The sequence below is a fragment of the Malania oleifera genome, chromosome 5 (assembly GCF_029873635.1).
Source record: "Malania oleifera isolate guangnan ecotype guangnan chromosome 5, ASM2987363v1, whole genome shotgun sequence".
NCBI classification, from domain to species: Eukaryota; Viridiplantae; Streptophyta; class Magnoliopsida; order Santalales; family Ximeniaceae; genus Malania; species Malania oleifera.
Genome location: NC_080421.1, coordinates 40,801,686 through 40,873,774, shown reverse-complemented (window position 1 = coordinate 40,873,774; position 72,089 = coordinate 40,801,686). Strand labels below are relative to the sequence as shown.

General features: G+C 35.5%; 2 protein-coding genes across 5 annotated transcripts; one reads left to right on the top strand and one right to left on the bottom strand.

Annotated features, from left to right (window-relative positions):
• Positions 1 to 3,080: 3,080 nt before the first annotated feature.
• On the top strand, positions 3,081 to 22,940 carry LOC131156290 (pentatricopeptide repeat-containing protein At4g01400, mitochondrial). 3 transcript variants are annotated; one of them, XM_058109839.1, is made up of 2 exons: positions 3,081 to 4,670; positions 22,828 to 22,940. In XM_058109839.1, exon 1 carries the CDS (start codon positions 3,182 to 3,184, stop codon positions 4,580 to 4,582), a length of 1,401 nt encoding a protein of 466 aa, XP_057965822.1. In that variant the 5' UTR covers positions 3,081 to 3,181; the 3' UTR covers positions 4,583 to 4,670; positions 22,828 to 22,940. The 3 variants fall into 3 exon arrangements, with proteins under 3 accessions (XP_057965822.1, XP_057965820.1, XP_057965821.1); XM_058109837.1 differs by lacking the exon at positions 22,828 to 22,940 and adding an exon at positions 7,287 to 7,516; XM_058109838.1 differs by lacking the exon at positions 22,828 to 22,940 and adding an exon at positions 7,228 to 7,516.
• Positions 22,941 to 41,998: 19,058 nt separating this feature from the next.
• Positions 41,999 to 64,575, bottom strand: LOC131155684 (uncharacterized). Of its 2 annotated transcripts, none has more exons than XM_058108989.1 (14): positions 64,340 to 64,575; positions 63,465 to 63,838; positions 62,223 to 62,397; positions 52,627 to 52,710; positions 52,300 to 52,541; positions 51,957 to 52,179; positions 50,665 to 50,744; positions 49,270 to 49,354; positions 47,996 to 48,127; positions 47,789 to 47,902; positions 47,644 to 47,691; positions 46,711 to 46,795; positions 42,732 to 42,788; positions 41,999 to 42,615 (listed from the first exon to the last, which is right to left on the bottom strand). In XM_058108989.1, the coding sequence occupies exons 2-14, from the start codon at positions 63,686 to 63,688 to the stop codon at positions 42,482 to 42,484; spliced, it is 1,683 nt and encodes a 560-aa protein (XP_057964972.1). In that variant the 5' UTR covers positions 63,689 to 63,838; positions 64,340 to 64,575; the 3' UTR covers positions 41,999 to 42,481. The 2 variants fall into 2 exon arrangements, with proteins under 2 accessions (XP_057964972.1, XP_057964973.1); XM_058108990.1 differs by lacking the exon at positions 64,340 to 64,575 and adding an exon at positions 63,915 to 64,243.
• Positions 64,576 to 72,089: the final 7,514 nt, after the last annotated feature.

Below are 72,089 nucleotides of genomic sequence, written 5' to 3'. Positions count from 1 at the left end.
GAGAGACTGCTGGTGATCCAAGATAGGATCATATGGTTGCATCTCTGCCACTGTGGGTATTTGGCATCTATATCAACATGCTTTGTGATGGTTCCATTGATGAAGCCTAATTTGTTTTTGGCTGGGAGAGCTACATACATAGCTCTGCTCCAAGCATGATAATTATGGGAGGTCAACGGTCGTGAGACTAAAATAAGTCCATGACTTTCCCCATGATGTAAGAAATAGGGATTTTGAGGTGAAGGTGGGATGTTAGAATCGGTAGAATAGAGAAATTCAAAGCTCTTGCTTTGATACCATGTAGAAAAAGAAGAATATTTGGTGTTGGCAACCAATTTTGTTACCAATGAATTCTTATTGATTGAATTATATTACAAGATGTCTTCTCTTAATATACAAAATCTAAGACATAAAATCAGCAAGATGCTCCTCCATCTTTCCTGAAAATCAGCTCCCAAAAAAAACAGCAAGCTGCTCCTCCAGCTTTCCTGAAAATCAGCTCCAGAAAATCAGCACGCCGCTCCTCCAGCTCTGAACCACATTTTAATGCATCCTGATTTTCCTCTAGCTTCCTCAAGAATTCTCTCCGCCATTTTGTAGTCTTCATGTCTTGGTCAATTTCATTGATCAAATCTTGAAAATTGAAGTTATTTCATTACACCCACTTCCTGTTTGTGCAATTTTTTTTTAGTGATTTGTGTTTGTTTTGTTGATTTTCTAGTTTGAGTAAAAGCCGAAAAGGTTGAAACTTGAAACAGCTTCAAAGGTGAAGAAACTTAATCAGAATTCAAAGCAAGGTTCAGGGGTATTTTAAGTTCCTAAATCCAAGCATTAATTATGCTTCGGGAATGTAGAGATGAGATTAAAACTGATTAGGTTCTAGATCAACTAATCAAGGAGATGCAGTGATTGAGCGAAGGCCAAAGGGTGGTCCTTCGATAATCTAAGATGCAGTGAATCATTCGACAGTGCTGATAAGGAACTGTGATGAAAATATCAGGATGTTGGTGGGAAAAGTGAACCATGGGTGATGAGGCTAAGAGCGACCTAGGGACGGAGCACTGGAGAATGAACTGTGTGCAGCCATTTGGATCACCTGCATTGGTAGATATTTTTTCCCCATCTCTTGCTCTAAAATTTTAGGAAAAAGAAAGGAGCTCAGCGTTTGAAAATGGACAAGAACAGAGTCTCAATCTTTGCATAATTGCAGATTACAAGAATGTAAGTTGAAGAATTTATATATATGAATATTAGTTAAATATTATATTGTAGTACAGTATTAATATATATTTTTGTAAGATATTTTGATTTTTTAGTCTTTTCTGTTCGGTTTTGGGACGGGAACCAAACCGAACCAAGAAGCAAAATTTTCTATTTTCAAGAACCGAAATCAAAACTGAAAATCAAAAGACCCCTAATTGAGATAGTCAAAATTGGTAAAAAATGAATAAAAACATAGTAAAAGAACAAAGATTCGGTTCTAATCTTGATTCTTATGCGCAAAAATTGAGACATCACCAAATACCTTCTAACCAAATACCTGCCCTAGATCATCTAGGACGGTCAACACTGGTAAAAAAAGAACATAAATGCAAAAAAACATAGAGAACTAGTTCTAATCTCGATTTTCTTGTGTGAAGACATTACTAAATATCTACTCTTATTTTAGACCTTTATGGATCACTCAAGACAGAAAAAATTGGCAAAAAATAAATAGAAATGTGGTAAAAACACAAAGACCCTATTTTGATCTAGATTTTCGTGTACGAAATTTGAGACGTCACTAGAAACTTTCTAATCATTTCATATCGTTTTGGATTACTCGGGACGGTCAAAATTAGACAAAAATGAGTAGAAATGTAAAAAAAAAAAAAAATGTAGAAACTTGATCTTTATCTCGATTTTTGTGCACAAAACTCAAGATTTTATTAGAATTCTTCTAACCATTTTGGACTATTTTCAAATCACTCTAATTGCCAACATGAATTAAAAATAAGTAGAAATGCCTCGATATGCAAAAAAATAAAAAATAAAAATAGAAAGAGGGTGAAATTAGGATTGTGGTGTACCAAATAAATTAATTCAATTTAATATTAGCATAGTTCTTCGATGCGAAGTGATATGCCCAGAATAAGCCAACCCACAAGAACAAGTCAATAGCTAGCCCACACTCCCCAAGTCAAATCCTTTGGCGATAGCAATCAATTCCAAACTAATAAAGAAGGGGAGAGATCCATGCCAGCGGCTTAAATGACTGAGTGATACACACAAATACTTCATGATTCGAGAGCAATTCACGCCCTCGCTCAATAAAGATGGATTAATCAAAGGGTCAACTTCAGCCCCTATAAGAAGGAAGTCAAGGAAGAGGTCAGGATAAGTCATTCAACCCATTCTACTCTTGCATTTAGCCTCTCCGGAGCATTCCTCTTATTTAGGCATCAGAGTGATCCCCTGGAGTACATCCCGAGTCCTTAAAGTCTTTCTATTTTCATCTTTTTCAGATCACTAGAGATTTAGGAGCAATCTTATTGGTCATCACCTATTTTATCTTGCGACACGAACTAAGTTTTTTTTAACCCAACTATTGACTAGAAGATTTATATCATACATTATTAAACAAGATCGTTTTATAATTTTCAACTTGAGTCGCTATTTTTTTTTTTGTTTTATTTAGTCAATAATAATTTATTTATTTATATTATGTGTTGAAAGCTTAGAGGTTGGGCATTTTATTTGGATTGTAAATTTAATAAAATATAGAATAAAATTGTATTAGATTTTCATCAAATTCATACAAATTTAAATTTAAAATTTGAAATTTATGCTTCAAACAAAAACATTGACATTATGTTAGGGAGAGATTTTGAAATTAAATTTGTATAGATTTAGGTAAAATATAATATAAAATTTTATTAAATTTTGTTCAAATCTAAATATAAGACTTGAAATTATATTTTCAAACACAAGGCAATTTTTAAAATATTATGCACATTTTAATGAAACTAGATATCATACAAATGCACATATATTTATATATTTATATATATATATATATATATATTTATTTATACATATGAAACAATATATTGGGAAAATCTATTTCTCCACTTCATTGCAATGGCTGAAAGATGCACCAAAATTTTCTTTCATCCAACGCCGCGAAATCAGAAGCCAAAAGATGCACCAGAATTTCCTTCGTCCTTCAAAGATTGTGGGAACTGTCATTCGTACTCGTTCATTTCTTCCCCAAAAGAACTCTGTACCGCCAGTCTTCCACTACTCTTCACAGCAACAGCTAGAGCACCCAACTCAACAGGAACCCTCTTCTTCTAAACCCTCCATCGGATCCCCTGCTCGACTCCAAAAGCTCATAGCCTCCCAATCTGATCCTCTTCTCGCCAAAGAAATCTTCGACCTCGCCGCCGGACAACCCAATTTCCGCCATTCTTACTCATGCTACCACACCCTCATCCTCAAACTGGGTCGCTCTCGCTACTTCTCCCTCATGAGAGACCTCCTGTCCCGCCTCAAATCCGAACACTACGCCGTTTCCCCTGCCCTCTTCTCCGATGTCATTCAGCTTTACGGAGATGCCCATTTGCCCCATGAAGCCCTTAAGGCCTTCTACACCATGCTCCAGTTTGGTTGCACTCCCCTGCCCAAACACCTGAACCGCGTCCTCGAGGTTCTGGTTGCTCGCCGGAACTTTCTCCGGCCTGCTTTCGATGTTTTCCGGGCTGCCCACCGGTATGGAATCTCGCCCAACACGAAATCCTACAACATTATGATGCGGGCGTTTTGTGTTAATGGCGACCTCAGCATTGCTTACTCCCTGTTCAATCAAATGTTCAAGAGAGATGTTGTTCCGGATGTTGACTCCTATCGGATTCTAATGCAGGGGTTGTGCAGAAAGAGTCAAGTGAATGGGGCTGTTGACTTATTGGAGGATATGTTGAACAAAGGGTTTGTGCCGGACACTCTGAGTTACACCACATTGTTGAATAGTTTGTGCAGGAAGAAGAAGCTTAAAGAAGCATACAAGCTTCTTTGTAGAATGAAGGTTAAGGGATGCAATCCTGATATCGTACATTACAATACAGTCATCATAGGGTTTTGCAGGGAAGGGCGTGCACTTGATGCTTGTAAAATTCTCAAGGATATGCCATCAAATGGGTGCTTGCCGAATTTGGTGTCTTATAGGACATTGGTTAGTGGGTTATGTGATCAGGAGATGTTTGAGGAGGCAAAGAATTACATGGAGGAAATGGCATTGAAAGGGTTTTCTCCACATTTTTCAGTCATTCATGCCTTGGTAAATGGCCTCTGCAATGTTGGTAAGATTGAGGAAGCTGGTGGAGTGCTCAGTGAAATGCTAAGGCTTGGGGAAGCTCCCCATATGGAAACTTGGGTGGCTGTTGTATCTAGAATTTGTGAGGAGTATGAGATGGCGAGACTGGGGGACATTATAGAAGAGGCTTTGAAGGTTGAGATGAAGAGCGACACAAGAATAGTGGAGGCAGAAATTGGTTTAGGAGAGTACTTGGTCCGGAAGATACAGGCTAGATCGAAAGGGGCTTGAGTACACTTATTTGTTGACACCTATTTTTTCACTCCTTGCTCCCTACAGACTAAATCATCCATGGGGTTCTTGTCTCTCAGCAGTCCAGGTACTACCGCATCATTATGAGAGCTGCTAATAGAGATGCAGCTTCTTACTCTGTTATAATTTAGTCCAGTTTCTTGCTACACTTATCTCTTATTCACCATTTTCAGTTTTTTCCCCCTGTATTGTTTGCCTTCTACAATCCCTGTATTTCTGTTTGATAATTATAAAATGTTGCCTAGGCTGTATAGCTTGTAAGATCATTGCTCCAATTTTTGTTTGGCTGTTATTTTAATTGCGTGCTGCCATGTTTGTGAATGGGGCAGCAAGGAAGGAGTTTGAGAGTTTTAGAAGTTTTGTGCTTACCATTTTTATGGTGTGTAGAATTGAAAACAATTTTAAGGCCATGTCTGATGAAGGATAGCAAGTCATCCATCAATGTTTCTCTAGACTCTAGAGACACATCCTTATAGTAATAGCAAATGCCTTGCATGAGGTTTCCGCAAGAGGAATAACCTTTTTCTTCTCTGTTTTTACCCTTTATTTGTGACATGCATTAATGACCCATTGCTCCTCCAGCAAGGCATCCAAAACGCATCATCTTATTATGTCAGTTCATAAGCCTAAACCGTATCATCAAACCATTTCATTCTTCTGGCTTGGAATCCAAAATACATTGTCTAATTATTTGAATTCATAAACCTAAAATCATTTCATCTTTCATAAAAACACATCCTATTCTCTGAGTTTGCCTACCATCTGTCAAAGCTTTTGGACTGTGTTTATGTGCCCAAGTTATATTTTTTTTTCATTGATTCATTTTTATATGAACAAACTGAAAATAAACAAGAAGGAAAACAAAATAAACAACAAAAGAATTATGATAGCTTATGGGAAAAATCCCTTTACAAACCCTTCCCATGAAAATTTATTGAGCATGTTTGATTGTTGAACTCTCTTTGTCCTTTCTTCTTTGGGACAGCCTAATCTTATTAACTGACTTTCAAGGACCATGTAACACAATCCCATCTTTTCCAGAAGATCCTGAAATCTGAACTTTATCATCCTTATCATTTATCCCCACTCTATAGAGACTAAAGTTGGTAAAGTACCATTACCTTTGAAATCAATTTCTGTCTCCTCCCTGATTATTTGTAGCATTTAAATTAATTATTTCATCATTAAAATTGGGAATCCTTTTGAAATCTATTTTTGGGGTCTTTAGACATGTGAAACGTTATCAAATGATGAATTGTAGGCTATAAAGCGTCCATTTGGGAGACTTTAAAAGAAGTGCTTATAGCACTTATTACTTAAAATAAGCACTTTTATAACCAAAAAAGAAAAAAAGAAAAGTGGTGTTTTGACTTGCAATAGAATAAGTGCTTATGGAAAAAAGTGGACTTATTCAAGAAGAGGAAAAGTGATTTTCAAGAAGCAATTTCTCCCTATCAAACTTATGGTTGTAAGATTGTTCATAGACAAGGTTTTGAGAATGGTTATTAAGGGAGAATAAGGGGTGCATCAATTAGGTTAGAGAGGTTGTTATAGGGTGTAGGTTTCAATGTGAGGTCTGCTTCCGACTTGGAATCTGAACCTGATAACCAAAATTCCGGTTAGTTTCTAATGTTGCAAACAGTGCCTTAATCTGATTTTTCAAGAATGAGTTATGCCCAAATCTTTGGGCAATGTGTATGCTGCCAGACAGCCATGTCCAGTGGCAGTTTTGGGAATTGTTAAGGATTCTATATTCGGATTCATAGGAGGAGCCATATTAGGTTTGGAAAGATGATTAAGTCTAGTTTTTAACTCAACAAATGGATTATGATTTCAAGTTTTCCAGACTGAGTTATGCCTGTTTTCCCTAAAGGTGCAGAGTTTGCAAATTGCTGCCTAAACCTTAGAAGCAAGTCTAATCTTCTGTAACAGTCTTGTTTAGGTTATAAGCTGGTTTGTTTGTTGGAGATTAGGGGGGTAAGTATAATCTACACACCCTATTTAATCTGAAATGAAAATATTTATTCAACATGTTTTGAACATGACAGTTTTTTTGCATAAACATTTCATTGATGATTTTCTTTATGAAACTTATCATGAATGATGATTATTTTTTCATTAAAAACATAGGGTCAAGTGCATAATGTTTACGAATGAATCTTTTTGTTTATCTACGAATTGTTCTCTGAGAACATTTTCAAATGTAGGTTTATGAAATGCATGTTCATGAATTTCATTTGGTTTTGGAATTTGCTCATGAACTATCAAGTGTTTTGTTTTTACTACTCTCAAATAGCCACAAATGAATTGGTGGTCCCTAGTGAGTGGGATAATAGACACTTGGAGCTAGTTCTAACAGCCCTGCCAATAAGTATAATATTGGTATACAAATCATGAAATTTCTGGTATGGCTTGTGTCATGGGTATAAAATGACAATGAAATGGTTTTTAAGAATTGAGAATGATTATGAAATTAATATGAACGAATGTTTAAAAGTTTGATTTTTGAATTTATTTATGAGATTTACATATTTCTAATTCATTTGTATTGCTTACCAAGTGTCAAAATTCATGTTTATGGGTTTGATTATGATTTTTGATGTATGAAATGGGACTTCATCCAGTAGCATGTGTGAGGTTGTACTTGCTATGCGGTCGTAACTTAGCCCTCTCCTCCCCACAGATGTTTTAGGAATGCATGCAACAAGCAAGCTTGTGGAGATATGTCTCAAGATGGAGATGATTGCGATTAGATTGGACGTTCTTGTTTAATTTAGTTACATTGGGGTTGTCGTTAGATTGATTTGTGATGATATGATTTTTTTAATAAATTTTAAGGACTTGTATTTAAAATATTTTAAGTTTATTATTTGTATGGTTTTCTTTAATGATTGGTTAACAACTTTTATTGAACTACCCTTTGTTGGAGAATTTTCATGTTTGGCTTGATGTCATGAGTTAAGCTTGTTCAGGGCATTATGCTTGCCTTTGACCGCTTGTCTCATGTGCTTGGGATGAGTTTCCATTATGTAAATACTAATATAGGGTTATTTTCTGTTAGTAGTGTCTTTGTATGCCAAATAAGGCAGTATGACTCCTCGGTCACTTTAATGTTTCCTAGTGTTAGAGTGAGAATGGCCTAGAAAGTTCTTTAGGGGAGGGTGAGTGTTCATCAGTCATTGTAAAACTCACTATCTATAGTCAACGTGTTTAGCCTACTTGCCTCCCTCGTTAAACACACGATGTCAATGGAGGTGTTGTTAATGAATTGCATAGATTCAATGTTTACTGCTTGCTTGTCACTGCTTTCATGAATGCTTACTGTTTCCGCTGCCATTTGATTGAATACTAATAAAAGTGTTTCGTGGATGAATGTTGGTAAACGATAGGTTGGTTAGTTAAACAATAGTGTTTTAGCTAGCGCGCACAACCCTTCAGAAGGGTGTGAAAATAGTCGGATCGTGACACTTGGTATCAGAGCCCAAGGTTGAGTTGCTACGTGAATTCGATTGCCTTTGTTGTGAGATTTGGAAAACTTTGGTAAGTGACCATGACACCAAATAATGTTGAGAGGATCAGTGTGCTAGAAGCACAGGTTGAGGCAACAACCAATATTGTGGCCGCGGAGGTGGCCCAGATGAGAGAACTTGTTGATGAAGTGATGAGATTACAAAAAACATTAAGTAGGTTTGATAGGCGACATGTTAGAGGACTTTCACCACACAGTTGAAACTTTGCAGTCGTGGATGGCTGATCTGGATGCAAAGGTGAATCTGATGGTTTTTTCTATGGGCATGTCAGAGGACTTTCGCCACACAGTTGAAATTTTGCAGTCGCGGATGACTGATCTGGATATAAAGGTGAATCAGATGGTTCTTGCTATGAGGAACTCCAACACTTCGGGAGTTAGCAAGACCAAGGTGCCAAAACCTAGGACATATGGGGGTGCCCGGGCTGCCAAGGAATTAGAAAACTTCTTCTTTGATGTGGAGAAGTACTTTCGCATTGTAAGGATGACCTTAAAACAGACAAAGGTGAATACTGCGACCATGTACTTGGTTGGTGATGCCAAACTGTGGTGGCGTACCAAGTACAGAGAAATTGAAAATGGAAGCTGTGTAATCAATAGTTGGGCAGACTTGAAGAGAAAGCTCAAGGCCCAATTCTTTCTTAAGAATGTTGAGTATAATGCAAGGAGAAAACTGAGAGATCTTAAGCATATGTGGTCAATCAGGGAATATGTGAAACAATTTTCTGCTTTAATGTTGGATATTTGAGATATGTCAGAGAAGGATAAGTTGTTTGTTTTCTAGAGGGGATGAAACCGTGGGCAAGAATTGAACTTCATAGGCAAAGAGTTCAAGACTTGTCAACTGCTCAAGCTGCTGCATAACGCTTGATTGATTATGCTGGTGATGATACCGCTTCTTCCAAACGGTTTGGCGGAGAGGAAAACAGTGGAAAGTTTTTCAAGAAAGGCAAACCCAAGAGTGGAGGAGCCGACTCTAAATCATCAACTTCGAAGGAAGTTTCGCCGTCTCAAGGGTTCAACACACCCAATGGAAAGGGGAAGAGTAAAATTTTGTGTTACTTGTGTGGTGGATCTCACAGAGTGAGTGAGTGTTAACACAAGGGATTACTCAATGCCTTACATGCTTTCACTTCGGCAAAAAGGGATGGAAAGGAAGAGGATCATGCCCCAAGGGTGGGTTCAGTGCGGTTGGTGAGCGCATTGGAAAAGCAGGCAAAGACGTCGAAAGTTACATGAGCAAAAGGGTTAATGTTTGTGGACTTGAGGATAAATGGGAAGAGTACCCGCGCTGTGGTGGATACAGGGGCTATTCATAATTTTGTTTTGTAGTTAGAAGCATGGAGACTCAACTTATCCTTAGAGAATGATACAAGACGCATGAAAGCAGTTAACTCTGTAGCCCAACCTACTTTGGGAGTAGCTAAGTAAGTGATTGTGAAGCTTAGACAGTAGGAAGGTCATGCGAATTTCACAGCGGTGCCGTTGGATGACTTTCCAATCATTCTAGGAATGAAGTTCCTAAGGGGGGCGAGGGCAGTGCTGATGCCTTCGGCTGGTTCCTTGTGTCTGATGGGAGATCACTCGTACATGGTGCAAGTCATTGCAACGAAAGGAGATGACAGGAAGTCCCTTTCAGCCATACAACTCAATGAGGGATTGGGTCAGGGTGAGCAAATACGTCTAGCTACGGTGGTGGTAGACAAAGAAGTAGGCCAAGAGAGCCTACGACCATCCAAGCGGTGTTGGATGAGGATAAGGAAGTGTTGCCGGATAAGCTTCCTCACAATTTGACTTCACGACGGACTGTGGAGCATGGGATTGAGTTGTTATCAGGAGTGAAATAACCTGCTAAAGGGTCATGTCGGATGGCGCCTCGAGAGTTGGGGAAACAACTTGATAAATTGGAAGTGAGATTTGTTCTCCCTTCCAAAGCACAATTTGGAGCATCGGTGTTGTTTCAAAAGAAACATGAAGAGCATCAACGGAAGGTGTTCGATAGGCTGAGGGGAAACGGTCTGTATGTGAAGAAAGGGAAGTTCTCTTTCGCTCAATGGAACAACAAATTCCTTTGGTCATGTGGTTGAATAAGGTCATATCCAGAGGGGTATGGAGAAGGTAAGGATGATTCAAGAACGGAAGATCCCCACGACAGTGAAGGAGTGGCGTTCCTTCTTGGCTTTACTATATATTGCAGGAAGTTCGTTGAGGGGTATTCGCGGAGAATGACTCTATCGACAGGACTACTGGAGAGGTATTGTTGGCCGCACACGCAGGATGATGTGGTTGATTATACCAAAACTTGTCTCACTTGCCAACGAGACAAGGGTGAGCAGAAGAAGTATGGTACTTTCATGGCCGCACCAAAGTACTGTTTGGCAAAGGAGATGACACAATTGTTCCTTGTGACTGTTGTGAAACATTGGGGTATTTCCCAAGTTATTGTTTGTGACCGAGAATTAATGTTCACTGACAACTTCTTCTCTCACTGTGACCGCTTGTCTCCTGTGACCGCTTGTCTCATGTGCTTGGGATGAGGTTCCATCATGTAAATTCATTCAAATGGAAATGAAACTTACACAAAAAACATGCTGAAAATATGATTGTTTTCTAAAATGATAATTTCAATTATAAAGGGTAAAATCATACATGCAAATACTCAAAATTTAATGAGAATTTTTTTTCAAGAATAATGAATTAAAAACACTTTAATATATTGCTTAATGGCTTTTATGATAATCTATTATGGGGACCCCATAGAACCCAACAGTTCCTGTTGAAGAATTGTTTTGCTATCATTTAACCCCAAAGGAAAACATAAAACATAAATGAGGGAGTTAAATGGGTGTATTTGTACACACATTTTACAACTTGAAGAAAACAAAATAAATTACATAATCAGTAAATGAATTAGTATTCACCTTCGCATTTTTTTCTCTTTTTTGTCTCCTTAAAAAAAATTACAAAGACTGATCGAAGCAGACTCAAAAGGCTGATTAGTAGTTTCAACATCCAGCATCCAACAGTTAACACCACTTTACCTTTCTTTGCTTCGACCCAGGGCTTCTGTGATCATTCTCCTCGAATTCTAGTCAAAGTTGCCACCAACAAAACCTGAACGTGGAAGGAGATGAGCTATAAAAATCTCCAGAGCCACGTGGAAGTCAAAAATGCACCTGATTCTGTGGGTTGGAGCAAATAAAGATATTAGCAAGTCTTAGGGTGTTTCATTTCGATTTTGTGGTACTTCCAGTTGGGGAGGCAACACTTTCAAAAAAGCTACCCTGAACAGGTTGATTAGCAGCTGCATCCATTGCGGCAGCTGCATCATCCGGCAAATCTGATTCATCATCTGTAAGGTGGTGAGGGAAAGAGATGAGAGGGGGAGAGTTTATACCCTTCCAGGGCTAGATAGTAGTAACCTATGTTTTCCACAGAATATAAGATCAGCATATAAAATAATGGTACCAAGTAGAGTCTTGATGGACGGCCTCCTCGGTTTAGGTGTCTTTCTTCTTTAACTCAGCTGTAAATAGGACCTTATTTACTAAGTCAACCAATATCATCACCGACTAAGAATTTAAGTCCATACAATTCAATACAGCTACTGACAATAGTGTTAAGTGCAAAAGATGTGCGACTTGAACCAACCAGATGGTATAAAGAGAGAGAAGCTCTTCATTTCTGTCATCCATCCACACTAGATGCATTAATCTTGATTAACACCATAAATCAGCATATCAATGAAGAATAATGAATAGATAAACTAACACTGTATATCAAAACAGCAACCCCAACATCCAAGAACTTCAGATTGATTTTGATAAAGGAAAAGAGATGGTGCATCACCTTTATCTGGCCTAGTTTATCAATTGCTACTTGGCTCGCTGAAAAGAGATGAAATATTTATCCGCAAATTTCATGCCCTCAGTCCAACTTCTATCATAGTCGAGGGAATAAATATCAAACATTCATTAAAGACTGCTCGTATGCATTTAGCTGGTAAAGAAGAGTAGATACTTGTGCCAAACATGCCCTAAAAACTGCTCATTTATTTTCTAAATGCTTGTAATAACCCTTTCCTCAATTAACTAGACACAATATTCATTCCCTTTCGTTCTAATGGACTAGACGTCAGTTCCATGGCCTTGCCAAGCTCCAGTGCCTTGGCAAAAGCCTAAGCATGTTGCATAATAAACCCCATCTTATAGTGCCTTGTCCATGAACGACTATTTTTCTGAGAGATTCGTGTGTTCGTATCACTATGGAACATTTGAAGAAAACTGAGATGCATTCAGAAACATGTAAATATGCCCCATGGACAAGCTAAGAATGAAAATGTCCGTGGCTTTGTAAAATTCTCTAATGGTTCTAAAGTAAAGCACCGATTAAAAAAAGATCACCACTCAAACACTGAAAGAGAATCAAAACAGTTGAACAGGCTGAACAGAAAATCAGCCACCAAAATTATATCCAAGAGGTGGTTTGGTGACTGGTGTAAAATTTCCAGTACTGCAGAAGCGTATCTGATATAGCATCTTTAGTGCCTTTTCCTGTCTATCCAAATGCACCAAAACAAGAACAATGCCGTCATGTCCCACACCCATTCAGTGCTCATCGCAACTCCAAGTGTGGAAGATGGGAGAAAGTTCAAGATACGGCTATACAAAAAACCCAGTATTCCTGAACAACTGCCAGAAAAAGCTCCAGATATCCTAAGCCTTGGGACAATGAAGCAGAAGATGGTTAGACTCTCCTCTTCCTTGCACATTTAACACCTATCCACCAGAATCATCCCTCCGCTTCTTAGTCTAACCCCATGAGAACAGCATCTTGTCCCTGCGAAAGCCTAGAGACTCATGAAGGAACCAGTGATAACAGTGGAAACATTCTGGGAAATTAATGCTCATCTTGGAACATGGCAGTGGCAGTTTTGAGATGAAGATTGATTCATTGCTCAGCCTAAGGTAAGTGACAGCACAAGCGTCAGTATAAAAGAGATCTTAAACAGTCAAAAATCTGAAAGTGCTTTTAGGTGCTATAGTTAAAATTCTGGCAAGGTGGATAAGTCGGTATGCTTGCATGAGCATCCGTGCAGCAATGCGCGTGCACATAATTTAATTTCATATTTGTTAAATATCTATTATCTAACATAGAAAGCAAGTTGAAACAATACCGCTGGATAGAAATTTTCAACAGCATTAATTATTTTCTAGTAAAGATTTCACATATTAATGTTGGTATATTTTAATACATGAATTGTGTACAACTATTATTTTTCCATTTGATATATACACTCATCACTGTTTTTAAATTTCAAAAAATGGCAAAATTATTTTATGTATGTATGCATATACACAAAAAACATATATACATAAATATATGTGAACTAATTGTACAACTGCTGTCATTACATCAGTTATAAAATAGAGTACCAACAGTTAACCCCCATTCAGTTTGCAAAATAGATTTAGGTAGGAAAAGATTCAAGGTAGGAATGGAATTGAAGTAAGAATGAAATCAGGGTGGAATGTAATTACTATGTTTGGTTAGTCACAAAAATACAATTTGAGTTCGATTCTCAGTCTCACATTTTTGGTATATTCCTGGTAGGGGAATAGAATGGAATGAAAATTATATCAATTTTTGACAATGTCGGAATGATTTATTTTTGCAATCTTTCAATTGCACTTAATTTTTTTTCTTTCAAAATTTTCCCTAGAATAAATGGCAGTCAAACTTTTTGCATTTTTGGCATAATATTTTTCCTTTCCCGTTGTTTGTTTCATAAGAATACATAGCAGGATAGGAACTATATCCATGTAAAATTGACTGTCTTTGATATGGAGCCATAATTTTGGATTGGACAGAATTGTTCAAAGTTGTTCTCCTTGAACTTCATTTGGAAATAAAAATTAAAAAAAAAAAAGAAAACAAGCCTCGGGAAGGCTGACAGAATGTGCTGCAGCACCATCTGGAATAGCTCTATATTTTTGTAGAGCGAACTTTTGCCAACAAACGGGTATGAAGGGGTCTCCCAATTTTAGCCACTGGCCTCAAGGCCTTCACAGCGATAGCACTGTCCCCAGCAGCAGCGACACCTTTGGCTTTGGTGGACGTTCATGGCCCCTCCTCCACAGTGCATTAGAGTCGAACAACCATGGCTAGCTTGTCACTCTGCTTTGAGAGAGTAAAGGGAGGGAGAGAAAGGGTGGGAGATAGAGTAGAGGGAGGGTTGGTCCGCCAAGGTGCCATGTTGCTGCAACAACCAAGAGGTCTTCCCGAAGCAAGGAGACGAGTGAGATGTGTTTGATGCTAAGGTTCTATTGAATTGGGTAGTTTAATTGTTGGGTATTAAAATATTTGTTTGCGTTTATATGGTCTTCTAAAAAATAAAGGCAATAACGAGGTGGCGATTCCAAAGGGACCAGATGGGGAAAATCATTGGTTTTAAACTCCAAAAAGCTTCGACAAACCAATCCCATATTGTTTAAATTTTGTTGTATGAACCTAACCTATATGTAAAATTAAATTTCTCTTCATAAGAAACTATAATTGAAGCCAAATCTTCATTTTTATCTTCTTTATTCACTAATGCAGTGTATTCATAAATTCTTATCCTCTGATTCCCTGGAAAAGAGCTCCTAAAAATAAAATTGGCAAAGAGAACAGTATCAAACCAAGAAGCTCCCTAATAAGCATGTTGCACCTAACGCTAGCTGCCAAGAGGCAACATGAAGTAATAAATGCACATAAAATTGAGACCAAGATGGCATTTAAGGTTGATAATGTGTTAGGTTAAAAGCTTCACACTTGCAGCTAGCACGAATACCTTTCTCCATGGACCTGCTTTGGCTGATGCTTGAACTTGGCTATCAGACTACAAAGACAAATATAGGGAGAAAAAATTACAATGAAAGCCATGGAATCCTTCTAGTAGAAGTGGTTCAGAGGTATGAAAGAAGGAACTTCGGTACCTCTTCAAACTTTTCAAAGTTTTGAGTATCCAACTCATCATTTACCTCTGGAATAAATCAGGTATCCATTTGATATAATTTATCCCATTCAATACCACTGAACCATGGATGAGCCTAAAATGGGAAAAGCAAACAGGTAATTCCCTCTATTTGCAACTTACTTCTGGCACAAACCAATAATTCAGAAAAGGACACACCATACAACACCTTTATTTCATTTGCACCCTTCGATCCCAGCCTCTGGTTGACATTGCACAGTAGTTTACTAATAAGATCTTTAGCTTCGGGAGATAGCTTTGCTTCTTCAGGGAACTTTAGAAGAGTTCTCCGGTTTACTATCTAATTCAACAAAGCAGAAAAAATGAATATGTTTTAGAATTGAAGGCATGACAAGAAATCAAACTGACATATAAGAGCATTATCATATGCCATCACATATAAATTACCGACAGAAAAATTATTACAGAGAAAACTGCGTGCCCATAAACTTTCTCAATGTGTTGCATAAATCTCAAGATAATAGCGATTACATTAGTAACCACTGAAATGCTTTTTTTTTGGCTGGATAAACAGAACCCTGGTTTAGCCTTTCTCATTCTCTGTGTGTATTTTCATATAATCAGATCGTCATACTTAAAGCCTGAAAGCAACAACCATTTCAAACTTGTAGAACCCCAAACCAAAACAATAAATTTGAATCAACTGGACACAGGCCCAAAAGAAAGAACCAAATAGTGACAACCCCAGGCTGCAATTTACCAAGTTATTGAACAACTAATCTTGAGCAGGTTCAGCTCAAATTTTTTTTTCCAATGCAACTCATATTGAACCTAGATGACCACAAATCTGATCTATTTCCCTTATGGCATCATATCGCATTAGAAGCAACCGCACTGGAAAAAATACTTGTACAGCAAGATGCTTTCTTTCCATTACATAAACCAAAGAACAAGCAAATCTAGTATCCTTTAAATATTAAAGTGACAATAAAAGATCAAAAAGACATCAAAGCAAGATCCAGAGATCTTTAAAAAATACTTGGAATTTGATGCAAGATACAGAGATCTTCATTAAAAAATACTTGCAATAAATTCCAATGTACTGGAGAAAGACAATTGAATAATTTTTAAAAAATAAAACTTGAAGCTTTCACATGGGAGATCAGATGCACAAATCTGGGAGGATGGACAGCGATGCCGAATGGAAGATAAGCTACCTCCCAATGTGTAGCTCAAGCCAGTTTAGGCCTCCAATGGAACCAAAAAAATTAAAGCAAAAAGGAAAAACTGATGATTATAAACAATGAAAAAAAGTTATGAAGTGATCAATTCTACAAGAATCTAGCATAACAATTTCTGGAACAAAAATCTGAAAGTATAGTTCCTGAATTTTACGTTCCTACATGTTTACATAGGATCATCGGAATAAAAGGGTGGGTGCCCAACAAGTATTTCATACATAATAGGCTTAATAGCGACTAATGACCACCTGTAAAATATAAAAAGGAAAATTTAGCATCTGGCTATGTATTACCTTCAAGACATTATGAAATCTAAAATCATTATCAAGAGAGTGCTAGTCAACTCCCCATTAAAACGCATTCATTCTATTTTTGTTTTTTCACAGAATCTCTTGGAATGAGTTCTCAGAAATAAGAACAATAGCAATAACAATAACAAGGCGTGACGGAGAAGGAAAAATTGAGCGAGGAAGAGTGGAAGTGAGCCCAATGTACGTCCTGGAATTTCGTTGCCCCATTAACATAAAACGTCCGCATCATAATGCTGTAGGATTTGGTGTTGGGTGAGATTCTGTGCCGGTGGGCAGCGCGAAAGACATCGAAAGCCGGCCAGAGAAAGTTCCGGCGAGCAACCAGAATATTGAAGAGGCGGTTCAGGTGGGGAGTGCAACAAAACTGGAACATGGTGTAGAAGGCCTTAAGGGCTTTATGGGGCAAAATATGTTAAGTCGGTTAAGGTTTTTGGGGAACTCAGGTCGGCAAAAACAAGCAACGGCAATAAAAATGTCAAGTCGGCGCTATTTGAAAATATGGCCGTTAATTGCATTCTATAAATAATGAATTCCATCCTCACTACTCACTCACAAGTCACAATTCCTCTTTCTCTCAATCTGAAAAATGAGTCGTCGAGAAATTTCCCTAAGCATCCTCGCCACCCCAATCGCTCCTGATGATTTTCCTCTTCCGCCGCCTCCAGGTGCCGGACTCCTTGAAGTTCACCTCACTCGCCGGTTCCAGCAACACCACCTCTCGGCGGACGGCGGAATCGGCTTCTCCAGCGACGGGGGCATCCCGTCTCAAGAGTCGTGGGGCGAGTTCCTGCTTCCCCAGACCATCTTGGCTCTGCCGCTGCTCCTCCGCGAATTCCTCCTTAATGTGATGCGGAGCTTTGATCTGGACAGAGCAGCCTGTGACTACGCCGTGGAAGGAATGGAGGAGGTGGCCGTCGACATGGCTCGCGCGGCGGGGACGGGGGGATTCGAGTTGGTGGCATACGTCGAAATCAATACGGTGGAAGAGATAAACGTAGATATCGTGGAACTAATCTCGCAAACAGTCGCTGATTTTGTGATCAAAAGCCTCAAAAAGCATACTTTTAGGACCCAAAAAACCAGCGAAGAGCAAGACGGAGGGGGAGAGGAGGAGGAACTGTGTCCAGTCTGCTTGGAGGAGTTTTCGGATGGGGCAGAGTACACTGAACTCCCCTGCTCTCATATTTTCCACCATGATTGTATCCTTGAGTGGATGCATGGCCGCCATTATTCTTGCCCAAGTTGTCGTTCTACTATGCTCGATTAACTTCGATTTTTTTTTCCCTCTCTCTCTCAAAGCCTTACTCAATTTTCAATTTGGAAGATACTATTGGGTTGATATTTTGAATGTAAATATTAAAATTTTCCATCATCTTGGTTTGATTTGTTTTCCGAAAGTTATTGGTTTCTTGATTGTTTTTTTTTTTTACAAAGTTAGTTGATGAAGAAATTTTAATTGGTGTAAGAATATGAAAATTTCCATATTCTTGGCCAAAACTGAAAAAATTAAAATATGTCTTGATTTTCATGGAATAATATTTTATTTTATATAAAATTATATATGCAACTTCTTGTTCAATATAATTTGCTTCAAACTCCTATGGACATTCTTTTTAATTTGGTACTTTTGATATAGAGTTTTTTATTTAATTAGAGAAGGAAATAGAGGACTAGCTAAATGAAGTTCATACTGTGTATATATATAGTAGAATTTTATATATTCAATGGCAAAATATTTAAGAATATCATTTTTCATGTGAATACCAATTTCTTAATGAGATTGCTAGTTGAAAAACAGTTTTGGACCATTTTTTCTTTATATGAATATCATTTTTTCCATATATCTTTGTTTGTTTTGTCTATATAATCATTTTTATAAAGTAGGTTGAATTTTATAATAATGTTGAAGAAACCTCAGAATTTTCATAGTCTATCACTTTTTAACCAAAAAAGAAAAGAAAAGAAAAGAAAACTTGAAATGTTTTTCATAGAATGATTTTTTGTCTTAAATAAAATTATGGATTTCTTAGTCCTGCTCCTAAGCACATGACTTCAAATATGACATTTTAGAAATAGAATATTAAAATTAGTTAAACAAAGGACTCGCTAAATGAACTCACACTAAAACAATTTATCACACAAGTTATTTTGTCTTTGTAAACAGGACAAGCCACCTCTAGATTATCCTATGTAATGATCCCAAAAATAATATGCAATTTGACTATAAATTTGATGTTGGGAAAAAATGTTCGAATTATTATACAGTTTAATTGCATAAATTGTATTATGTATGTTTAAGAACCCTGATGACCGTAGTTACAGATGAATATTAGTGCAACCACACTGTTATGGAAGTATTGGCGGTAGATAGTCAGTTTGGTTTGAGCATGAGAATGAGTATGAGGATGTGACAGACAAATTAATCTTACAAGCATAAATTTTTGATTTAGTCTAGTTGGTTGGTGGCCAACTAGCTATGTCCAATTTTCAGACCGCTCTACCTGGTCATGGGGGTTAAACATGACATGCTCAAAAAGGAGTTCTTTATCCATATTTGTGTATTTATGTGATTATGATCATATAATAATCGTAAATTATAATTTGAAGAAAATTACGTATATTTTTTTTATATGTGGTCTATTGTTTTACAAATGCAGGGTTAAGAGTTAAATTATTAAATTAAATAATTACAAATGCGATTTTTATTAGAATAGAATTATTGAATGTATTTTTATACTACAACTTATTTTAGTCACATACTGATAATAATCTAGTCCATACTTACTCAAAGGTGTCTCACCCGAGCCTAACCGAAATTAGAATAGCGTAGCAGAAGCGTATGTGGGATAGTAAGAGTTATTTAAAAGACATCTTAAATTAGTTGTATTTTTAATGTTTTAGAATTTTACGGATAATAATATTTGATAATGGAGATATTGTTGTAATATAAGGTTTCTAGTACTCTAGTATAAATGAATTGGAAGTCTTCCGCTAGATAAAATTTGGATCACTACAGTTGGTATCAGAGCAAATTTTCGAATCTCCACAATTGGTATCAAAGCAAATTTTTGGGTCGTCACATCCTAAACCTATAAATACAAACTGGCTCCAAAGTTCTATCAACCATAAACAAATGTAATTATTATTATTATTATTATTATTATTATTATTGGTTTTTCAAAACATGTTTTGTGAACATACTTGCATGTCGGGCAGAAAAAAATAATTATATTGGCTAGCTCTCACCTGATCTTCAACAACCTTATTAAATTCTTCTTAAGTTGTGTGGTTATGCACAATTTAATTGTCAAGGGGGTCAATTTCGCGAGAAATTGGTATCAGAGCATGTGTCCTAATATCAGTGTTTCTTAGGAAGAGAAATATGATATTATGATCAGCAGAAGAAACCAAGGACAAGGATCACTCTTTTATCAGAAGGCTTTAATAAAATCAAATATAAGATTTTATGAGAATTTAATAGAAGAAGTTTGGAGAGAGAAATACTTCAAACTAGCTTATGCCAAAGCCTCATTCTATGCTCTATAAGTTTTTTTTTTTTTCTAGTTTAGCACTCTTTTACTTTTTATTTTTATTTTTATTTTTTATTTTTGAAAAGCTATACTCAATCGTCAATTCTAATGGGATTAATGTTTGAAAAATACATTTCACAATTTTATTCATAGGGACATCCAATTTTTCCATTTATTTGTTTCTCTTGTTTCTTTTTTTAAATTCATTATATACAATCATTTTTAATTGTTTTAATTATAAAGTAATGTTTTAATTATAAAGTAAGTTGATAGTGAAATTTTAATTTATAATAATTTGTGAAAGATAGTAGAATATATAATCAAAAATGAGTTTTTGCATGCTACAATTATAAGTTCATGCAAAATATATATGCTACAACTATTAAGGAAGTGAGAGGAAGAAGAATGTTCATGTTGCCTAGTTATTTCTCCCTTCCCTACCCTTTATTGTTATTTCTTTCTTCTTCTTACTTCTAAGGGTGAGCATAATTTGGTTAAACCAAATTAATCGAGTAAATTTAGGTGGTTAGATTTGATTAAAAATTTATTTGGTTTAGTTTGGTTTTCGTTTTTGTTAAATTTTAGTTTTCGATGTTCGGTTATGTAGATACCTCATTTTGTCGAGGGGCTTATAGAACAAAATTAAATAATATTTTTTATTTATTCATGAGAAAATACAAAGAGGAACAAAAATAAAGGGAAATTGAATTTTCCTTTACATTGAAAAAAAAATAGAAAAAAAAAACAGCTTTAAAAATCCCATAAATTTTTGTAAAAATGTTGAAAAATTTTCAGAAAAATTCTATAATTTTTTTGGAAAATCTGGGAATATTTTAAAGACTTTTTTGCTTAAATTTGATGATCTTTTATTATCATTTGCATGTTCTATTTTGTGTGTATGCATCTCAATGATTAAACAAAGGGTCATGAGTTATTTCAGACCTCACCTATATTTTAAAGGATATATCTGATAAGATTGTAGTGATTCGAAGAATAATAGCATTTTAGTAATAATAAGAGGGAAAGAAAATAGATACAGAAACAAAAGGAGGTCGTAGACTTCATCGACGACATTGCATTTTGGAAATAATATTAAATAATCATAATTTCAGAAAATTGCCTAGTTTCGTCGACGAACACAGGGTCTCGTCGATGAAAGTCTTCAGAATTTTGTCGATGAACACAGGGCTTCATCGACGAGAAAATACCGAGAGACGGTTCGGGCTGTTTTGAATTTCGTTGACGAACACAGGGCCTCGTCGACGAATTTTGTGAAGGGCTCGTCGACGAGATGACATGTCTCGTCGACAAATTCGGCCCTATAAATAGCTAAAAAACGGGATATTTCTCTTTTTCACCGCGCCTCTCTCTCTCTCCCTTCTCTCTTCATTTCGGCCCCACTAGTCGCTGGATCGACGATCCGAAACTACTACGACGCTCCTGGTGGAGTTCTCTATAAGACTGCCGGAGCGGATCGTCAGGAAATCAAAATTGGATTTCATCCCAAATTTAGGGTAAGGACTTTTATCTAGTTTTTGACTTCTTGACAGTTATAGGAAATGATGTAGGCAGGAAAATACTAATGTTTAGTTCTAAAAAATATCATTTTCAGGGTGTTGTATAGGAGGCCCTGCAGGTATCGGGCTAGAGTACAGTAGGGGCTTTTCAGAGTTAAGGTAAGACAAATATGTTATGTTAGGAAATTTCTAAATATTATACAGCGTATTTATTTACGAAAATTATGTATTAAACTATGGTGTGGCTTGTGAACATATATGTAGTACGGAGATATGTTTTACGAATTGTAGTTTTATGATTTTTATGAATTTCAGTACCATGATTTTACGGATTTAAGTACTATGATTATGTGAACTTCAGTACCATGATTTTACAGATTTTAGTACCATGATTATAAGAATCTCAGTACCATGATTATACGAATTCTAGTATTACGAATATGCAGTTCCATGTTATGATTATTCAGATTTCAGTACGTTATGCAGCATCATGGTTATTATTATGATTACTTCAGAATCATGGTAAAACAGATAGATATGCATAGAAAAATATTATATGATATCAGATCCTGTTAAACTTGCAGCTACAGAACACGGTACCGTTGCTACAGATACTATGTTACTTTATGAGTGCAACCGCCTATTCAAATAATATGTGGTACGGTCGACCACTTAGGCCCTTGAAGAGGTTAGGTTCCCCATCCAGATATGGGTTGAGGTGGGCAGGTCGGTTGACAGAGTTCAGTGATTTATTCCTGGTTGGCCAATCAGGATAAATCCAGCCTACGGGCCGCACAACCTTGTCATGAGGGGCATGTCATGACACAGATAGCCACAGGGAACAATTTCAGTTACTATTACTTATGTATTAATTTACAGAAATGGGGATCCTACTATATATACTAGAAGTATTTTGAATTATAACCATAATACTGATATGTCAAGCAATAGGGAAAAGGGGTGGTGTACTTTATTATTTGTGATGTACTTTTATACTTAGTTATTCATGTTTATATTAAACAGATTTCATGATATATATTAGCTCATTTGCTACACACTAGTAATAACATATTTCTTCTTACTAAGCATTGACTAATCCCAATGTTGAAACATTTTTCAGGTGATCCAGGTAGGCGAGCAGATCAGGCTCACAAATAGAGGGGCGTCTGTAGTGCCCTGTCAGCAAAGTGAGTATGTTTTGGGAGGATTTTTGTATTACCCTAGCTAGTTGAGGGTATTCTGGGAAATTCAGATTTATTTGTATATGGGGAAAACATGTAGCATTTTGGTATTGAGTGATATTGGTTTTATATTGTATATAATAGTTATGGTTATGTTTATATGATTCTGCTTCTCGCTGTTTAGGTTAATATTGTGGTATTAGAGTATATTAATTGTTACAGTGTTAAAAGAAAAAGTCAGTTAATTAAGCAGGTTATTACAAAGATGCCCCCTTTGGGGGTCTTATTAGACATTCTTAAATCCCACTTTATTTTTTATTTTATTTTAATATTTTTTATTTTTAAATAATTAATTAAAGATCATTAGATTCAATTTAGAGATAATTCACGATTAATTGGCATGAGTTGTTTACAGAGGATCTCTTGGAGAGATTATAGGGATTCTTTTTTATTTTCTATTCGATTTCCACTGATTATGGAATACCAATAATTCTAGCCTAGATTTGCGTATGGTAGTAATTAGCTTCCTAGAATAGTTACTGATTTTTTGAGTCTGATCCTTGTTTTGATGTTGACAAAACACATGTTTCTTATGTGTGTATTTAGCATGTGAACATGTCCATTAATTTAACACACACATAAGGAAACGGCGATGGAAGCTTGCAAAACTTAAAGCTTATACGATTAGAAGCATTTCATGAAGTTAGAAGAGCAAAAAGAAGAAGAAAACATTTATTTTTTATAGTAATTGCATTTAATTTTTATTATTTGGTTTGTAATAATGTATACATCTTGCATGATATGATTTGAATGCTCAAACTGAACCATAGGGAACCAAAGGCCATAGACAAACCTTAGGACATTGAATTTTTTTATCAAAAACCTTTTTCATAAAAGTTCACATCATACAAAGGTTTTAAAATGTCATTAGGGTTTAAATTGGGGCAAAAAAAGGTCTTCGGTTGACCAAACGTCGAGCGATGTTGGGTTTTTAGGCTTAATTAAAAGCCTCAGGCGACTAACCGATTTATGTGTTATAGCCCTTGGTCAACCGAACACACTGTTGGCCAAAAAATCAAATAGTTGACTGAAGCCTCGAGCGATTGAACTAATAATGAACGTAGCTTCCACGGTCGACCGAACCCTGGTCATTGATTTTTCCATTGTCCTCGGGCGACCGAACTTGTAGTTCAAAAAGGTCTCAATCGATCGAACCTTATGAATCGGTAGACCAAACCATGCACCAGGTGCCCGAACCTACGAAGGTTTGGGGAAATTGCCTTGTCCCAGCCAACTAGTTCTCCCCACAACAAACCAAACCCAATTTTGGCTATGAGTCTGTTCGGGCCGGCCCTATGAACCGAGTGACCAAACTTCTCGAGTTCACTAAAATTAACTGTGGTAATTGGGGTTAAATTCTAATTAAATAATTTCAAAATTTTCCAATATGTCCTTAACAGTCATAATTTTCAAAAAATATATAAATACCCTCTTATTTGCTTAGATTAACAACTTTGATTAGTCAAAATCTTCTCTCTTATTCATTGTTAATCAAAGTTCTCCCAAAACGTTTTTTATTATTAAAATCATTCTTTTGGGGCAAAATCTTTTATAAAAATCTCTTCAACTCTCTTTCACGCTTTTATTTCAAAATCAATTTTGAATAGAGTATTTTATTTAGGGCATTTTATTTGCATATACTCTCACTTAGTACTTAATCTTTGAAAAACATTTTTGAGAGTATTGCTTAGGTTTTCTCCTGGTTATTTTTTTGATAAATATATTTGGGAGAAAATTATTTACAGTACAAATATATTCTTGAGTTTAAAATCCTAGATTCTCCAAATATTCTTTATTTTCAAAAATATTTATAGGAGAACATAATACTCATTTTTCATATATTTTATTTGTGCATAGATTAGTTGATAAACACCCTTTCTCTACTGAGCATAACTCATATCATATTAGAGTGTATGTTTTTGAGTTTTTAATTTGTACATACGTGCTTGTATTTAGAAGTATTGTAATATGTAAAAAAAATGTTTTTATTGTACCAATTGGATTCATAATGTTAATTGAACTGGAGAGTTTCAGACCCGTAATTGAGACCAGTTCGATTCAACCCGGTAATTGAACTGGGGAGTCTCCGTCCTGTAAGGGAGATCAATTGGGTTCAGCCTGATAATTGAGCTTAGGTTTACCTCGCCCCATAAGGAGAGGTTGTAATTACTTTTGCTCTATTTATTTAAGTGAGCAGGGATAATGTAATCCTTGGGAGGTATGCCCAAGGCAGGGAAGTAGGCTAGTTTGGCCGATCCTTGATAACAAATCTTGTGTCACACTCTCTCTCTCTCTTATTTAATTATTGCACTTTAGTTTCTATATTTGTATACTTACTTATTTACTGTTATAATTATTCACATGCACACATCTAATTTAAATGTGATATGCTACACACGTGTATGTTTGCATTGATTGCCTAACCGTTTACATACATGCTTTTAATATTGAATGGGATATGAACTGTGGTGAATCGGCAAATATTTAAATTAGCCAAAAAATTTTAAAACCCAATTCACCCCCTTATTAGGATCACACCAATTCCAATAATAGTTTTTTCTAAACATACTTTATAAGCATACTCTTGTATTTTGGAAATAAGAAGAAAAAATGAAGAGAATGTGATACCTTTTTAAGCACAATTATCTTTCAAAAAAAATAAAATAGAATAATCATCTTTTAAGGTTAACTTATATATTCATTAAATAAGCTACCTCCCATTGTGTAGCTCAAGCTAATTTAGGCCTCCAATGAAACCAAAAAATTAAAGCTAAAAGGAAAAACTGATGGTTACAAACAATGAAAAATAGTTATGAAGTGATCAATTCTACAAGAAACTAGCATAACAATTTTTGGAAAAAATATAGTTCCTAAATTTTACCTTCCTACATGTTGACATAGGATCATTGGATTAAAAGGGTCGGTGCCCAATAAGCATTTCGTGCATAATAGCACCTAATGACCACCTGTAAAATATTAAAAAGAAAAATTAGCATTTTGCTATGTATTACCTTCAAGACAATATGAAATCTAAAATCATTATCAAGAGAGTGCTAGTCAACTTCCCATTAAAATGCATACATTCTATTTTTGTTTTTTCACAAAATCCCTTGGAATAAGTTCTCAGAAATAAGAACAATATCAATAACAATAACAAGGCATGAGGGAGAAGGAAAAATTGAGCGAGGAAGAGTGGAAGTGAGCCCAATGTGTTGGGGCCCACCTTATCTAGAAGACAAGAATAGGGAGTTTGGTGAATTCTATTCTTAAAGCTTCAAAAAGTATTTCTTTCTTGATATTTGATTTTTGAAGCACATAGATTTGAATTGTACCAACTTGCTCTTTGTGTAAGCTCTATTTGTACACATTCTCTTGTTCCTTTTCTTGTAGTTATTGGACGATTCCAGGTTGTTGGATCGTTGACCGAATGGGAGTACATCGTTTGGAGAAGGCGGGCTTTAGCCTTAACAAAGGAGTGTTTTAATCGGTGTTGTTCCACTCGGCAAAGGAACTACGATAGTGGAACCCTTTGGTGGTTTGCCAAGGGCAAGGACGTAGGCTGTGTTGAAGCCGAACCTCATAAAACCTTGTGTTCTTCTCTCTTTCTTCCCTACTCTTTACTTTTCAGCAAAGTTTATAAATTGCGTGGATGCTTTATAAAACCCTGAATTCTAATTGTTGGTTGTTAAATAGAGTGGAAGATAATTTGTTTTGATTTGATCAGTATTGATTGCGGAAACCGAAAGGGACTACGTTGGTTGATCATCCTTAACTTATTAAACTGAAATTTTATTTAAAAGTTGAACATTGGGAAGAAGAGTGTTTGTGAATTTTGACACAGAGCTTATACATATTCAGCAAGCTTTACATATTGATACAAGGCTATTGTTTCAAGAATCAAGTAGTTGGTTTTTTTTTTTTGGTTGTGATTAATCTGAATAAATTTTGTGATTGTGTTTAAGGTGTGATTATTGTTATAACACAAAAGTATTAAAAAAGGGGAATACAATTTTTATATCCCAATTCACCCCCATCTTGGGAAAGCTATTCCAATTTCAATTATTGATTTGCATTGGACACCTATGTGGGCGACTACTAAACATGTTTAATTAGCTGTTATACAAAGTATCACTACGAGTAAATGGGTAGGATTTTATTGTAGTAAGTAGGGTCTTTGTGCAATGATGCTAATTGTTAGGACTACTTCCTTATATTTTGCTAGGGTAGCATTGGGGAGTGGTGGTTTTGTTTTTAATTGTGAGCTTTGCTTTATCCTTTTATGCATTACTTTACGATGCTTATGGAGAGAAGTTTTAGAATGTAGAGTCTTTGGGATAAGTAGAAATAAGATAAAATGTATGAAATGTCATTGAAATAATAGTATGAGGAATATTGGAGAAAAAGTTAAACTTGATGTAGAAATAAATAACACTTGTAGATTTTGATACCTTGGATCTATCATGCAAAGTGAAGGAGAAAATTAAGCAAATGTAATGTATAGAGTTAAAGTAGGTTAGATAAAATAGAGAAGTGCTTCAAGTGTGTCTTGTGATCGTAGAATACCTTTAAAATTAAGAAAAAAAAAGTTTTATAGGATAACTATAAGACTAATGTTGTGCAAATCAATACGCTGTCGAAAACCAAATCACACAATGTAGCAATTAACGATGAAATATACAGAAAACACAATCACGCAAATTATAATGAAAGCAATAAAACAATGACACGAAGAATTACATGGTTCGTCAATGCCTACATCCACAGGAGCAAACAGTAGTGAATTTTACTATCTTGTGTCCAAAGACACTGAGTTACATCTTACAACATATATATAACCCTCCCGAAGGTTTTCCCCCTAAAACCCAGCCTATACAACTTCCCAATTCAAAATTTGAAAACCAGTGTCGAGTAACCGAGCAAAATCATCGACCGTTTCAAACATACTGTCAACGGTTTAAAACTAAGACCAAATACTTGATGTAACGGGACCAAAATTGTAACTACTTGCTATAATTTATATATATATATATATATATATATATATATATTTCCATATACTGTTATTCGCATATAAGCTAAAATTACACTGCTCTGCTACTTTCTATTTTAGGTCTAATTATCCACCTAAGCAGCGAGAAGCTGTAGTCATATATCCACAACCATACACAAAAATCTTACAATACCAGAGAGCTAGATTATCCTCAAGGTACACGTATATAACTTAATAGGGCTATACAAGAATATTTTCTACCCTAAAAGACTCACCCTTTTGACAGGGCAATACTGTAGTCCCTCTACCTGCAAGCCTGATCTGCTCGACTAACTGGATCACCTAAAAAATATTAATATAATGAGATGAGTCGATGCTCAGTAAGACGAAATATGCTATTGCTAGTATGTTGCAAGTGAATTACATTTCTATAAAAATCTGATTCTATACAATCATGAATAACCGAATCTGGGAATATAGTTATAAATAATATATAATATTACCTTGTTCACGTTGCTTAACATAATTGCCTTTATAAGTTTTCTATACATAATACTTCTAATATACATAAGTACATCCTCTGTTTTTGTAAACTGTATATACATATAAATACTGAAAAACTTCCCTGTGGATAACTGTATGTCATGATTTAACCCCTCATGACAGGGTTGTGCGGCCTGTAGGCGGGATTTATTATTGGCTGGCCTACCAGGATAAACCACTATACTCCGTCAATCAGATCAGCCCTCCTCAACCCATATCTGATGGGGAGTCTGTCCACAACATAGGCACGATCGACTTATCTACCACGTATTATCTGAATATGTGGTTGCACTCTGAATTGTATGTAGCTACGGTACCGTGTTCTATAAACTGTATATGTAATGGTCCATTAGGGTCTGATACTATATAATACATCTCTATATACAACTATCTGTTTTACCATGATTCTGTAGTAATTGTATTAACCATGACATTATAGTAAACTATAACTATATTAACTGTATCTATGAGATTAACTGTAAATTTGTATGTCATGGTACTGTAAAAATGTATAATCAGGGTATACTGTAAAGCATGTTCCCTGTCTGTATATTCTGTAAAACATAATCCTGAAGATATTGCAAAACATGTTTCTGTATATATACTGTAAAACATGATTCTGTACTGTATCCATATTCTCATGCCACACGGTAATTTAAAACATCTTAAACATAACCGATAAACTGTATAAATTCCTGCTCTAAATAATAACCTGATAAAAATATATAATTTATACTGAAATCATACTAAAGTTACCTAGCATAGCATATTTCCCTTACCTGATTCCTGCTAAAATCCCCTACTGTAATGGGCGTTACACCCGCAGGGCTCCCCACTTAATACCCTGAAAATAATATTTTCCAGAACAAAATATTACTATTTCTTCGCCTATTACATTTCCTACAACTGCTGGAAAGCCAAATTTTGACAAAAAAACCTTATCCTGAATCTGGGATGAAATCCAACTTCGTCCCACCAACGATCCGCTCCGGCAGACTTAGGGAGAACTTTCCCAGAAGCGTCGTGGTGGCCTTTGATCGTTGATCCGGTGAACGGCGGAGCCAAAATCGAAGAGAGAAGAGGGAGGAACCGTAGGAGAGAGAGAGAGAGAGAGAACAAGTTTTCGCTGAAATTTATGCGTAAAAATTTAAGTTTAACACTATTTATACTGTGGACTTCGTCGACGAGCCACATCATCTTGTCGATGACGTCAAGAAGAAGGTTTGTCGATGAACACCATCTCCTCATCGATGAAACATGTCCTCATCGATGAGGCCCTGATAAAATTTCTTGGGTTATTACATTGTCCCCTCCTTATAAAATTTCATCCTCAAAATTTACTATTCATACAACTCATCATCCCTTAAAGGCAAAACGGTCTACTTATTTTATTACCTACCCTCACTTATGGAGGAAAAATACAGTGGTTACATGGGTAGTTCTGGGAGATTACAATTATAAAAGAAATTCCCCAAAAACCAAAATACTGCCTATCCTATACTCTACATTACAATTACATTGTACAAAAAAAAAAATTGTCACTACTTAATTTACACATCACTACTATAACCCACTAAATAGTTGGGGGTATTTCTGTCTAATCTCATTTTCAAGCTCCTAAGAAGCTTCTTCTATCGTGTGATTCTTCCACAGGACTTTTACTAGTGGTATCTTCTTACTGCGCAATCTCTATTCTTTTCTATCTAAGATTTGTACTGGAGCTTCCTCACATGCTAGAACATCACTGAGCTCCAATTCTGCGTAGTTGATAATATGGGAGGGATCTGGGACGTATTTTCTTAACATAGAAACATGAAATATGTTATGAATTTTGAATAAAGATGGTGGTAAAGCTAGCCGATAGGCAACAGGCCCAATCTTCTCGAGAATCTCAAATGGACCAATAAACCTAGGGCTCAACTTACCCTTCTTCCCAAACCTTATGATTCCCTTCAGTGGTGCTATTTTTAGAAATACATGATCACCCACTTCAAATTCTAATTCCCGGCAGTGAGTATCCGCATAGCTTTTCTGCTGACTCTTTGCTGCACTGATTCTATCTCGAATAAGTCGAACTTTATCATACGCCTACTGTACTATTTATGGCCCCAAAACTCACCTCTCACCCAGCTCACTCCAATATAAAAAGGAACGACACCTCCTACCATAGAGTGCTTCATAAGGATCCATGCTAATGCTAGTCTGGTAGCTGTTGTTGTAGGAAAATTCCACCAATGGCATATATTGAGTCCAGCTACCCGCAATATTCAATACACATGCTCGCAACATATCCTCAAGTATCTGAATCGTTCCTCTGTCTGACCATCTGTCTGAGGATGGAAAGCGGTGCTGAATGCTAACTGAGTCCCCAATGCCTCCTGCAAGCTCCTCCAGAATTGCAATATAAAACGTGGATCACAGACCGAAACTATGGATACGGGCACTCCAGGGGGTCGAATAATCTCCTGTATGTAAATCTCTGCTAACTTGTTAATAAGGTAGCTAACTCTAATGGGAAGGAATTGAGTTGTCTTTGTCAACCTATCAACAATTACCCAGATGAAATTCTGACCATGCGGCGCCGGCAGTAACCTAGTAACAAAATCCATGGATACGTGGTCCCACTTCCACTCAGGAATGAAAAGTGGCTGCAACTGACCAATCGGCCTTTGGTGCTTAGCCTTAACCTATTGGCAGGTCAAGCACTACTGCACAAATTCTGCTATTTCCCTCTTCATGCCACTCCACTAGAAATACTCTTATAGATCCCTATACATCTTCGTGCTGCTAGGATGAATAGTGTACAAGGATCAGTGTGCTTCTTCTAGAATCGTCCTCTTGATGCTGTCATCCGCAGGCACACCCATTCTGGTGTGAAATCTCAAAACCCCATCGTCAGAAATGCCGAATTCCTCTCCCCGACCATCTTGTATTCTGGCTATTACTTTTGCTAATTCTAGATCATCCCCTTGAGCAGCTTTAATTTTTTCATAAAGTGTAGGTTGTACAACTAGGCTGGCAATAAGCACTTGAGGATCATCCTCCACTAATTCCACACCGAGCCTTTCCAAATCCATCTGAATTGGGTGCTAAACTACTGCTGCTAGCTATGCTGTATCTTCTGATTTACGACTCAAAGCATCAGCCACCATATTTGCTTTACGTGGGTGGTAACTGATGGTACAGTCGTAATCCTTGATGAGTTCTAACCACCTCCTTTTCCGCATATTCAATTCTTTCTATGTAAAGAAATACTTTAGACTCTTATGATCAGAAAATATTTCACATCTCTCACTATATAAGTAATGTCTCCAGATCTTTAGTGTGTGTACAACCGCAGCCAATTTCGGATCGTGAGTAGGGTAGTTCTTTTCATATTCTTTCAATTGCCTGGAAGCATATGCTACCACCCTACCATGCTGCATCAGTACACAATTTCAAAGACGCTTCACTGTAAATCACATACCCCTCACCTCCTGATGGAATCGTTAATACTGGTGCAGTGACGAACCACTGCTTAATTCTTGAAAACTCTGCTCGCATTTTTTATTCCACACAAATCTAGAATTTTTCTTGGTCAAATGTGTGAGAGACCCTGACAAAGCTGAAAAACCCTCAACAAATCGACGGTAATAACCTATCAATCCCAAGAAACTTCTGACTTCTTGCACATTTTTCGGCCTGATCCAATTCACCACCGTATTAATCTTGCTGAGATCCACTAAAATACCGTCTCCTGAAATCACATAACCTAAAAACGCAACTTGCTCAAGCAAAAACTCACACTTGCTAAACTTTGCATAAAGCTTTTTAAAGCTTTTTCTCCATAAGTGTCTGTAGTACTAGCCCCAAATGTACCCCATGATCCTCAAAATCCTTCGAGTACGCCAGTATATCATCAATAAAAACCACTAAAAACTTATCTAAATACTGATGAAAAACTCTATTCATCAAGTCCATGAACATAGCTGGGGCATTCATCAGATCAAAAGGCATAAAGAGAAATTCATAGTGCCCATACCTGGTCCTAAAGGCTGTCTTCACGACGTCCTCTGCTTTTACTTTCACTTGATGATACCCTGATCTGAGGTCGATCTTGGAATACACCCGAGTACCCTGGAGCTGGTCAAACAGGTCATCTATAGGGGGTAAAGGATACTTGTTATTAATAGTAATCTTGTTTATCTCCCTGTAATCAATACACATCCTCATAGTCCCATCCTTCTTCTTTATGAACAACATTAGAGCTCCCCACGGCGATACAATGGGTCGTATAAATTCCTTATCCAGAAAATCTTGCAACTGGTCCTTTAATTCTCTCAATTCAGCTGGAGCCATACGATAGGGAACCTTAGAGATCGACGCTGTCCCTGGAGGAAAATCTATAGAAAAATCCACCTCGCGTTTGGTAGGTAACCCTAGTAACTCCTCTAGAAATACATCGAGAAATTCTTGCATGACTGGTGTACTGTCTAACTTCGATTCATTTTATGTCACTTCTTTTACAAAAGCTACAAACCCTTGACTTCCATCCAGGAGCAATCTGCTCGCCTGCACAGCGGATACCAATTGCGATGGCGCACGTACACGTGAACCAGTAAACCTAAATTCTTTCTCACCAGGGGGTCTAAAAACTACTTCTTTCTGATGGCAATCAATACTAGCATAGTTAATTGCCAGCCAATTCATACCCATTATTATATCAAACCCACACATCTCTAGCACGATCAGGTCAGCTGGTAGCACTCTCTCTTGAATTTCTATAGGATAGCCTCTGAGTACCTTTTTACACCTCATCACTAACCTAGAAGGTGTAGCTACTGAGCTATGTGACAACCTAAATAAAAATGGAATTTAAATAATAAAGAGGAAGGAAAATGGAAAGAATAATAGAAGGAGGAAGTCAACTTTGTTCGTCGACGACATTGCACTTTGGGAAGGAATAAACGAGGGAAATCATCAGGGCTTCATCGATGAATACAGTGGATTCTTCGACAAAGGTATAAGAAAATTCATCAACGAAGATAGGGGATTCGTCGACGAGGGTTTAAGAGAATTCGTCGACGAAGACTGAATTTTGTCGACGAAGAAATACCGAGAGAGGTTTGATCCGACTGAATTTCGTCGAGAAGGACTGAATTTCATCGACGAATTTATTAAAGGATTCATCGATGAATGATATGGCTCGTCGATGAATCCAGTTCTATAAATAGGAAAAATTCGGATTTTAACTTCCCCATTAAGCTAACTCACTCCTCTCTCTCTCCCCTTCGACCCTCTCTCTCTCTTTCATTGATTTTGGGCCAGATTTACGCCGGATCGATAATCCGAAGTCACCACGACGCTCTTGGGGAAGTTCTATCCAAATCTATTGGAGCGGATCGTTGGTGGAAGTAAGTTGGAAATCATCCCTAAGTTAAGGTAAGACTTTTTAAGCCAAATTTGGTCTTATGATAGTTATAAGAAATGATGTATACGTAGAAATACTAAAATTTAATACTGAGAGTTTTCAATTTCAGGGTATTGATAAGGAAATCCTACGGAGGGTAGACCAAGATATTTTAGGGGCTTTCTCAGTAGTCAGGTAAGCGAATAAACTAAAACAGTTACTTTTTACGCAAATTATTATTATTTACGAGTAACTTGATTTCCTGAAAATATTTACGATATTTGAATATTATGGAATAAATGTATGTTTGAGAAAAATACTGCCAATGTGATGAAACGTATATATATGTATAAGATGCCAAAAATCATGATTTTTAGAGTATAATGTATGGTTTTATGCAACAAATGTGTGGCATGAATAATATTTTTCATGAAAGAATATAATGATACAACAATGATACGAATGAAATATGTTTTGTGAAATTATGAAAGAGTACAGTATATTATGATGATTTTGAAATGCATTGTAATTGATTTAATTTCAAAACGATATGTATGATATGTTCGGCGCAAGGCCGTAATTATGATATGTTCGGCGTGAGGCCGTAATTATGATATGTTCGGCGCGAGACAGTAATTATGATATGTTCGGCACGAGGCCGTAATTATGATATGTTCGGTACCAGGCCGTAATTATGATATGTTCGGAATGAGGCCATAATTATGAAATTATGAAAGATACTATATTATCATGTACTATATGTTATCAGAACCCGGATGTTAGTTTAGTTTAGTTCAGGAGCTCGGTACCGTAGCTTATAGATCATATGTTTATGATTAGATTAGTGGTAACTACCCCACGAGGGGGTGGGAGATGGATAGTCAATGTGGCTTTCAGTAGAGTGTAGATGTCCACCTGGCAGTCAGGACCAGGGTATGGCAGGCCCATCGTACTTACAGATATATTTGACTCGGCAGTGGTCGGCCAGCCATTGTCGGGTCCCGCCTTCGGGTTGCACAACCCGTCATGGGGGGTAATACATGACACCGGCTAGCTATTCATCCTAGGTATGTTTTCAGTATTATCAGTATAACAGATGTTTACGTACGTATGATATGATTTATCAGCAATAATGAAAGTATATGATTATATAGTATGTTATGATAAATGTCTATAGATATACGAAATGTACTGTATATGTATAATTACATTAAATATTCATGTTGCCATACAGCTGTATTTAGTTTATTTTCCCTTACTGAGAAGTGTCTCACCCCCCGAACATTAAATGATTTTCAGGAAATCCAGAGAGACCGGTGAGTTAGGGCCACCGTTGAGTGATTGGAGCTTCCCTACTAGAAGGGTAAGTGTTTAACTAGGATCACGAGATTTTTGTTGTATGATCCTAGTGTATTTTCACTTTTTGGAGGTTGTATATAGGAACAATATTTTGATGATATAGTAAACTCTGGTATTATGTTTTATGGCCGGATGTTTGAGATTTTTATACTTACTGCTGCTTAGGTTTCCGCTGTGATTGACAGGTGTCCCCGTTACCCACGGATTCGGGTTAACTTTTCTATTTATCATGTTACATTTTATATTGAGAAATTTGAGGTCGTTACACTCAATCTAATAACTGAGTCTCATTTCCAAATAATTTAACATAGGATATAGAGACAAAGGAATAAGTAGCACCTGAATCAAATAAAACAATAATGAGATGTGATAAAATAGTAAATGTACCTATCACCACATCCGTAGCTGCCTCAGCATCACCCGGCGTCAATACGTAAACCCTCGCCGGGGCTACATTCCTCTGCTGGCCTCCACAAGGCGCCTGATATCCTCCCTAATAGGGCCTGGGAGCTGGAACTTGATCTAGCGGTTCTGGGCATGTACGTGCCATGTGGCCGGGTCTCCCACAAAGATAGAAAACATCTTTCCCAACCCGAAACTCCCCCAAATGTTGTCTCCCACATGTCTGACATATCGGGAAAGTCGGCATACCTTGATTCTCACAAGGTCCTGTCGTCTGCCGCTGATCTCCCTTATCATGACCTTCTCTCCATGAACCCCTACTGGAGCCAGCCTGAAATCCCTTAGGTGCAGGCCTCTTCCTCTGACTCTTTGCTGTTATACCCCTCTGTATACCACTCTTAATGATCGCAGCCCTGTCTACAACCTTTGTAAATGTCTGAGCCCTGAAACCAATCATCTGCTCAAACAAGTTTTGCCTCAGTTCCTCTTCAAACTTCCTTGCCTTTTTCTCTTCATCAGGTGCTAGATGTGGAGCAAAACGGAACAACTCGATAAACCGAACCGCGTACTGAGATACGGTCATCTGCCCCTGTACTAGGTGCACAAACTCTGCTGCCTTCGCGCTCCGAACAACCGAGAGGAAATGTCACTTAAAGAACAGCTCCTTGAATTAGCCCCAAGTCACTGGCACCGGAACCGACCTCTGCTCCTCTATCAGTCGCGCTGATTTCCACCAGTGCTTCACCTCTCCTGTTAGTTTAAATGCTGCAAATACCACCTTCTATTTATCAGTACAAGGAAGCATAACCAACGTCTCTTCGATGTCCTGGACCCAATTCTCAGCTACAACCAGGTCATCTTCTCTAGCAAAGGATAGGGGCTTCATCCGTGGAAACTGCTCAATCATGTAGCTACGCTCCCCTGAGCTCCTAGCCATCTTAGCCATCACCTGCTGGGTAACGCTGTGTAGTACCACATTCGTATCACCACCACCCATGCTAAAAGGTCCTGGCCTGTCTCCTCCAACATTCGTGCCACTGCTTCCTGAGTCCATCCTAAAGACAAAGAACATACTTTAAGAATCTTATCTCCTGCACAGACATAATCTATTTTATTCCACTCAAATCCCATATTCATAACTAACTACCCGACGATAGTTTATTATGGTTTTCTTGAAATTGTCACCACATGAAAAACACAGAAACCATCACAGAAAGTCCTATACCTAGACTACAGAACAACCTCAAATCATTCCCTATACTCTGGTATTACTTCCACTGCACTCTAAAGTCTACAGAACCTAACAATCTAGGCTCTGATACCAAAGTGTAATGACCTGCTATAATTTAAATATATATATTTCCATGTACTGTTATTTGCATATAAGATGAAATTACACTACTCTGCTACTTTCTATTTTAGGTCTAATTATCCACCTAAGCAATGAGAAGAAGGTTCGTCGATGAACACAATCTCCTCGTCGACGAAATTCAGAACTTGTAAAACCAGCCTCTCGGCATCTTCTCGTAGACGAAACATATCCTCGTCGACGAGACCCTCTTGTACCTTCTTCGATGAATCCCCTGTGTTCGTCGACAAGGTCCTGATAAAATTTCTTGGGTTATTACAAAAATAGTCGACTATTCTTCTGCTCCTAGCAAAACCGTCAATGGTTTCAGGGAAATCGTCAACGATTTCCTCCTACAAGTCAGCATTCCTATTTTCTACCATGCTTTCTCTTTGTATATGCATTCCACTCAACATATGACCCACATATTACAATAATCTCCACTTTGGAGAATATACGCCTTTTAAGAGAAAACCAAAAACATAACCCGCTGCTCCACTTGGGACAATAGGTTAGGTCTGCCTCCTGTATAGAAACTGGAGACCCTAAGCAAGTCCAAGTAATGCTTGAACTTATCCGTAGTTACTAGCTTTGTCAATGTATCTGTTGCATTCTCAGAAGTTTGAACTTTCTCAAGTACAAGTTCATCTAAAGAATTCAACTCCTCGATCCTATGGAACCTCAGATCGATATGCTTGGTTCTCACATGATAGACTTGGTTCTTCGGCAAATAGATGACACTTTGATTGTCACAATGCAGGTGAACTACACCTTACTGTGTACCTAGCTCCTTAACTAAACCTATAAGCCACAATGCCTCATTGCCATCTTTGGCAACTGCCATATACTCCAACTCAATTGTTGATAATGCAACCAGAGATTGTACCATGGACCTCCAACAAATAGCCCCCCCCCCCCAACAAGGGTGAACACATACCATGTTGTAGACCTCCTGTCATCTAGATCCCCTACATAATCTGCATCCACAAATCCCACAACTGACGAATCACTTTGTTGCCTACCGAACATAATGCCATAGTGAGAAGTACCCGCAAGTATCTAAAAACACATTTGATGGCATCCCAATGTTGTCTACCCGGATTTGAAAGAAACTTACTTACCACTCTGACAGCTTATGTCAGGTCTGTTCTAGTACACAATAGTTGTAGAAATTTAGCCTGCATGTTTTGACACCCTTCAAAAGATTCCTCTTACGAAGTTCCTTCATCTCATGCCCAGCCATATGACCTAACCACATATGCCACAAAACAGTATTATCTAACTCAGAGTATGCAGTTGCAACTTCACCTACTACTGTAGTACCTAGTAGTGCATAGATATTTCTCGCTAACTTCTATCCCTCCATCACCGTTAGAATGTCTTTACACACCTTCATTACACCACTTTCATACTTGTAACTAAACTCGTTACAATCCAAAGTATCCAATGAAATTAAATTCTTCCATAGATTTGGTATGTTTCTTACATCACATAATGTTCTCACAATACCATCAAATATTTTAATTCTTATGTTTCCTATTCCAACAATTTTTCATAAAGCATCATTTTCTATTAAAACAAAACCAGAATTAACTAACCTGTAGGTGTTGAACCATTCGTTATTTAATGTTGTATGATAAGAGCACGTCGAATCTAGGATCCAAGAATTTGTAAAGCGATCTAACCCCGATGAAACAGAAAGCATATCACAATCACCGTTTTACAAGTCTTCTTCTTCAACTACATTCGTAGATTTTAAAGAACCCTCTTAATATTCAGCATTCCCTTTCTTCCTTTACGGACACTCCAGTTTGATGTGCCCCTTTTTCCCGCACTTAAAACACTGAATATCCTTTTTCTTCTTGGACTGCGACCGAGACTTATTATAACTCAATCAGCTCCGAAATTTGCTTCTTCCACATTCCTGATTACCCTTCACCATAAGCCCTTCACCTTGTGAAATCTCATCGCTGACCTTCTTTCTTTAATGAAAACCTAACAGAGCGCTTGTAACCTCTTCCAAATTCAGAGTTTCTTTGCCCCATGTTAGAGTAGTAACCAGATTTTCATATGTATGATACACTGGTATGAAATTCAATATCATCAATGTCTTGTTTTCTTCCTCGAATTTCACATCAACCTGCATCAAATCACTTATAATCTGATTGAATAGATAGATGTGTTGGTTCAAATTTGAACCCTCTGCCATCTTAAGCCAATACAACTTCTGCTTAAGATAGAATTTGCTCGTTAAAAACTTGGACATATACTGACTTTCAAGTTTCTGCCAAACAGTTGCAAGAGATTCATCATCCATGACATGATACAACACGTCATCGGCCAAACAAATTTTGATAGTTGCCACAACCTTCACTTCAAACTCCTTCCAACTTATTTCATCTGTGCCTTCCAGTTGACCTTCGTATAATGCCTTCATCATACCATAAATCCTTAACCCTTATATGCCATAGTTCGAAGTTTCCCATTCCATCAAGCTTAACAACATCAAACTTTGCAAAAGAAATCTTAGCCATTGTAACCAATTGCTCTGATATCAATTGTTCTACAATTCTATGCACAGTGAAAAAAAAACAATCTCACTATGCAGCACTTAATAGTGAAATATATAGAAAACACAATCATACAGATAAAATGAAAGCAATAAAACAATGATATAAAGAATTACATGGTTCGACAATGCCTACATTCACGGGAGCAAAAGACGGTGAATTTTACTATCTTGTGTCCAAAAACACTGAGTTACATCATACAACATGTATATATAACCCTCCTCGAGGTTTTTCCCCTAAAACCCAACCTATATAACTTCCCAATTCAAAATTCGAAAACCAGTGCTGAGTAACCGAGCAAAACCGTCGAAGGTTTCAGACATAACATCAACAGTTTAAAACTGACACCAAACAATCGATATGATAGGACCAAAACAATCGATTATTTCTTCTGTTCTTAGCAAACCGTCGACGGGTTCCTCCTGCAAGTCAGCATTCCTGTTTTCTATCATGTTTTCTCTTTGTTCATGCATTCCACTCGATATATGAGTCACATAATATACAACTAACTATGCTATATGGATCAAAATGTGAGGCAACTAAGAAACAACGTATCAAAAAAGTGAAAGTTGCCGAGATGAAAGTGCTTAGATGGATGAATGGTATAGCATTGAAAGATAAATTAAAAAATGAGCATATTCGTAGTAAGTAAGGCATAGCTCTTGTAGAAGATAAGATAATGGAAGGACAACTCAGATGGTTTGGGCACTTGTAACATAGGTCATATAGTGCGTTAGGGAGGAAGAGTGAGTTAGTTATTGTGAGGAGTAGTAGAAGGGATAAGGGTAAACCTAAAAAACCTGAAATGAGATAGTGAGTATGGATTTAATAGCCCTAAATTTATCGAAATAAATTGTCCATGATCGCATAAATTGGTGGATAAGGATTCATGTACCGAGACTTGAGGCTTGATTTTATTGTTTGTTGGTTTTAGGTATTATGTGTCAGCAACACTCTTTTGCTGAACCATGCTTTTGATATGCAACATTGTCGCACATCCAAGCAGGCTTTCCTGACAAAGTCAGTCGACCTACAGGGTGCCTTGTTGAAACTCATTTACCCCACTATGCTTCGTCTTTTGCAGCTTGGTAACTTTCAAGAACCTGTCTCTTTAAAGCTTTTTCTTGAATGTTATGCAGGAAAATTTGCACCCAAGTTCATCTTTCAATAGCACAACTTACTCCACCTACTCTTGGTGTTAGGCCTCTACTAGTTTTATCCCTCTCCCGCTGCTGCTGAATTGGGATTGCTTTGGTTTAGAATATTTATTCTCGTTAAGATTTTGTTTCGGCTCAAAAATAAACTTTGAATTTTGAATTGAAATTTTGGCTCGTGGCTTCAGTGTGTCATGTATAATTTTATGAAATTGCATCACCGACTGCAGAGTTTAGCGTAAAATGGTCAATCAAGTGGTTAAAGTTCTGCTAGCGGCAATGATAATGTATAGTAATTACTAGAGTGTTGAGGATCTTGGCAGCGAATTTGAGACGTTTAGGTAAATGCATAAACTCATTCCTCTTTAACTGATGCTCTAAATTTTGTCCCTCCTTTTAGGGTTCTTTTTGGCTTCCCTTTATTTTTTTTTCTCATGGTATTTTTTATCTATATTAAATACTATTAAAAATAAAATTTTGTTCTAATATAATTTACAATTTTTAAAACTTTGATGTTAATGATGTATAAAATTAAATTTTTGCTTAATGATTTGATATTTTTTTTTTCTTTTTTTAAATTTTCTTGATAACCAAATATGAAAAATATAGTTTCTTTCATGTTTTCCTAATATTTTTCAAGTTCTAAACAGAGCCTAAAGGTCCATTTGAATCAAGAATTTTGATTGAAAAAATAAAAGAAAAATAGAATTACTTTATATTTTCTCTTTAGACAAAGTACTAATTAAGAAAAATAAAAAATGCTTAGTAGACAAAATAAAATGCTAGTCATATGTAAAATTAAAATTTTCCCATTAATTTGATATGATTTTTTTTTTCTTTCTCACTTTCCTAATAATCAAACACAAAAATGTAATTAAAAAAACAAAAAAAAAAACACTTATTTCCTTTTGTAAATTTTTTCTAAGTTACAAGGAAGGCCTAAATGTGGGTAGCCAACATAAACATACGTCAACATAAATGGGTTCAAAAAATCAAAATATTTCTCAAATAATATAGCAAACTTAAGCACATTCACGTAGTGTTTGATTAGATGTCTTTAGGAATTGTGATTCTAAAAAATCATGATATTTTGAACATATCAATGCTAGGATTATAAAATTTTCATGTTTGGTTTGAAAATATACTATTAATCAACTCTTGAGCATGTGCATGGTTGATTTTATTTTTGAGCATAATGAATAAACAAGTATATTTTCTCAAAAAGATACTCAAACTAAACAACAGGTGCTTATTCTTACACATTTTTCATCCCAAAAATAAAAAAATAAAATATATTTGAAAAAAATTGGAACTTTTATGATATTTTGATTCCTGTTGAACAATTGTTTTGCTGTTATTTAAACCGCAAAGGAAAACATAAAACATATATGAGGGAGTTAAATGGGTGTATTTGTACACACAATTTACAACTTTAAGAAAACAAAATAAATTATATAATCAGTTAATGAATTAGCATTCGCCTTCGCATTTTTTTTTCTTTTCCTTTTTGTCTCATTAAAAAAATTACGAAGACTGATCAAGGCAGCCTAAAAAGGCTGATTAGTAGCTTCAACATCCAGCATCCAGCAGTTAACCCCTCTGTACCTTTCTTTGCTTCCACCTAGGGCGTCTGTGATCATTTCCTTGGATTCTAGTCGAAGTTGCCACCAACAAAACCCAAACGTGGAAGGAGATGAACTATAAAAATCTCCAGCCACGAAGAAGTCAAAATGCACCTGATTCGGTGGGTTGGAGCAAATAAAGAGATTAGCCAAGTCCTAGGGTGTTTCATTTCGATTTTGTGGTACTTCCAATTGGGGAGGCAACATGTTCAAAAAGCTACCCTGAACAGGTTGATTAGCAGCTGCATCCGTTGCGGCAGCAGGATCATCTGGCGTATCTGATTCATCATCTGTAAGGTGGTGACGGAAAGAGATGAGAGGGGGAGAGTTAATACCCTTCCAGGGCTAGACAGTAGTAACCTATGTTTTCCACAGAACATAAGATCGGCGTATAAAATAATCGTACCAAATAGAGTCTTGATAGACGGCCTCCTCGGCTTAGTGTCTTTCTTCTTCAACTCAGCTGCAAATAGGACAATAATTACTAAGTCAACCAATATCATCACCAACTACGAATTTAAGTGGATATAATTCAATACAGCTACTGACAATAGTGTTAAGTGCAAAAGATGTGCGACTTGAACCAACCAGATGGTATAAAGAGAGAGAAGCTCTTCATTTATGTCATCCATCCACACTAGATGCATTAATCTTGATTAACACCATAAATCAGCATATCAATGAAGAATAATGAATAGATAAACTAACACTGTATATCAAAACAGCAACCCCAACATCCAAGAACTGCAGATTGATTTTGATAAAGGAAAAGAGATAGTGCATCACCTTTATCTGGCCTAGTTTATCAATTGCTACTTGGCTCGCTGAAAAGAGATGAAATATTTATCCACAAATTTCATGCCCTCAGTCCAACTTCTATCATAGTCGAGGGAATAAATATCAAACATTCATTAAAGACTGCTCGTATGCATTTAGCTGGTAAAGAAGAGTAGATACTTGTGCCAAACATGCCCTAAAAACTGCTCATTTATTTTCTAAATGCTTGCTGATGGAATATGCAAATAATAACCCTTTCCTCAATTAACTAGACACAATATTCATTCCCTTTCCTTCTAATAGGCACCATCCATGTAAACAACAACGGACTAGACGTCAGTTCCATGGCCTTGCCAAGCTCCAGTGCCTTGGCAAAAGCCTAAGCATGTTGCATAATAAACCCCATCTTATGGTGCCTTGTCCACGAACGACTATTTTTCTGAGAGATTCGTGTGTTCGTATCACTATGGAACATTTGAAGAAAACTGAGATGCATTCAGAAACATGTAAATATGCCCCATGGACAAGCTAAGAATGAAAATGTCCGTGGCTTTGTAAAATTCTCTAATGGTTCTAAAGTAAAGCACCGATTAAAAAAAGATCACCACTCAAACACTGAAAGAGAATCAAAACAGTTGAACAGGCTGAACAGAAAATCAGCCACCAAAATTATATCCAAGAGGTGGTTTGGTGACTGGTGTAAAATTTCCAGAACTGCAGAAGCGTATCTGATATAGCATCTTTAGTGCCTTTTCCTGTCTATCCAAATGCACCAAAACAAGAACAATGCCGTCATGTCCCACACCCATTCAGTGCTCATCGCAACTCCAAGTGCGGAAGATGGGAGAAAGTTCAAGATACGGCTATACAAAAAACCCAGTATTCCTGAACAACTGCCAGAAGAAGCTCCAAATATCCCAAGCCTTGGGACAATGAAGCAGAAGATGGTTAGACTCTCCTCTTCCTTGCACATTTAACACCTATCCACCAGAATCATCCCTCCGCTTCTTAGGCTAACCCCATGAGAACAGCATATTGTCCCTGCGAAAGCCTAGATACTCATGAAGGAACCAATAATAACAGTGGAAACATTTTGGGAAATTAATGCTCATCTTGGAACATGGCAGTGGCAGTTTTGAGATGAAGATTGATTCATTGCTCAGCCTAAGGTAAGTGACAGCACAAGCGTCAGTATAAAAGAGATCTTAAACAGTCAAAAATCTGAAAGTGCTTTTAGGTGCTATAGTTAAAATTCTGGCAAGGTGGATAAGTCGGTATGCTTGCATGAGCATCCGTGCAGCAATGCGCGTGCACATAATTTAATTTCATAGTTGTTAAATATCTATTATCTAACATAGAAAGCAAGTTGAAACAATACCGCTGGATAGAAATTTTCAACAGCATTAATTATTATTCTAGTAAAGATTTCACATATTAATGTTGGTATATTTTAATACATGAATTGTGCACAACTATTATTTTTCCATTTGATATATACACTTATCACTGTTTTTAAATTTCAAAAAATGGCAAAATTATTTTATGTATGTATGCATATACACAAAAAACATATATACATAAATATATGTGAACTAATTGTACAACTCTGCTGTCATTACATCAGTTATAAAATAGAGTACCAACAGTTAACCCCCATTCAGTTTGCAAAATAGATTTAGGTAGGAAAAGATTCAAGGTAGGAATGGAATTGAAGTAAGAATGAAATCAGGGTGGAATGTGATTACTACGTTTCGTTAGTCACAAAATTACAATTTGAGTTCGATTTTTCAGACTCTCACATTTTTGGTATATTCCTGGAAGGGGAATAGAATGGAATGAAAATTATATCAATTTTTGACAATGTCCCTACTACTGAATGATTTATTTTTGCAATCTTTCAATTGCACTTAATTTTTTTTCCTTCAAATTTTCACTAAAATTAATGGGAGTCAAACTTGTGCATTTTTCGCATAATATTTTTCCTTTTGTTTCTTTCGTAAGAAAATATAACAGGATAGGAACTATACCCATGTAAAATTGACTGTCTTTGATATGGAGCCATTATTTTGGATTGGACAGAATTGTTCAAAGTTGTTCTCCTTGAACTTCATTTGGAAATAGAAATAAAAATTTTAAAAAAAAAAGTCTAAGGAGGCTGACAGAATGTGCTGCAGCACCATATGGAATAGCTCTATATTTTTGTAGAGCTAACTTTTGCCAGCAAATGGGTATGAAGGGGTCTCTCAATTTTAGCAAGTGGCATCAAGGCCTTCACGGCGATAGCACTGTCCCCAGCAGCAGCGACACCTTTGACTTTAGTGGACATCCATGGCCCCTCCTCCACAGTGCATTATAGTCCAACCATGGCTTGCTTGTCACTCTGCTTTGAGAGAGAAAAGGGAGGGAGAGAAAGGGTGGCAGATAAAGCAGAGGGAGGGTTGGTCCGCCAAGGTGCCATGTTGCTACAACAACCAAGAGGTCTTCCCCAAGCAAAGAGACGAGTGAGATGTGTTTGATGCTAAGGTTCTATTGAATTGGGCAGTTTAATTGTTGGGTATCTTGGGAATTAAAATATTTATTTAAGGATATATGGTCTTCTAAAAAATAAAGGCTATAACAAGGTGGCGATTCCCAAGGGACTAGATGGGGAATCACAATGGTGGAATTAGTAGTCTGACCAGAACACAATTCACCCCTGATTACGCAAACCAAATGTGGGAATTGGAATCAACCTCAGGTTTGAAATCGACCTGATTCCACAAACCAAATGCTTTTCCCCCTTTTACTTTCATATATGGTATCTACATACTATATTTTATTCATTATAACAAAATATGATTTTTATAGCATGGCATTACAAGGGTCTAGTTTTCTTAAATCAAAAAATTAACAATGATGTCTAATATGCACACCAATCTCATAATAGAACTTCTAAAATTTCATAAAAAATTGAATTATTCTGTGATTAAATTGGTATTATAATAACTTAGGGCTGTCCACATGCCATGCTTTCTGAATACCAATGTGGCCTCATCTGAACAAACCTTAAAATCCACCTTAGTACGAAAACACAATCTCTCATTAGAAAGTAAATTTAAGAATAATTAACATTTCATTCTAACACATTTATGTTCGTACTTTCACATAATTAAATTGTCAAATAAGACAGCCCTTACCAACCTGTGGAAATTTGAATCTATGGTTAAATTGTTATGTGATATGTGTTGATATAATAGGTCATGTGATATGAGAGTGTGATTAGGATATTTGAAGGAAATTTGCAGAAATAACAGGCATTACATGATAGGCAGATGTTTTAAACATTTTTGCCCTCACATCATCTGATCAAAGTTTTGCCCCAGAAATTTTAGAGGCACTTTTTAGTTTCAGGAAGATAATTTTTCATCATAAAAATTTATTTCATTGAGATAAAAAGATAATGACAATATCATCATTCCCTAAGGTAAGCCCATATAAGAGTACATATAAGGGCATTTGTCTGTAAGCACACACGTGCATGTGCGTGAGCGCATGCATGCACACGTGTGTGTGTGTGTGTGTGTGTGTGTGAGAGAGAGAGAGAGAGAGAGAGAGAGAGAGAGAGATACCCATCCCAGGCACTTGATAATCATTAACAATTTCAAAGTTCTTGTATGTGTACCCTACAAAGTTGATGTCCTTAGATGAGAGCATCTGCATGAAAAAATAAATGAAAAAAAAAAAATGGTGGGGAGCAAGGGGGAGTGGAGGAGAGAAGGGCTGTGAGTCAGTTATCAACATAGGTTACATGAGTGCAAGAACTGGCACTACTCAACACAATTAAGGTTTCAGAAATCAACAATTTACATATGAAAAAGCTTTGCATATAGATGAGATTTGAGCAATCAGCATGTTCATCATTCATAACTCATTGGTAATACAAGTAAAACAACATTTAAGCTCCTAATCCCCAAAATAAAATAAGAAGGAAAAAAAACACATACGTCCAGAAAATTAACACAACTTGAAAATTACCCATGTCCATCACTATCAATAAGAAGATTTGTTTGTCTTCATATGCAACTTTTCTGTCAACCATACATCATTACTAAATTCTGAAATTTCAAGACGTCCATTTTAACAGAGAAATTTGGGGAAAATCATTGGTTTTAAACTCAAAAAAAAAGCTTCAACAAACCAATCCCATATTGTTTAAATTTTCTTGTATGAACCTAACCAGTATGTAAAATTAAATTTCTCTTCATAAGAAACTATAGTTAAAGCCAAACTTTCATTTTTATCTTCTTTATTCACTAATGTAGTGTATTCATAAATTCTTATCCTCTGATTCCCTGGAAAAGAACTCCTAAAAATAACATTTGCAAAGAGAACAGTATCAAACCAAGAAGCTCCCTACTAAGAATGTTGCACCTAACGCTAGCTGCCAAGAGGCAACATGAAGTAATAAATGCACATAAAATTGAGACCAAGATGGCATTTAAGGTTGATGATGTGTTAAGTTAAAAGCTTCACACTTGCAGCTAGCAGCCTAGCACAAATACCTTTCTCCATGGACCTGCTTTGCCTGATGCTTGAGCTTGGCTATCAGACTACAAAGACAAATATAGGGAGAAAAAATTACAATGAAAACCATGGAATGCTTCTAGGAGAAGTGGTTCAGAGGTATGAAAGAAGGAACTTCGGTACCTCTTCAAACTTTTCAAAGTTTTGAGTATCCAACTCATCATTCACCTCTGGAATAAATGCGGCATCCATTTGATATAATTTTTCCCATTCAATACCAATGAACCATGGATGGGCCTAAAATGAGAAAAGCAAACAGGTAATTCCCTCTATTTGCAACTTACTTCTGGCACAAACCAAGAATTCAGAAAAGGACACACCATACAACACCTTTATTTCATTTGCACCCTTCGATCCCAGCCTCTGGTTGACATTGCACAGTAGTTTACTAATAAGATCTTTGGCTTCGGGAGATAGCTTTGCTTCTTCAGGGAACTTTAGATGAGTTCTCCAGTTTACTATCTAATTCAACAAAGCAGAAAAAATGAAAATGTTTTAAAATTGAAGGCGTGACAAGAAACCAGACTGACATTAAGAGCATCATCATATGCCATCACATATAAATTACCGACAGAAAAATTATTACAGAGAAAACTGCGTGCTCATAAACTTTCTCAATGTGCTGCATAATTCTCAAGATAATGGCGATTACATGAGTAACCATTGAAATGGTTTCACACGCTTTTTTTTTGGCAGGACAAACAGAACCCTGGTTTAGCCTTTCTCATTGTGTGTGTATTTTCATATAATCATATCGTCATACTTAAAGCCTGAAAGCAACAACCATTTCAAACTTGTAGAACCCCGAACCAAAACAATAAATTTGAATCAACTGGAGACAGGCTCAAAAGAAAGAACCAAATAGTGACAACCCCATGCTGCAATTTATTAAGTTATTGAACAACTAATCTTGAGCAGGTTCAGCTCAAAAACAGTTTTCCAATGCAACTCATATTGAACCTAGATGACCACAAATCTGATCTATTTTCCTTATGGCATCAAATCACATTAGAAGCAACAGCACTGGAAAAAAATACTTGTACAGGAAGGTGTGTAATTCACAAGCATAAATAGCAGAAGTGAATGAACTCTATAATACTTATAAAATGGAAATTTGAAAGGTTAAAATCAACATTCATCTTCAAATTCCATATTCTACTTCCAGCTTTCTTTCCATTACATAGACCAAAGAACAAACAAATCTAGTATCCTTTAAATATTAAAGTGACACTAAAAGATCAAAAAGACATCAAAGAAGCAAGATACAGAGATCTTCATTAAAAAATACATACAATAAATTCCAACGTACTGGAGAGAGACAATAGAATAACTTTTAAAAAATAAAACTTGAAGCTTTCACATGGGAGATCAGATGCACAAATCTGGGAGGATGGACAGGGATACGTGATGGGAGATAAGCTACCTCCCATTGTGCAGCTCAAGCCAATTTAGGCCTCCAATGGAACCAAAAAATTAAAGCAAAAAGGAAAATTAAAACTGATGGTTATAAACAATGAAGAAAAGTTATGAAGTGATCAATTCTTCAAGAATCTAGCATAACAAATTCTGGAAAAAAATCTGAAAGTATTGTTCCTAAATTTTACCTTCCTACATGTTGACATAGGATCATCAGAATAAAAGGGTGGGTACCCAACAAGCATTTCATACATAATAGCACCCAATGACCACCTGTAAAATATACAGAAGAAAAATTAGCATTTGGTTATGTATTACCTTCAAGACATTATGAAATCTAAAATCATTATCAAAAGAGTGCTACTCAACTTCCCATTAAAACGCATACATTCTATTTTTGTTTTTTCACAGAATCCCCTGGGAAATTCTATATTGTATGACAAATCACAGCAAAGACGAGCAATAATATATACTTTACATATTTGCAACATAGAAAATACAAAGTTCATAACATGCATGTCATACAAGAATTTCATTGTCAATGTCTCCAACATTTTCTATATTATCTTCCGAAGTAGAGCGACAGGTGTGCGTGTGCACGCATACAATCACCCTCCATTTTATTTCTTTAGCTTCCTTTTGAAATTCTCAATGTATTGCTTCTATATGAAATGTACAGTTTACTATAAGATTTAAACAACCCTTGCTGCATTTTATAAGCTCAGATTTTCTATAAAATACATAAAATAAAAACTGTTGTTGCGTTTAAAGATAATCAGAAAATTCCATGCGAAGCATCAAACTTAAAAAACATGTTTCAAACCCTTGTAAATGTCTGGAGTGTTGGGCACATGTTCAAGAAGTGTCAGGCAGATGAATACAGCTGCTTTGGCAAAGGAAGTTTTAAAGAAGAGATGATGAAGAAAAGCTAATTTTAGGTTGCTGTGGAATAGTTTGGGCCCTATAGAAAAGGAGTTGTTGGAAAGAAAACAAAAAAGCTGATCTTATGCCCCCAAAAAAAAAAAAAAACTATGAACTTGTTGAAATGTTTGCAATGAACGAAATAGATACATCATTTTAAGAGATGTTAATAATATGCCAGTAATTTTGTATTACTTAAAAAAAAAGGGACATTCATGGACCAGAAAAAAATTTGTTAGAAAGCTAATTCTTTTTCTTTTAAAAGCTTCAAACCTGTAACTTCTAAAAGAGAGAAGGGGTCCAGATGCTGTACCAGACAAAACGGAATGATTTCATTTCCATAATATATCTGTGAAGGCTTGATATAACATTGTTGGCCTACAACCTAACAGCTTAAGCTTTTAGGTAAAGTGGTAATGTGGTATCAAAGCAATGCCAGGAGGTCATGGGTTCTAGTTTTGTTGTCTGCATTTATTGTTTATTAAGCATTATCTTATTTCCTAAAATGTGTGTTGTTCATCATTTCTCTCTCTCACATGCTGTCAGGCTGCACATGCAGGGGAGTGATACATTGCTGCCCCACAACCTAACAACTTGAGCCTTTAGGTAAAATGGCATTACAATATCTAAATGCTTGAAGTACACATGCAAAAAACACTCACCAATCACATTCTAACCCATAACCTTTCTTCAGCAGAACTTCAGGGGCTATGTAGTCAGGTGTACCAACAGTAGAATAAGCCTGCAGCATCCCAGTATTACATCACCATGTAGTTACCATAAAGTCCAGCCAAGATCTTGGAAGACACATTTAATAAATAAAAAGAAGGGGTACAAAACCCATAATTTCTATGATGGAAATGAAAATAATCCTTCCTTTTTATATTGAAGGCACAAGGCACATTGAGGCACAAAGATGCACCTTCACCTGCGCCTGCGCCTGCACATAAAGTAAAAACTGAGTGCATGCATGTGGCTGGAGAAAAAAATAATACATGTGAACTATACTCTTAAGTAGGGCACAATCACTTAATGCAAAATGATCAATAGTACATTCATCCAAAATTACCTTCTCGATTTAGTAGTTAACTACTTCTAGGCTTGATATAAAATTTATTTGGTCAATGTGGCCCAGTTTCAGGATTTTGAAGTGCCTCGGAAAGCTTCAGATTTAATTGGATTAAGTCGGAAGTTCTGAAATTTGTCTAAAGGGATGTTTGTTTACACCGAAGTACTTATTGCCTTTTAATGAGCCCTCTCCTAATTTTGAACCAACCTAGCAAATTAGAGGTGTTAAACTGCACATCTTAATATCCTCTTAATGCCTTTAAATCGCTGAGATATCATATCCACACTTAATGCCCTTCTTATTCATTCAGAGATCAGTTCATGAATGCAGAACCTGGTTCAATTGACACTCGACTTTACCAAATGACCCTGTATCTCAGAACCTGAAACATTTAATAAATTTTTGACTGAGGCCATAAGATGCATTTGTTTTAAGAATAATCATTTTTAGACTAAATGAAATTTTGAGATGCCCTCTAAACTTGAAACCAGCTGGCCTAAATCATCATGACATTTTTAATTTCATTTCAGAAAAGGACGATTGACTTGTTCTACTTGAGAATTCTTTTAAAGTATTGTCCTTGAACTCAAATGTTATTTCAGCCATGAGCTTAGAAGCACAAAAGGTACACATGCCTGACCCAAAGATGCACGCTTAGGCAACCAGGCATGTGCCTGATGCTGGTTGCCTTGCTTAAGCACCCTCACACCTGCGTGTGCCTGAGGAATGCTTTAACAACTAAGTCCATGATAAGAAATTCTTCAGAGTTCCAAACACACTTATCATTGTACAACTTTTTTCCTTTTTTTTTTTGGATAGCATAATGCTGCATAATTAAAAAATCGTAAAGTCTGATTGCTAATCATAGGATCATAGGGTACTTACAAGCATCCTCCTGTTCTTCTGCCAATGGAGTAGTTGCTCCTGTTGTGTGCGCTTTGGGGCTGCAGGACGATCATCACTCTGTTTACCCTCATTATTAAGGTTGTTTCCCACTGAAAAATCCTTTTCTTGAAGAGTACTGCAGTCCAAAGGCTTACATAATCCAAAATCTGAGAGTCTCAGGTGACCATATCTATCTAGTAGTAAATTGTCCGGCTTAATATCTCTGAAACATGGAACAGCAACATCCAGCACCAAAAAGAACTAATATATCATATATCTCTGTGAGATGAACTTATAGAAGTACATAGAATTCATACATGCGACGAACAAGTTTTCCACGAACCTATGAATGTAATTGTGTTTATGGATAGATTCAATAGCTAGAACTGTTTCTGCAACATAAAATCTGGCTTCATCTTCAGACAAGGTATCCTTTCTCATAAGCAAAGTCATCATATCTCCACCAGGTAAATATTCCATAATAAGGTAAAGGAACTCATCATCTTGGAAAGAACAATAAAGCTTGACAATGCAATTGCTGTCAACCTCTGCAAGTAGATTCCTTTCAGCTTTCACATGCTCAACCTAGAAGGCAGGCTAAATCTGAGAACAGTGAATATAGTGTAAAAACACCTCAAAACTATCATCTGGTAGGGCAAATATTGCATACCTGGCCTCTACGAAGCATCTCTGATTTCTTAAGCTTTTTCATTGCATATACATGACCTGTTATTTTTTCCCTACAAACTCTTACCTGCAGCCCAAAGGAAATATGTAGTAATTGATAATGGAATAGATAATGCATGGAAAAATGAAGAAACAGAGAACTGGAAACTGAATACACTTGCAAGCATCAACTTACCTACTCAGAGACAGGACATTCAACCAGATGTGGACATTGGCGGGCAACCCAGGTACAATACGCAATTGTGCCAGTCACTACCAATACACACACACACACACACACACATATATATATATATAACCATTTTCCTTCCTAATACTTATTAAATATGTGTTGACAAATCCATCTTCAACACGAAATTCAGAAAAACACATGCCTAACCCAAATATCTCCGGCCTTAAAATATTGGGGCAAAACTGCAACATGTCCCAAGTCCCTGCAGGCCTTTGTTATACGCCCATGTGTGCCCAATGGACGAAACAAGACAAACAGCCACCCCTAGTTGAACATTGGCAGTGTTTTTCTAATAATGAACCAGTGATAGCTGAAGGACGTTAAACACCAAAAGCTGGTATCAAATATAAATAAAAGACTGCACTCAATACTTGAGCATTAAAAAAGGGCCAAAAAAGACAGTGAAGCAAATAACCCTTCACACAATTTTTTCCCTAACCAGTGACCTTTCAGTGCTGTCATAACCTACCACAAATAACTTTTTTATATTGTTTCTTGCAATTCCTCTATCACCCATAATGCAAGCATAGAAATAAGAAAAACTCATAAAGAAAAACATTATAACCTTTTGATAACCAAGGAGATAAATCAGTTTTTTCCAACACAAAACAAATATAAGCTGCCATCCCAATAAAAGCTTAGAAAACCCATCAAGAGGGAGAAAAAGCATTCACGTATCATCTTTTTTTCATCCCCTCTCCTTTTTGGTTCCCCGACCTCGCCAATCCCTCATCCAACATCAACTCCACCCCCCACCCCAAAATAAATAAATAAATAAATAGGAAAATAAAAGGGGCCATATCATCCCAGGTTTTGGGATATTCTTGTCTGTTATCATAAAGTAAATTAAGCATTGTAACCATAACAGCTACTTCAAAAATTGGACAAGCAGCTGAAACACCTACAGCATGATAAATGACAAAATCCAAAAGCTTGGTGAGAAAATCCAAATTGAGAAGAAGTTCCATCAAAATAGTCACAATGACCACAGAAAAAACATTACACAGCTTCTCTCTCCCCGTATCTCAGTACAAACCTCGAAAGCCAGCATGTTAAACAAGGATGTACAACTACATAAAATATTAGAAATGATGAAAGGGGATTTCATCCTCACACAAGCAGAAACATTGGTCGCTTCTATGAGCACTTCAGCATCAAGCAGAAACATTGGTCGCTTATAGACTACTTCCCCAAGCCAATTACTCTATACTAGAACCAGTTTTTGGCCTAAACCTAAAACAATGACAGTGTTCTAAAAATACCTAATCCAAATGCATTTCAAAATAAACCCCCAGACTGAAATGTTCCTAGGCCCTACAGTACCATCATCTTTAAATTCAAACACAAAATCAATGAAAGACACCTAGCGACATCCTCTTAAACACCTTTTTGGCAATCTATTTTTCTGAATTAACAAAGTCATTCCCTGGCTTTCCAAACCGCATAAACCAAACCAGCAATCAATTAGAGACAACTAGCAGCATCCTCTTAAACATTTCCTTGCCATTCTCTATTTTTTCTGAATTAAAAGAAGTGATTCCATGGCTTCCCTAACCCCAAATCACGATGTATATTATTTCAACATCCAATCATTAATCATTTAATCCTAATGAACAGTAGAAATTGGGGACAGTTGTAGGAAGTCCCTCCTCCCCCCCACCCCCCCAAACAAAAGATTGCAAAAGAAATTCCACTAAAGACTAAAAAAAGTACAAGAGATGGAGGATAAGGCGTCCTCCACAGAAACAAAAATTACGAAAAGTGCTGCCTTCCTGTCCCTTTGAAGATTGGACAGCAACCACAACCTCTCCCCAGCCCCCAACCACCGCCCAACAAAAGAAAAAGAAAGGAAAAAAAACAAAAAAAAAAAAACTAACTAACTAACTTCCAAGAAATGAGCCCAAAAAGAAGCGAAAGAAAAAGAGCTTCCTCCCAAAGCAAAATTGAAGAAGTCTTCTGATCCTTGATAATTTCCACATTCCTCTCTAGCCATAGAGTCCACAAAATGGCATACACTGCACAAATCCATAAAGTCCTCCCACTTCTGCCTTCCCAAAACCCCAAAATCATAAACTTTTTATAGGGCCACCCATTCCTAGCCAGAAAAAAGAAAACAAATTATTCCAAAGATAACTCACCACCAGGCAATGAACAAAATGATGAACATTTGAATCGTTTAGCTCACGGCACAGCACACAAACATCAAAGCTGGGGGTCTTAAGAATCTCCTCACAGTTACCTAGGTTGCTCCCCCTTCCCCCACAAACAGCGATCCCGATCACATGTACCAATTCAAGGGTCAATGGCAATCCAGTTTGATGGTGATGGGTGACCTCCAAATCCCCAAAAATGACAACCTTGATTTGTAAAAGAAGAATTCTGCAAAGCATGCAATTGTGAGAAAAGAGGGCTGCAAGACTTGCAGTGGTGGTAAGAGAATAGGGCTTCAAAGCCTGGGATGGGGACAGAAAAGGGCTACCTGCTGTTGCATGAGACTGCAGCAAGGATTTCCTGTGAGACTCCACGATGATACTCTGTGAAGATTTCCTGCTGTGCAATGGTTACCCTCTTTTTTTTAATAGAAAGAATCAGCGACTAAGCCCCCTCCCTTATTAAAAAATTAACATATTAATTCACATTAAAAAATAAATTTATCTATTAATTAATGTTGTTTATTTATAATTTATATAATTAATTGAGTAAGAATAATGGGGTTGTTTTTCTATAGTCTATATTCCATCCTAAGTACATAATTCAAAACATACCATGATCCAACATAGTGTACCAACTAATCAACCAAAACAAGTGGTTTAGATGTACCACGACCCAAAATGGCATATCAACTAAACCTCCCCCCCCCCCCCCCCCAAAAAAAGAACAGTGGACCTCTTTAAGTAGCATACCCCATTCCCCTACTATACCACTACCTGAAATGCACCGCATTCAGTGTAACCATGTTAACTCCTTATTTTTAGCAAGTCATTTTTATTTTAATCTTGTTGAGAACTAAAGTCTAAATGGAAGCCCAACTCCTAAATGGAATTTTTTATTGCCAAACAACTTAATTTAAATGGGAAGGGCAAGGAATTGAAGATTTTATAAGAGTAAAGAAAGATTTTGAAGAGAAAGACTCCAACGAATCCCCAACCCAAAGCATGTTGTCACGGGACAAGCCACAAGGAATCATCCTTGCATTAAATGTTACGGAGTCGCTCATGCGGTGACAAGACTACACCAAGTCCTTTCCAGCCTTACTCATCCTCATCCATGGAAACACTCCAATGTCCAATCAATGATCAAGTCTCACAACACAACAACTCTTTTACCAACTGAGATTGTTGTTGAGGGACCTTGCGATAATGGAGTTGTACTCACATTCCACCAGCATTGAGGATAACTCTCATCTCCTACAGCACAATCCTTATGTAAGAACACCTCTCACTTACCATCCACTAGTTGGAGTTGAGGGAAGTGATACCATACAATACTTGAGTCTGAAATATTAAAGATCAACCTCCTTCGATAGTCCAATTGAGTATCAGACAACCCCACCCAAAAGTATACCGAAGGGCCAACATTAGTGTAAGTCTCACCCTTCGAGTCAAAAGTGATGTCATTCTCCATTGAGCCATCCATGGGCTCCTAATCCCACACAACAGCCCAAGACACCCTCGAGGATGTCAAGAGCCCATGCCTTAGCTCTCCACAAGGCAATCACTTAGGACCCAATAGAGTACTGGGGGAGGTAGGCCACTGACATTGTGTACCCCCAAAAGGTAATCTCTCCATCACATTTTTGTTCACGTATAAGTAACCAATCATGGGACTAATCATCATACATCATAGCCCAAGAACACTACCATGGCAACTATTAGAATCCACCACAACATCACAGTGACATTTAGAATAATCAAATCAATGTTACCCGAATTTCCTTCCATAAACCATCCAACATTAACTCCGTAACCATCCAAGGTTGTCCAACAAGCTATTTGACATGTGTCATGGTTACAAGAATGCGGGACCATGACACCTAGCATTTCCCTTGTAGCAAGAACAAAACAATCCAACACATCCAAGAATGAAGTAAGCCATCAACTTCTTTTTCATTGGGTGTCCAAAGAAATGAAAGTCTTATGAACGAGAGCACCTCTTTGAAAAGAAAAAAGTTGAAATTGGTGCACTATGAACAACAGATAGTCTGAATAGTCAATGCACCAATAGCTCCAGCAAAGTCTCTCGCACCCAAATACACTTTGAAGAAACAAATTATGTTACCATTAACCATTTTAAACAAGTAAGATGGAAAAAAAAAAAAAAAAAGAAGCTATGTGGGAAACAAACTTCCTGCCCCTCACATGGGAAATGTTACCACTTCCTTTAGTCTCCCACCTATTTCGATGAATTACTTACTTTTACTAACATGATGCTGTAAGGAATTAGTCTCTAAGTGGAATCTCCATAACCACTTTTCACCCCCCCCCCCCCACCCCAAACTTCAAATTTGGGTCTCCTAAACTACATCCCAACTAATTATGGTAATTCTTATCCTCCCCAAAAACCAAATCACATGAATCTCTCATAATTTTCCCCAAGGTCCCAACCACCCTTTCAGGAATTCTAAAAATAGATTTAAAAAACAGAAAAAAACATTGACCACCCCTGAGGTTTCACAAATGACAGGACCTCCCCTGAGATTTGCTAAAATAACACCAACCTCCTCCCAAAAAACTTGTCTTTTTGCAAAATATAAGGGGAAGTTTGTTTCTTTTTGGCAAACCTCAAGGGAGGTCTTTAGAATTCTTGAAACCTCAGGTGAGGTCCCTGAAATTTTTAAAACCTCGGTGTCTTTTTGCCAAACCTCAAGGGAGGTCAATGTCTTTTGCCCTCAAAAAAATAAATGGGAATCTTAAAAGAGAAGTGCTAATAAGAGTGATACTACCCCCAAGCACACAAACTCCCAAAAATGCATCTAGCAACAGCTTATTCCCCCTAAAAGAAGACCTAGATACAATAAAGACCAAGCCAAAGGGACCAACTAGAGACTTGAAACCCTCAAAATCATTACCACTCAAATTAACACCTACCACCCTACTCTTGGACAAACTTATCTCTATTCCTAGAATCTTCTAAAAAATTCTTAACCAAATAAAGACCTTGCAAAATTTCTCGACATTATTAATACCATTTGCAAACTAAAGATAAACAACCTCCACCTCCTCCCTCCCATCAAAAGGCCCCGAATCACACCAAAATTCTGAGCATGTGAAGTCACCCTACTCAAAACATCACAACCACCAAAGTAAAATATGAGACAAACCACCAAAGTGAAAAAACTAAGACAATGGATCCTCCTATCTTAACCCCTAAGAAATCCTAAACCATTCACTCGGCCAACCATTAACAATCATTGACATATAAGTAGAGATCAAAGGCACACTCTTATCCAATTTCTCTAGTGTCACACAACCCTTATTTTGCATCACCTTATCAAGACGGCCTCAATTTACCATATCATAGGCCTTTTCAAAGTCCAATTTAAAAACCAACCCTCCTTAGTTTCCTTCTACATCCTCAAACACCTCATTTTCCACCATAACTGCACCTAAGATTTTTCTATCTTCAACAAAAGCATGTTGGGCCATCATCACCACATCCCACGAGACTTCCCAAAGCCTTCTCAACAAGACCTTAGTTAAAACCTTGTGTCACAAGTGACTAGACTAAACCTTCACCCACCTAGACATTTTCATCTTAGGAATAAGGACTATAAAAGTTGAGTTAACACTCTTTCCAAACTCTCCAAAAACCTCATGATATCATCATCTTGAGACACTTCTCAATGATCTTGAAACCATCTTATATCAATATCCATATCAAACACAATCCTCTTAACTCCCTCCGTGTCAAAAGGTCTCTCCAACCAATTAGCAACATCTCCCAGATGGTACTCCAATCGAAACCCTCAACCATCAACATATTCTTGCACGCATCAGTATATAACATCTCATAAAAATGCTTAATCTCGGCCCCACTCAATTTGTGATCCCTCACTACTCTCCCCAAGGCTAACTTGGGCTCCTTAGTCCCTACTTCCTCCTCATGTTAGCCATGTAATGAAGCGAAATAGAATTACAATTCCCTTCCTTTACCCACTGGACCCTCAATATTTACACCAACTCTTCTCAAAAATAGGTTAACTAGAACCTCTTGCACAACATTCCTAAAAATATCCTCCCAATCTTTAGTAAACAGAAACATATCAATGCGAGATGAGGCAAGTGTGGCTATCTATCCCCTGAATCCACCCAAGTGAAACAACCAAGGGCACATTTTTTTAAGACTTTTTTTTTTTTTTTACTAGCCTTTCAATTGGTTATAGATTAAAAGGGGGGGCTAATTTAAGGTATTCTAGATGAAGAAAACAGAGAACAAAAGATTTTCCCTCAAATATAATAATAATCTCAATAAAAAACAAACAAATGAAAAAATACAACAAAACAATTGGGGTGCAAGTACAATGACTATGTCTTCGTCTCCAATCCGCAGATTCCAAAGGTTGGGAGTTAATCCATCCCAGGTCATGTTTGAAATGAAAATTGGCAACCAATTATCTGCACCAAATTGCAATATTCCAAATGGTAATAAATTCTATTAAATCTATTGTTGGCTCTTAATTATTACTTTGGCACGCACATAGGTCCCAAAAAGTATAGGCTCACGCTAGTTGTGCTAGTACTAGTGCAGGTGCAAGTGCTTTGATTTTTCACCATCAAAGTCAGGTGTACAACCCAATGCTGGGAGGGGTAAAGGTAAAAATGAGAAAATGAATCACTTAACATTGCAAGATGGGTATGAATTAGAAGGCTAGCAGTTTTCCCTCAAAGAGACATAATGATGACATGAAATATTGGAAGGCCCAAAACAAACCGATTTAGGCTGGGATTGGCAAGCGCTGCATCTTGCAGGGTTTCAGATGGTAAGAACTTCTCTATGTTCTTAGAATAAATCGTGATTAACCAAGAGCTGCATCTTGCAGCTCTAAGGTCAATCAATAATTCATAATTCTCGCAATTAACCATTATTCCCCACCCACACTTCAAAGTTTAGTTTCATCAACTCAAGCAATGTGTACACATGGTAATCATTTTCTAGAGAAGGCTAACTATTTCCATTCGTTTTATCCTCTCCATAAGAAATTCCTATAGGCTACAGGGGTCACATTCCCCTTTTCATTCCCATTTTTGCTAAATAAAAAAAAATCTACACAATACTCTACTGTTTAGCCCCCGTTTGGGAGCACTTAATGGTACTTTTCAAAAAAAAAAAATACTTTCTACTTTCTTGAAAAAGTATTTTTTATAAGTACTTGTGTCAATAAGTGGTGTTTGGCAAGCAATATATAAAGTAATTATTTTTATAAGTACTTTTGGAAACTACTATTTTTTTAGGGAAAAAAAGTACTTTTGGAGAAGTATTTGGGGATTACATCTGTGCTGGAAAAGCCGTTGAACAGTGACTACTTATGAGAGGCCACTGTTCCTATGCAGAGGGAAAACGCTCTTTAGATGTTGTCCTCTCTCACGCTCGCCTCCTGCCTCTCTCTCCTTTCTCTCTCGCTCGCTCTACCTCTCCTTCTTCCTCTTTGTTCGGCCACCCTAGGTGATCTCATAAATCTGGTCCTCCTTGCAAGCTCCTCACTTTCCGGAGCCGGAATTTGCCCCTGGGCAAGCTGCAACCTTCCAGCAAAGTCCAGCCAAGCTATGAATGCAGCTCCATCTCTCTCACACATTCAATGAAGTGCAGAGCTCCAGCCAGCTGCTCCTCCATGAGGCCATTGGCAAGACCACATACACCAGCGATCTGTTCCTACAAGCTGCTTCCCTTCGATTGACAAGATCACAACCACATCGACACCAGTCCGGTGAGCACCAATCTCCTCTTCAAGTCCCATTCTGCATGTCCATGAGTTTTTCCTCCCCTCCGTCAAAATTGGTAATTGCAGAGAAAGAAGAATATTTCAGGAGAAAGAAGAAGAAGAAAAAGAAGAAGAAGAAGAAGAAGAAGAGAGGAGGAGGAGATGGTGGCCACTATTTGGCCATCAGAATTGGGCCATTGCAAAGAAAAGGGAATGTTCCAGGATGAAGAAGAAGAGGAGGTGGAGGAGAGGCTTAACAGTAAATCTCCTTTTAATTATATGATACATTTTTAATTAAAAATTTGGTTAATTATTTTTAATTACTCTAAAAAGTTGAATTTAATTAAATATCAACATATAGTTAATGTCAATATTCCAATGTATTATTTGATATTGTAATTAAAATTTTATTTAATTTGGTAATTAGACAATGTTTAAAATTTTTAATGAAATTTTTAAGTAAAAATTCAAATTAAAATTTTAATTAAGTTGTTAATTAAAAATAATAAAATGTTAACTAACATAAATAGCCATCAAATTTTTAATTAGATAATAAGTACATTTTAAATTAAACATATTAATTACAAACTAATAAAACAGTACTTATTAAAAGTGGTATCCAGACACTACTTATTTTATTAAGTACTTAGAATCAATACTTATTTTTAGATGCAACCAATAGGTACTTATCGCTTCAAACACTATTTCTAAAAAGTACTTATTATCAATATTTTTCTAGATAAGTACTTTTTTTTTCAAAAAGGTACTTTTTCATAAGTGGTTCCACACGAAACATAATCTAATTAGAGGGGTTAACTATATCAGATGCTTTCCCATCCAAATACAGTTAACTATATGTTAGATGGGTTTTCTTTGATCAATTGTAAGAGTCATTCTGCTATATTTAAAATTATTTTAAAATAATATTCAATAGAGACTTTCAAAATGAGGAATATATCTTCACAAATAAAATTATTCAAAACCACCATAATGCTATGGATTTTTTTCCTCGTATTGCTAGATAATTCAATAAACATAATAAAATTCTCCATATAAATTTGGACACCTGTTGGCATATTATTATGTAGAATATAAATAACTTATGAACAAGCGAGCAGAAAACAATATTTGTCATCAAGAACTATTAAACAGATAAAAAGAAAATAAAATAAATGGTGGCAAACCCTCATAAAGAGTAATAGTCAGGTTCAGTTACTCAAAACAACATATGTCCATCATCGATGTTAGCAGGCTGGAAGCATACGAAAGAAAGTCGAAATAAAAATGATAGATGATAGATACAAGATGAGTGCAGACTGCAGAGAAAAGACCAAGTGCTACAGATACCATTCAAATTTTATAAGCACATACTAGAACGTGAGATAACAATTAAAACTGGAAATAAAGTACCATAGTGAAAGGTGTATACCTCCCCAAATGCACCCTTTCCAATCATTGTTAGTAACTCAAAATCATCTGCTCCCATTTTATGCCTTTGAAGGCGCATGTATTCAGTTTCCTTCTTCTCCAAGTATTTCAGCAGGTTGCTTTGATCTTCCTCAGAGACATCAGCATCAGCCAACTTCTTTTCCAGAATATTTCTTCTGTTTATTGGAATAGGGTACACTATTAGATAATTATTGCCACACAAGGACAACAAAATCAAATATGTGTTTCTGCAATGAAATTAAGTATAAAGAACGATCTTTGATCACATAATAACAATGGTCCTGCCAAGATTTGCAGGGTGATCTCTGGATTTCTTAAAAGAGCAATATACTTATCAGCAGACTAGTACTCTGCAAACCAACCCATTTCCTACTTTATGATCAATATTGGCCTTTATCTATAAATCTTCTGTTCAACCAAATAATCCCCAACAATGTTCTTCGAACCAATTTTCAGAGATCTAGTTACTGAGCCAACAAATTTCAAACAGCTAGCTCAATTGCCTGGCCTACATTGTTGAAAAAACATAAAGTGAAAATCGCAAAAAGAGTTAAATACCAAGGGTCGTTAAAGCAGGTACTATAGAGGTGCAAACAGCATGTGTAGTGAGACTTGATTTAAGTCTCATATTTACTTAATAACGTCTTCAGAAGTAAAAGCAGTATTAATCTTCAATTAAAAGGAAGAAACAATGTGACCCAAACATATGTTTTCGTTTATCACAAAATTAAGGGAGAGAAAATAGAGAATTACAATTTAAGAGAGGACTAGAGATCCTCAAAGCAGGAAAAACAAACAAAACAAGCGAAAGCCCAATAAATAAAAGAAGGAAATAAAAATAGAAGAAAAAGTAATAACCCTAACAAAACAATGTGACTCAAATATATGTTATGTGTCGCAAAAGACTGTTCCCCACATGGATAATTTAAAGCATGAGAGGCTGCCGGCCAACATATGACAGCTTGTAGATACTATCATAAAAACTCAAGGCAGGCAAAAGATATCAATATCTTATACAACGGTAGAACATGAGTAAAGCAACATAAAGGCAGAACACAAGATAATTGGTTTTTGGAAAAGAAATTTTACATATATATATATATATATATATATATATATATATATCAATAATTTGAAATGACAAAGGAATGTGAGATTTTTTATATTATAATGATGACAAAGAGAGAGTAATTATTTTTCATAAAAAGAAAACGTGCCACACCGTTCCTTCCTCTCTTGCAGGTTCTTCATCTGCTCCTTGTAATGGTTCTCAATATACTGCTTTGCCGCTGCAACCTTTTGCTTTGTAACATTTGAAAGAGCTTCATCACCTGATTGCGGGCTTGAACCTTCTTTTCCCATTGATGTGGAATCTTTCTTTTTAGTTGAAGGTCTCAACTTCTCTCGCGGTTGAAACTTCTGCAGCCAACTCCTAGCCGAATCCATTTCTTTGTCCAGGCGTCAGCAAGTTCGTCAACAACTAAAAATTCATTCTTCTATATACAAGATATATACATATAATGCCCTCCACCCAATTGATCCAAACTAACCAAAATTGCTCCGCCTCACAAGCAAATAAGTTCAATTGCACCCGTTCTGCACCATCAGAAACGTAAATTACAACAATTTCGAGAAGCAATAAATCACAATTCAGCAGAATTAGACCACTCACAATTATTAACCATCTTATTTCCTAAAAATATAACAACCCAACTTTCTTCCTTCCTCTCTAATCTTTATATTCCCATGCCACCGCCCCCCCCCCCCCCCCCCCCAAAAAAAGAAAAAAAAAAACTACTTAAAATAACAATCAAATTCGCAATTCTCAAACTTCACCCCCCAAAAAAATTAATAATAAATAAAACAACTTCCAACAATCATCAAATTTTAAAAGTTAAAATAAAAATATCCTGCTTTACAATTCAAGAACGTGTGTAAATCAAAATTCGACAAACACAAACACGAAAAAAAACCGTATGAAACCCTAGAAGACACAAAGGTGGAAGAATTGAGTGGAGGGGGGAAATCAAAATCAAAAAGCGAAACGCGTAGATTTCCGATTAAACCTGAAAAAGACAAGAAGAACGGTCGAATTACCGCGAGAAGATTGTCTGCGAGACAAACGACAGGAGAGAAATGATTTGTGGGAGCCCTAGAAAAATGGGGAGAGGGGACACAAGTTTATTCCGGCATTGTCGCTGTTTGGCTGTATAGAAAATATAAATAGAAACTACGGACACCTCCTCCTCCTCGTCCGCTTGCCCCTCTGCTTTCGTATTTGGGTCGTCCATCTTCCTTTCTCCACTTCTCAACTTCTTCTACCACTTTCTTGCATTTTCTTTTTAAAATTTTTACCCAGACAAATATATGTTTTTTTTTGTCCATTTTTTCTTTTACTGCTTTATTAAAATATATTAAAATTTTCGCATTTTTCAACAATTAAAAATGCATATTGAATTTTCAACAATTTTTAATTGTGTCAATAAATTGTTCTCTAAGTAATTATTTTATTAAAAAATAAAAGTATTACGACTTCAATAGCTAGCACATTTCAACATGTGCCTTGGTCTTAGAATAATACTATTTGATAAGCATAGACTAATTGTATTTTACAATGTGTCGTGTGTAAATCCTTTTTAAAATTTCAATAATCTAAATTTTACATCATTCTCAAAAGTATGGTATGATTATTCTTAGCATACTAAAAAGTACATCTAAGCGCATAATTTCTGAGTAATTACTATAATTTTGCTTTTTTTTTGTAATTTTTATTTCTATTCATATTTTAGTTAAGGATTTAGTTCACCATATAAAAATTATTCTCATAAAATGATATTTCTAATAATCTAATTCCCACAAATAAAGTAATTGTATCATGCCAATATTTTTGTTTAGTTTACATTTGAAGTTTTTTGGTTTAGCATGAAAATTTTGATACATATATTTTTATAAAATTACCATCATACCCTTGAGATGTGTATAAAAAATATTTAAAACATAATTATATTTTTTAAATAAAATAAAAAATTTTGATAATAAGTAAACATCAAAGTCAAAACATATGTACATTATATTCACATAATTTTCATATGCTATCCTCTTCGATATTTTTTCTGATAAAATTGTCTCATATATTTTTTGTAATTTAAATTTGTAATTTAACTTTTAACTACTATTAATAATTATTAAATATTTAATAGTGATAAATTAATAATTTCTATAACTATCGTTAATAAATGAATTAATTTATCAGAAAATAAACAAAATGATTAATATCGTAAAAAACTCTCCATGAATAAAACAACTATCATTTTAAAAACTTTCATAAATTTATAATTTAAAATTTTTAACTGCTAATAATAATTAAATTAATTTTTTTCTTAACTACTAGTTGACATGCATTAATTGCACAATTCAGGTACAACCTAAGCTTAAAAATAAAAAAAAAATAAAAAAAATAAAAACATACTTAATTTAACAATAAAATTAACTAAGTACAAATTACAAAAAATTGGCATCACATTTAATACATTTGACTATAATATAGAGATATTATAGAATGATAATTTTCATGGAATTCATTTAATAATTTAACACCAAAATACAGTCAAATAAAAATTTTTATGGATTAGGTTTAATTTAAACATCGATACATGCTTATAACTTTTTAATTTATTTATTAAAATATTAATATAATAATTAAATTAATATTTTTATAATCTCTATAAAAAAAATTGAAAATTAACTATTGTTGTAATCATTAATAAATGTATCAAATTTTTTAATTTAAAAATTTTAGCTAATTCTTAATTACTATTAATAATGAATTTACAATTTGATAGTGATTGAGTTATTTATTTCTATAATTATTATTAAGAAATGAATTAATTTATAATATAACCACAGACAATATTTTGAAATCCCTCCATAAATGTTTAATTTATTTTGTAACCGCAGACAATAATTAATTTAATATTTTATTAATTGCTAAGTAACATTGCTTGCATAATTTAAAAACTTTATGAAAATTCAAAATATATAAAATTTAACAATGAAGTTAATTAGTTAAGTATAAATCACAAAAATTTGACATAATCCCTTTTACTCGTCAATCATTTAATAAATTTAATTATAATATAGGAATGTTGTAAATGATAATTTTCATTGAATTTATATAGCAATTTAAAACCAACTTAACATATGCATACATTACCATCAAATAAATTTCATGGATTATGTTTAATTTAATGATCCTTCTCCAATGGAACCGTTTCATAAAATATTATTATAATTTTTTAATTTTTTTCTTAACTCGGTAATATAATAATTGAATTAGTATTTTTCATAATATTTATGAATAACTGGATTAATAATTTTAGTAATCATTAATAAATGTATTATTTTTTAATTTAAATTTGCAATTCAATTTTTAAACTGATATTAATAATAAATTAACGATTTAATAATGATTAAATTAAAAAATTTTACAGTTGTCGTTGACAAATAAATTAATTTATGAGCTAACAAATAATATAATAAATATTTTAAAATCTTCCCATAAATAAAATGAGTAGTATTTTCACTATAACTCCCATAAATTTATAATTTAGTTTTGTAACCAAAAATAGTAATTGAATTAATATATTTATGATTGTTAATAATAATTGAATTACTTTATTTAATAAAAATATAATAATTAATATTTTAAATCATGTTTTAATTAATTTATTACTAGACCTGGAAAAGTGGATAAAAAATTGTTAATTTGAATCGAATCTAACCCGCTTAAATGGACTCATGACCAATCCACATATTAATTGAGTTAAATATGGTTTCAATTTTTTTTTATCCACCTCTAAATAAGTGAGTTAACGGATTTACGATTTTATACGATGGATATCCGTCTATCCGCTAGCAACTAATGTTTAAATTCATTGATAATCTCACATGTCCATACTCATTAGCATAAGCACTATTGGTCAAGACTTGGTCTCACATTCCCAACTCTTGTGTTATTGCATGCATCTCTATGTCTATCACATGTTCATGTTCATATTCAAACCTAAATATTCAATTTTCTCGTCATAAAAACAAAAGTCTCTAAATTCATTTCTAAAAAATAAAATAAAATAAGTTACAATTTTGTGATTAATCATTAAACATTCAACAATTACCAAATTATAATTTTAAAATAATTTTAATTATTATATTACAAAATAAATTATTCATCGGATGGTAAAAAAAATTATATAGGGATGGGGATGACGGATTATTCGTCATCCGTCACAGATTATCCAATCCAAACTATCATAAATCCGCAACTTAAATGAGTTAAATATGGATTGTAATATCCTCACGTGATAGTTCGTTTAATCCACCATGAATTACCTAATCCAATCCGAGTTGCAAGATCAAAATAATTATCAACTAAAATACATAGACAAAACAAACACTTCATTTACCTTTGTTTGTATAAAAAACATCCAACAAAGGAAAAATCAAATTAATCATCAACTAAAATATATTTTTCTACTTTTCCAATTGAAAGATTCAAGGAATATATATATCCCATACGATAAATGGGTGGCCAAATTAAACACAATTATCTAGTGATGTATTATATTGTGAAATGCTAAGTGTCTCCTAAATCTTAAGCCATTGTGTCTTCACGTTAATGAAATTCTTGAAAGCGAATCTTGATCTAGTGGGGCTAGTATGGACTCGACCCATAAGATAAGTAGTATTTTCACTATAACTTTCCATAAATTTATAATTTAGTTTTGTAACCACAAATAGTAATTGAATTAATATTTTTATGATTGTTAGTAATAATTGAATTATTTTATTTAATAAAAATATAACAATTAATATTTTAAATCATGTTTTAATCTGACCCGCCTAAACTGACTCCTGACCGATCCACATATTAACTGAGTTGTTTAACTTTTTTTATCCATCTCTAAATGAGTTAGTTGGCAAATTTAGGATTTTATCCTATGGATATCGGTCTATTTGCTAAAAACTAATGTTTAAATTCATTGATAATCTCACATGTCTATGTTTATTCAGCATCAACTCCATTAGCATAAGCACTATTAGTTAAGACCTAATCTCACACTCCCAACTCTTGTGTTATTGTATGTGTCTCTGTTTCTGCCCCATGCCCACATTTAAACTCAAACTTAAATACTCAAATTTTCTCATGATAAACACAAAAGCCTCTAAAATCATGTTCTAAAAAATAAAATAAAAAATGTTATAATTTTGCGATTTGTCATTAAATATTTAACAATTACCAATTTATAATTTTAAAAATAATTTTAATTACTATGTTACAAAATAAAATTTTCATTGGATGGTAAAAAAATTTATATTGAGGTTGGAAATGATGAATTATCCGCCATCTATCATGGATTAGCTTATCAAAACTACCATAAATTCGCAACTTAAATGAGTCAAATATGGATTGTAATATCCTCACCCAATAAACCACGTAATCCACCACGAATTATTTGACCCAATCTGCTTTGTTAGATCTACTTATTACTATTAAAAATCTCTTTATAATATTGTAATGTAATTTTTTAATTGATTTTATTTGGTAATAGTTTTTTGCAATCGCTATTATAAATAAATTAATAATAAATTTCAAAATGACTCATAATAATTGATCATGTAAAAAACACTCACCTCCTCTAAGATTTGACAAAAAGACAAATACCTCCCTTAAAATTTTAAAAAAAAATGCACAAAAGATTTTTTGAGATTTAAAAAATGTAGCAAACCTCACCTAAAGTGTAACACCCCGAACCCTTAAACCCGGGTCCGGTGCGTTATACTTGATAATATCCTGATAATCCATAAATCAATACATACGCAACGGAAAACATAAACCTAATATCCATAGAACATAATATTATAATACTAGAATTTACTAATTCTAACTATAATCAATGATAAACGATTCATCACCTGCATTTCCATATATTCACATATCTCCAAAGACATTTCAGTATTCACAATCATTCCTTTCTCAGTAGACTTAAAACATAAAGACATAAAACATAAACTTTATACAATCCAACAGTACTATCAAAATATACCATTTCTCTTTATAATCCTCAAAAAGGCTAAAAAAAAAACCTTTGAACTCTCTAAGCCCGACCTCGAGGATGTCTTGAAAAAAAAATAATCATATTCGGGTGAGACACATTTCAATAAGGGAAGAAATAATACATTAAAAACAGCGTGTGACTAACATGAGGATATAATTATCATTTTAATAACATTTGCAAAACACTTCCATAAACACTGAAATCATTCTCTGAGCCTAACCAAACACATGCAATAAATTTAACCCACGAGATTACCTAAGGAAAGGGGTGATTACCCGCTCATACAAGTAGCACCCCTCTGCTCTGATACTTAGGCAACTCGAAGGTCACTTCTAAAGCATACCAAGGCACTCACCTTACTCAACAAACCCTCAAGTATTAGATTGATCTCATACTCACACAGTTCAAACAACGGTTTACCAGTGATGGCCCCAAGGATAGGAAAATCTACCTGCCTATACAAGTAGGTTCCCTCTGCCCTAATACGTTATGCAGCTACTGTCACATCTAAAGTTACTAGCGCACTCGCCTTTCTCAGCAAGCCTTCTGGCGAAGAGTACGCCTTGCCCAATTGTAACATGTTTTACGTACATAAATACTTCTAATATCATAATACATTATTCTTTCTATCATTATTTAATCATTCACATCAGTTCATGTTCATAACTTATACATTTCATTGTATTTCACTTTTAAGTGACACTTTCCCATTTACATCGTTTACATTTCACATTTCTTTCTCTTATCATTCAATGACATTACATTACATTTTCCTTTCTTTCATTCGTACTACAATTAGTCTTTAGCCATCACCAGTTAGTCTAAAGCTCCTTTTAGTTGTCATCAATAAGTCTACATAGAAATGTGTTAGAATCTGCTAACATACCTCTTTTCAGTTGTCTTACATTTACATGGTTGCATTAACATACACAAGCAACATAGTCCATATCATATTTTATTCTTAATACTTTACTTACTTAACCTATATCTCATATATTTAATATATATTTGCATAGAACTTACATTTACTTATGCCACACAATTTAGTAGTAAAATTCATACGTATTTCTTGTAAAATAAGTCAACCCACGTTTAACGTTTATATGCTGAAAATACCTTTTATTTCTTAGATAGTTTCCCAAAAAATACCTTTCACTTTCATCAGTTCATTTTCACATATACATAACTATATAAGCAATCATATGCTCAGAAAACATAATTTTATATAGTTGGCATTTTATACCCACATAGAAACATATATATACTTAAATAAAATATAATTCATTTTAATTCATGAAAACCTGATTTAATATATAATTTTCCCTTACCTGACTTTTAAACTACGCTGACAGGATTCCCGAACCAATACCCGCAGCGTTCACTTGGACCCTAAATCAAAAATTTTAGTTTAATAAAAATAAATTTCAATTAACTCAAATCTTAAGAAAAATACTTAATTAATACTTCATATGCTCCAAATAACAATATTCATTAAGAAATTTCCAAATAACTCACTTATCATGATTTTGGGATGTTTCCTAAACCTCTCAAACCAACGATCAACTCCTACAGCCTTGTAGAGAACGATCTTACAAACCTCGTGGTGGTTCCGGATCGTCAAAACGGGTCAAATCCAACCCGAAATCGAAAAGAGAAGGCTAGGAAAACTGTTTCTTAGAGAGAGAGAGAGTGAAGGTTCCCAAGTTTTCTCGCTGAAAATGAGAATAATTCAATTTATAAGTAGGACTTCGTTGACGAGACACGTGGGTTCGTCGATGAGCTATAGATACTTCGTCGACGAGAAGATACTTTCGTCAACGACTTTCATAGTTTCGAATATACTCTCTCGGGATTCCTTTGTCGACAAGGGACTGAGTTCATCGACGATCTCTAAAAGGACTCTCGTCGACGAAGAGAGGACATTCGTCGATGAGGCCTGTTGTTCCTTTTAAAATCCTTCCTTATTATCCATTAATCCATTTCCTTTATTATACTTCCTAATTATTTTAATAATTTTAATTCTCCGAGTCATTACATAAAGTTTACTAAAAAGATATAGGTCTCTCCTCAAAACACTTATGTCTTTTTGACAAACCTTAGGAGATGTTCTTAAAATTCTTGAAGTTTTAGGTAAAGTCATTGTCTTTTTACCAAACCTCAAGGAAAGTCATTATCTTTTACCTAATTAATTTATGTAATTTAAATATATTAATTATTCTATAAGTTTTATTAATGTAATCCATAAACAATATTATTAATATTATTGCACAACTTTTTTAAATATTCAATTGTTAAAATACATTCAATTTTATACTTGTTGACACCCTAATTTTTAACCAGGCCATTTTCAAGAAAACCCGGTATAACTAGAATTGACTTTGCATCCCGGGAATGGGGGGATTCGATTGAGTCCCATTTTGTTTCAAATCAAATCCTGTTTTATTTTAAATTGGAGTCCTGTTTTAAGATCGAGTCCCGATTATTTTCAAAAATGAGTTCTGGATATTTTTAAAATAGAGTCCTTTTAAGTTTTTAAATCGAGTCTTTTAATTTGGAAATTAAGTTTTTAATTAAGGTCCTTTTAATCTTAAATTGAGTCTTGAAATTTTCGAGTTAGTCTTTTAATTTTAGATTGAGTCGTTCAATTTTTTTTGAGTTTTTGAAATTTTAAACTGAGTCTTTCAAATTTTTGGAATGGAGTTTTTAAATTTTAAAATATACACTTTTATGCT

Excerpts from the sequence above, each read along its gene's own strand:
- LOC131156290 (XM_058109839.1), top strand. The coding sequence starts at position 3,182 with ATGCACCAGAATTTCCTTCGTCCTTCAAAGATTGTGGGAACTGTCATT.
- LOC131155684 (XM_058108989.1), bottom strand. The coding sequence starts at position 63,688 with ATGGATTCGGCTAGGAGTTGGCTGCAGAAGTTTCAACCGCGAGAGAAG. Across the intron at positions 62,398-63,464 it reads CTGCAAGAGAGGAAGGAACG|AAGAAATATTCTGGAAAAGA; the intron begins GTGTGGCACGTT and ends TCCAATAAACAG. Across the intron at positions 46,796-47,643 it reads AAGCAGGTCCATGGAGAAAG|ATGCTCTCATCTAAGGACAT; the intron begins GTATTTGTGCTA and ends TTTTTCATGCAG.